Raw genomic sequence first — 64346 nt, forward strand, 5'->3', positions numbered from 1 at the left:
GAAATTCAGATTCACACTGTTGGTTGGGTAAGGATTCAAGAGAGTGAACAAAAGCTGGCGGCCTCTGGAGGCCTGGGCTCGGAACCCCCACAGCAAACTTCCAGAACATTCCATGGGGCAGGCAGCCACAGGCCGGTCCGGAATCAATGGCTGTGAAAATCGACTCCCTCTCTATGGGAGAAGCTGCAGAGAGCCTGGCTAGCAAGAAAGGAAGGATTGGGGCAGTTTGGGCAAAAATTTTACCACAGGGGGTTAGCGGAGAAAAGGAGTGGAGGGCGGCAGGCGGAAGATTCTGGAGCAGGAAGACTGGGAGCCACAGGTGCCGCAGGTTTGACCAGAGTGGAGCGGAACCCCGGCCGTGATGCGGCCGAAGGCGGGCTGAAGCCGGGAGCCGCATCACGAGGCCGGGCGCTGAGTCAGGGCGCTCGGATTTTGTTCTGAAAGCAGCCAGGAAGCGCGAAGCCGAGGCAGGCCTGTAGGCTGTCTGTGCTGAAAGCCCTTCCAATGGGACGCGGAGAGTAGGTCAGGCCATCCTGGCGGCGGGCCTCGAGGGTGGAGCCCGCAGCGCAGGTAGGAGATGACGGTGGCCTGATGGCAGGGTGGTGGAGAGGGACACAGTGGATGTGCGTGGGGACACGGAGGAGGGAGACCCGCCCGGACGCGGTGATGGGAGTGGGGGCGCCGATGGAGGTCTGGTGGACATAGAGCAAGGGACTGAGGGCACGACGCTGGACTGAGAAATGGGTGCCACGCCGGAACTTAAGGAAAGGAAGTAGAGAGGAGGATATTCAGACAAAGGAAAGCGCCCCACGCTGATGTGGACCGGCTGAAGCATGCCCTTCGTAGTTCATCTGAACACCAGGCTGATGATCAGCACTTGATTATCCTGTATCATCCGGGAAAGGGAACGGGGGTGATTCCAACCCCCAAGCCTTCAGAAACCCCTCGCTGATGTTCTTGATGCTCCTGAGCACAGTCCATTTCCTTGTGTATTTGTGTGACTCTAACAGGTTCCAAATAGGAAAAGGAGTGTGTCAAGGCTGTATATTGTCACCCTGCTTATTTAACTTATATGCAGAGTACCTCATGAGAAACGCTGGGCTGGAAGAAGCACAAGCTGGAATCAAGATTGCCAGAAGAAATATCAATAACCTCAGATATGCAGATGATACCACCGTTATGGCAGAAAGTGAAGAGGAACTAAAAAGCCTCTTGATGAAAGTGAAAGTAGAGAGTGAAAAAGTTGGCTTAAACCTCAACATTCAGAAAACGAAGATCATGGCATCTAGTCCCATCACTTCATGGCAAATAGATGGGGAAACAGTGTCAGACTTTATTTTTGGAGGCTCCAAAATCACTGCAGATGGTGACTGCAGCCATGAAATTAAAAGACGCTTACTCCTTGGAAGGAAAGTTATGACCAACCTAGATAGCATATTCAAAAGCAGAGACATGACTTTGCCAACAAAGGTTCGTCTAGTCAAGGCTATGGTTTTTCCTGTGGTCATGTATGGATGTGAGAGTTGGACTGTGAAGAAAGCTGAGCGCCAAAGAATTGATGCTTTTGAACTGTGGTGTTGGAGAAGACTCTTGAGAGTCCCTTGGACTGCAAGGAGATCCATCCAGTCCATTCTAAAGGAGATCAGTCTTGGGTTGGGTGTTCTTTGGAAGGACTGATGCTGAGGCTGAAACTCCAATACTTTGGCCACACCGTGTGAAGAGTTGACTGATTGGAAAAGACCCTGATGCTGGGAGGGATTGGGGGCAGGAGGAGAAGGGGACGGCAGAGGATGAGATGGCTGGATGGCATCACTGACTCAATGGGCATGAGTTTGAGTGAACTCCAGGAGTTGGTGATGGACAGGGAAGCCTGGTGTGCTGCAATTCATGGGGTTGCAAAGAGTAGGACACAACTGAGCGACTGAACTGAACTGAACTGAACTGAACAGGCCTTTGAAGAAAAGGTGGGGTGGGGCTTGGAGCAGGAGCCTTTGATGTGGTTCCTGCTCTGTAAGGCTTGAAAACAAACTCACAGGAGCTGCATCTATTAAAAACTCAGAATATCACTTCATATATGTTCAGTGAAAAATACAGAGTAGATGGGAAACTTGTACTCATTGCCCAGAACATTCTCTCCCCCGAAGCAAAGCTATGCAGGAAGTTAAGTGATTATCTGCTGCTGCTGCTGCTGCTAAGTTGCTTCAGTCATGTCCGACTCTGATTATCTGGGCACTTGTTAAATTCATCTCCTGAGCCTCAATTTCTCTGTCTAGAAAATGGGGGGAATGATTCCTACCTCCCATGGGTGGTTACAAGGATTAAATGTATAGACATTTTATACACCTCAAGTCCAAGGGTCAATTTTGGAAATAACATTTTAAAACTGACTATATATAATCTTATAATTAATAACAATGTGAACAGATCTTTTAATTTTTAAATTAATTTGGTTTTGGCTGCACTGTGTCTTTGTTGCTGCTCATGGGTTTCTCTAGTTGTGGAGAGCTGGCTTCTCATTGCAGTGACTTCTCTTGTTGCAGAGCACCGGCTCTAGCGTGCACACAGGCTTCCGTAGTTGCAGCTGGCTGGCTGTAGAGCACAGGCTCAGTAGTTGAAGTGCTTGGGCTTAGTTGCTTCAAGGTGTGTAGGATCATCCCCAACCAGGGATCAAATTGGTGTCCCCTGAATGAGCAGGTGAATTCTTAACTGCTGGACTGCCAGGGAAGTCCTAACTGAATTATTGATAATTGGATCTGTTTAGTTCAGAAGTTAGAAAAATCCGATCCTTACTGCAATGGACCACATGTTCATGCCCCCTCCAAATTCATATGTTGAAACCCTAACCTCAGTGTGATGGTGTTAAAAATAAAATAAAAACTTAAACATATACACACACACAAAACACACACGCACAAAATCAATGTGATGTTGTTAGGATGTGGGAATTGATCAGGTCATGAGGGTGGAGCCCTCCTGAATGGGATGAGCACCCCTATAAAAGGGACCCTACAGAGCTCTCTTACCCTCCTTCTGCCATGTGGGAACACAGGAGGAGCTGGCGGTCTGTAACCCAGAAGATGGCTTCACCAAAAGCGTGATCTCAGAGTTCCAGCCTCCAGAACTAAAAGAAATAAACATTTATTGCTTATAAGCCACCCAGTCCATGGTATTCTGTTGTTTATTTGCTGAGCCATGTCCGACTCTTTTAGAATGCCGTGGACTGTAGCCTGCCAGGCTCCTCTGTTGGGAATTCCCAGGCAAGAATACAGGAGCAAGTTGTTATTCCTTTCCCAGGGGATCTTCCTGACCCAGGGACCAAACCTGACTGGTCTTGGTCGCCTGCATTGCAGGCAAATTCTTTGCTGACTGAGCCACCAGGAAAGCCCCTGGTGTTCTTCTAGAGCTTCCCAGGCGGCGCTAGTGATAATGCAGGAAATGTAAGAGATGCAGGTTCCATCCCTGGGTTGGCAAGATCTGGAGAAGGGCACGGCAACCCACTCCAGTATTCTTGCCTGGAGAAACCTGCGGACAGAGGAGCCTGGCGGGCTACAGTTCACAGCGCCACACAAGAGTCGGACACGACTGAAGCGACGAACACGTACGCAGGCAAATGAAGACAGTTACCAAGAAGACTTCTAAAGTATCTAAAGCACACACTGAAGATACAGGGTGGTAAATGCAGTCACTCACAGCTGTCCTATAAAATTCCCCTCGAGGCAACATTTTGCTTGGTGCAATGTTTGTATTCCTGGTATCAAGGCCTTTAAAACTGCTCTCACTTTGCTTTCTATTAATTCCCTGGAAATCTTTAAAAGCATAGCCTCGTGAGATGAATTTCCCTGTAGCTTTTGCATTTTACTGCCTTTGTCAGCTCTAACTCTGTCCTTTATCAAGGTCACCTCCCAATGAATAGCGTCTCATGATCCCGTTTACAGTCCAAAGTGGTTATTCGGCCTCAGGACTTTTTCAGTTTGGAAGAATTACGCTCAGCAGATGTTCTTCAGTCATCCAGAATGTCAGCCCAGGGACCTTTAATTCCAGTCAATTGCCCTCCCTGAATCTTGCTGTTTTTTCTCGAGCGTTCTGAGTTTGTCATGAAATGAGAAAGTTTACTAGAGGAACGTGTTTAAAGTCAGAGAAAAAACAGGTGCAGAGTAAAGATGAGTCTGGAGGGAGTTGAGGGGTAGAAAATTCTTTGGTAAAATTCTAGATTCTCTGTAAAACAGCAAGCATCATGGAGCAGCAATTAGTACAGGACGCAGAGCTCACTGATGGTAAAGTAAAGCATGGAGATGCAATGGCAGGGGCTTCCCTGGTGGCTGAGTGGTTAAGAATCTGCCTGCCAACGCAGGGGACTTGGGTTCGATCCCCGGCTGGAAAAGATTCCACATGCCTTGGAGCAACTAAGCCCTTGCAGCACAACCACTGGGCCCCTCCTCTGGAGCCCACATGCTGCAACTGATGGAGCCTGCATGCCCTAGAGGCAGTGCTCCGAAGCAAGAGGAGCCACCGCAATGGGAAGCCTGCAACTGGAGAGCAGCCCCCGACGCCCTGCAACTAGAGAAAAGCCCTCCCAGCAACAAAGACCCAATACAGCCAAAAATCAATACATTATTTTAAAAAGATGTGACATCAACTGTAGATTTGAGAGAGAAGCTTTCAGCTTACGAGAAGTTAAATAATACAAGAGAAATACCAAGCTAGGCTGAAGGTCGTTGCTATTTGTTAGTGAAGTAATAGTATCCACAGAGTCATTCTTTTTTTATTTTTAATATTTGTTTGGCTGCATTGGGTTGTAGCTGGGCACATGGGATCTTTGATTTTCATTACAGCATGCAGGATATTTAGTTGCTGCATGTGAACACTTAGTTACGGCATGTGGAATCTAGCTCTCCAATCAGGGATCGAACCCAAACCCCCTTGAATTGAGAGCATGGAGTCTTAGCCACTGGACCACAGGGAAGTCCCCAACAGAGTCATTCTTTCACAGTGTACTTGGTCCCAGCCACTTGTACGTAACGGTGAACAAGCCACTAGGTGAGGCATCCTGGAAGACCGGCCATCCATTCCAACTCAAGGGAGAAGAGAGGGAAATGATGGTGTGAACAGAGCCACTGAAATCCAGTATTGAGTCATAGGACCGTGAGTCCGTCACTTGAGTTGTTTCTCCCAAAGCAATCAGCTGGGCCTGGATCCCTTCCATAGCTCACTTGAGCTTGTTAGAAGGCTTAATTTTTGATAGAGCAGCTCTGAACTCTCCCCCAGTTAGGTCAGTCACTTCTGCTTTCTGGTCAGATGAGGCCCTGTTGTGCTGGAACTTGGCACCACGAGCAGAATAAAGGTCAGGGCAAGCCTGGGGCATGGTTCTGAAAAGCTGGAGGAGCCTGGGAGCTGACGCACTTGTGCTTGACCTGGGGCAGCCCTGGGGCCTGTGCCATCACCCTGTGACCCAGGCTCCCCTCTTTGCTGAAAGATGATTAAAGGCACAACATCACCCAGCTGGTTAGGGACCCAACCGGCCCACAGCTCCACCACGCTTCCCATCTTTTGTGGAACCATGATGTCTAGTGGCTCAGACAGTAAAGAATCTGCCTGCAACGTGGGAGATCTGGGTTTGATCCCTGGATTGGGAAGATCCCTTGGAGGAAGGCATGGAAACCCTACTCCAGTATTCTTGCCTGGAGAATTCCCATGGACAGAGGAGCCTTGAGGGCTGCAGTCCATGGGGTCACAAAGAGGTGGACACGACTGAGCGACTAAGCACTGTGTCTTCAACTCCTGGGCTGTTCCAGGTGATCTCAACTCTCATATGTCTCCGTCACTATTATTTGCCTTTTTCTTCCTCTCGGAGTCATCTTTTTATTCTTCTTTGGTTCTTCACTTCTTTCTCAGAAGATAAGACTTCCCTGATGTCCCAATGGGTAAGACTCTGAGCTCCCAATGCAGGGCGCCTGGGTCCAAACCTGCATACTGCGACTAAGACCCAGTGTAGCCAAATAAGTAAATAGTGATAATTTTGAAAATAGGTAGGGCAAAAAAGAAGATAAGGCAGTGTCCTCCACCCCAGGGTTCCTCTCATTTGTCCTTTGGTAGGTGATGTGCTGGCCACTTGCTCCCAGGGCACTGGCCCCTCGCCGGTTCTCCAGCCCGTGTCAGTTGCCTCTGAGGTGGGTCCTTAACCGCTGCTCATCTCCATGTCCCTGGGAGCCCTCAGTCAGAACTAAGGACTTCCCTGCTGCTTGTGTAACTTCGGTTAGTCTACGTTTGTTTCTAGCCCTCACTTATTTCCTGAGTGCTGGTTCCATATGGGCTTCCCAGGTGGCGCTAACAGTAAAGAACCCGCCTGCCAATTCAGGGGACAGGAGAGATGCAGGTTCTATCCCTGGGTGGGGAAGATCCCCTGGAGGAGGAAATGGCAACCCATTCCAGTATTCTTGCCTGGAGAATCCCATGGACGGAGGAGCGTGGTGGTCAGACACAACGGAACCGACTTCGCATGCAGGTGGCATACATGCAGATCCACACAGCAAATTGACTCGATCAGGCAGCTCAGCATATCTCAAACGGAAGCATCTCCTTTGCCTCCAACCTCCCTCTTCCCCAGTCTCTGCTCTGAGTGGCACCACCAATTGGACACGGGCCAGGAACCCAAGAGTGTGTCTCACTTACCTCCCCTCCACCTCCATGGTGGGGCAGTCAAGTTCCAGGCCCTGTGCCTCCTTCACCTCCCCTGTCCCCCTGTCTTAATTTAGCTTTTCAGCTGGGAAACCTGCATTGACCCTTCAGGGCTTGGGCAGTTCAAGTGTCATCTCCCCCAGGAAGCTTTCCAAAAGCCAGTTCAGACTATTATGTAATTGTTAGGTTCTTTTTTTTTTTCTTTCATCAGACCATAAATCTCTAAAGGCAAAGGCATTTTTCTTCCCCCTCGTACCCAGCATGGCATTTAGGGATGGCTCAGTACATGAATACGTGAGTATATAAATGACCAAGATGAGGAAATACTTATTTTCCATAGCTGCCCACAGAATTCATGGTCAAATAAGGACGTTTCCATTTTTACCTACCACTCTCCACAGGTTTTATAGTTATTTTCTTTTTCCCTAGGCATATTTTCTCTTGTTCTGTTTCATTCTCTGCTCTACTAAATACAAAGGGAAATAAGACTCAAGACTCAGGATATAAAGCAACTATATAATCCAATAAAAATTTAATTAAAAAAAGACTCAAAATAACACACTAGTGACTGGAAATTCAATTCTAGTTTCCTGGACCAGAGAATTGAGTGAATATAAATCTTCAATGGGAGTTAAATTTGCAAACCACAATTAGACCAAATTAGCAATCAGAAACCTCATTGTTCTCTACAGGAGAGTCTCTTTACATCCTCTTGGGGCTAGCTGTTTAAACATCACCCGTAGACGATATACCTCCCTAATCCCTTCTTGTGGAATAGTTGGCTGTTATGGCTCATTTTAAGGTAAACTGTTGTTAGTGGGTGAGAGCAGATAATAAAATGTGAGCTTGGGAGACATAGATTATAGACAAGCCCTGATGGGATTCTTGTGATATTCTCACAGAAAATGGAGGCCGGAAAACAACTGTCAGCCTACTCTTGTGAATTTCCAGGTTGACGTCACCAATTATAATTTACCCGTGCATGTGTATTAGTCAGTCATGTCCGACACTTATTAATTACTCACATCACACCGTGTATCACATAGTCACAACTGGGAAAACCACCCAGCCATCACCAGCATTTTTTCAAATGGAAAAAGAACAGTGGACATCACACACCCACACACCATCCTTAGTTTTTATTTTTCCATGAATTCTGATTAAAGGAAATATATTTGGGAAAAGGGCCATCCTGTTTGTTTATGTAGGACTTTTTTTTTTTTAATTTGGAAAAGAGATGCTGAGTCAAAGTGTGCAGGTCATTCTCTTGGACAGATCAATGTGCTTCAGCCAGGGTCTAGTTATCCTCTTTAGGTAAGTAGGTGAAAGGGTCACAGTGGTAATATGGGTGCTTGTAGCTTTGGCTGTAGAATCTTCTCCAGGCTGCTGCAAAATCTAAATTAAGGCCAGGGGTTCCTGATTACTTCCCTGGTGGCTCAGATGGTAAAGCATCTGCTTGCAATGTGGGAGACCCAGGTTCAATCCCTGGGTCGGGAAGATCCCCTGGAGAAGGAAATGGCAACCCATGCCAGTATTCTTGCCTGGAAAATCCCATGGACGGAGGAGCCTGGTAGGCTACAGTCCATGGGGTCAAAAACAGTTGGACACGACTGAGCGACTTCACTTTTACTTTCCTGATCATATATTTAGAGGCTGCTGTCAATTTAAAACCCTTCTGTGGGGCTAGTAGACAAGTCTGGCCTTCATCCAATCTGAAAGGAATGCAGGTTCATGTGACTCAAACCATCAAGTGAGAACTGGCCTTGACCTGTGGGGAAGGACGGTAATGATGACAGAAACCCCACAGGACTTGTCAGTTTCAACAGAAGCCTGGGTTGGAGGCGTGGCTGCTACTTGTTCTGCCTTCTGCAGAGGAATTTGTTAGTTAACCAGCATTGGTTGAGTGTCTGCTCCATTTAGAACTCATGCTATGTAGACTGCAGAAACATGTGCTCTTCAGCTTATAAATACATTGAGCATTTCAAAAAGGCAATGTGTCTTAAAGCCTTTAAAAAGGCTTGTGTCATTCTAGGAACCATCCACTAATTATTTTAGGTAGGGTGCATTGGTTCTGTGATGGTTCTCTTTCACATTAGCAATGATAAAGTGCGCTTAACTGTGTTGACAATTCAGTTCTTTGCGTTCTGACTGCGTGAAACCACATCCAACAGCCGACACGAGCAGTGTCTGTGTAAGAGGCACAATCAGACATAAATGTTCCGTTTCAGGTGGTTCCGTTGAGCCTGGGCACTGACCTGTGCAGCGGCTGGGTCTCTGTCGCACGTCTTCTTAGCAAAACCCAAAGTGATGTTTAAAACTGGAGATTATAGAATTTGTTAGAACTGGATGTATCTGTGGAATAAATAATGTGCAATTTTGAAAAGTTTACATAAGGAAAATATAAATCTATAAGACATGTTTTGTTACTCGTTCTCTATATATACTAGTATGTACATTAGTGTTATCAGGTAGGAAATCTGCAAGTAACAGTATATGCTCATAGGGGAGTTTCCCGGTGATCCAGGGGTTAGGACGAGGGGCTTTCACTTCAGGGGCCCAGGTGTGATCCCTGGTCAGGGAATTAAGATCCCATAAGCTGCATGGGCTTCCCCGGTGGCTCAGATGGTGAAGAATCTGCCTGTGATGTGGGAGACCCAGGTTCCATCCCTGGGTCGGGAACATTCCCTGGAGAAGGGAATGGCTACCCACTCCAGTATTCTAGCCTGGAGAATTCCACGGAGAGAGTAGCCTGGTGGGTTGCAGCCCATGGGGTCACAAAGAGTTGGACAGGACCGAATGACTAACACTTTCACTTTTTCACTTTAAGCTACACGGAGCAGCCATAAATAAATAAATCTTAATTAAAAAAAAAACACAGCTGTGTGCTTAACAATGATAGTTTTCTTGTAGAACAATAAGTCTGGAGATAAGAAGCTGCAGGCACTGGCATAGCTTCCCAACATAAGGACCCTGACTCTCTGTCTTCCTGTCCTGCTCCTCTTCGCCACATGGTCTTTTGTTTCCGAACTTGTCCCTTTGTGATCGTAAGATGACTGCCATAGCTCCGGGTACCACGTCTGTCTTACCGGCGGGAGCGTGGAGGAGGGCAGTCCCATGGCCACTTTTCTTGGGCCTGGTCCTTTTGTAAAGAAGTAAAAGCTTCCTCAGACACTCTCCCTTCCCCGCAAGAGTGCCAGCTTTGTCTTGGTGGTTGGAACTTGTAACTTGGCCATGCTTAGCTGCAGAGGGCCTGGGAGAGGAAGTATTAACATTTTCTAGCTTCTGTAGCAGAGGGCTGGCAGTGCAGAGGAGGGGGTAGGAAGAAGTTATCTTACCAGCAATATCAGAGCTTTTTTATCAGAGCAGCTACTGGCTTTCCTTAGGGAAGCAGGGAGTGGCCAGGATCCTTTCAGTTGCTTCCTTTTGTGGCACTTAAATCGAATTCTACCCAGTTTGGGGCTTCCCAGGTGGCTCAGTGGAAGGTCTGGATCCCTAGTTCTAAGCTGCTTACTAAGCTGTGTCAAACTGGCCTTTTTGTGGGTGCAGGTGGGGATTGGAGCTGTTTTACTATTTATAAAGAGTTATCTGCCTTTCTACCTTCATTTGCTCAAAGCTAAAGCTCTACACGTTTTCTACTTTGACTACCCACGAGTGGCTTTTAGGATCTTAGTTCCCCAACCAGCGATCGAACCTGGGCCCTTGGCAATGGAAGTGTGGAGTCCTAACCACTGGACTGCCAGGGAATTCCCTTGATTTGACTTTTAGAAGCAGTATGTTTCAAATTTAGAATAAATTAATAAAACAGCAACAAATCCCACCCCCCTCCTATATTTTCATTGCTTTGATGGTATATATTCTAATCTTTTTTCCATTGAAGAAAGTTTGGGTGAAATTCACCATATGTCCATAAGGTGATGGACAGGGAGGCGTGGCGTGCTGCAGTTCATGGGGTCGCAGAGTCAGACACGACTGAGCGACTGAACTGAACCATTTAAAAAGTGTATTTAGTGGCATTTAGTGCATTGGAGAAGGAAATGGCAACCCACTCCAGTGTTCTTGCCTGGAGAATCCCAGGGATGGGGAGCCTAGTGGGCTGCCGTCTCTGGGGTCGCACAGAGTCGGACACGACTGAAGCGACTTAGCAGCAGCAGCAGTGTATTTAGAGTGCTGTGTAACCATCCCTCTACTGAGACCCGGATATGTTTCTGAACAAGTGATCCCAAATGCTGGGGAAGATGTGGTCCTCTGTGCTGAAAAGACTGCCGATGCTGCCTGCAAGACACCCGCCACCCCTCCTACCCCCGACCCGGGGGCTCTGGGCTCACAGACTGAACTTCACTATAGGCTTCACGTGAGAAAAAACAGTTGCTGGACACCTGTCCCAGTTCTCAGAACCTTCTTGGCCTTGCCCTTTCACATGTCAAAGGTTGCAGTGAGAAGCTCTTTGTTTGCTGAGGGTTGCTGTTTATGGCGGCTTAGATAACAGTTCAGTTCACACGAAAACAAACAAACGATGACCAGCCCGAGTCAGGTACAAGGCCACGAATGGACTCGGGAGGGTGACATGAAAGTAGAATCTCTCCTTTGACTCACCTACTGGGAGAGGAATTTTCCAGGGTAAGTCCTTAAGATGAGTTATCAGAGGGCCAGGTCACAATTTATTTGTAGAGCCCCGTACCCTTCCTTGGCACCGTCACAGAATCAGTTCGTTGGATCCTTGCAGCAGTCTGATGGAAGAGGCTGGGCAGGTGTTGGCCTCTTGCAGCATTGCCCTCTTCTGAGCACTTGGCTCCTCTAACTGTAGAGATAGAAAAGGAGGGCCACAGAGGCCCCTCTAATTACAGAATAACTCAGAAAGAGTAAGATTTGATTTGAATTTTTTTTTGGCTGCACTATGCAGCTTGTGGGATCTTAGTTCCCTGATCAGGGATTGAACATGCAGTGGAAATGCAGAGTCCTAACCACTGGACCACTGGGAATTTCCTGATTTGACTTTTATAACCAGTGTTTTTCAAACTGTTGAGTTTTCCATGTAGCGGATTATGAACAAAAATGAAAGAAAATAGAATAATAAATGTCAGAGTGCATTGTAGTCACAGTAAGTATTTTTTCCTGAAATGGTTGCCTCCCTGGTGTGTGAGTGTGTACTGGGTGATGATGCAAAATGTGTTTCCTGATGTGGGTTACAGTTTAATCAGAATGAAAGCCCTGGGCAGGAATGGCTGTGGTCCCTTCAGCACCACTCAGATTTGAACATTGCCAGCCTCAGGCCTTGCCCGCTGCCCTGACCCTCCAGGTCAGGATGGTGATGTCATGTGTGTGTGTTCAGAGTCCTGTGCTCTTTATCAAAAGCAAAAATTGAGTGTCTACCCCAAAGGCAAGTTCCAAGAACTGAAAACATGACTCTTACCGGTTGTACAACGTTTCGACTTTCCAGTGGTAAGAACGATGTCAGTGCTGGCTTTGCTGTCTCCATTTATTTTTTGAGTGTTCTCGAACATTTTAGGGCATTTCTACGGCCGCAGGCCAGCCTCCTGGCCCCAAGAAGCACACTGCAGGGAGCTCTGGCTAAAATTACCCCACGGAGGTCACCTGTTAACTTCCTTTATCCTGTGCCTCTCAGCATCAGGCAGCCTGGATCACTTACAATTCCTCAGTTTCTTTTTCATGGAAAAAGCCATTTATTCCGTCTGTTGGAGATTGCATTTGGTCCCTTTATCTTGCTTCTGGTACACTTAAGTCTGACAGTTTTCTTAGGCAGTGTCTACATGAAGGAACCCAGAAAGTTAGAGACTAAAATATTTAGCCAAATAATTGGCTTAAACAATGCAGATAATTCCAATTAAAAGCCCACTGATTTTTTTTTTTTTTGCATGTTGCATTAGCTAGTTTCCATAAGGTCCCATAGACATAACTTACCATAAAAGCAAATAAAAAGCCATTTTGGTTTCTGTTCCCATGTGTTTTTGAAACTGTATCATTCAAAAATTAATTGGAAGTACTGAGTATAAATCTTGTGGACAAAACCACTAAGAAATATGAGAAGCTTTAACTTTAGGGTCTTAGCTAGTTAGCTATACTGGTTTTATGGTGTTTTTTTTTTTTTTTTTTTGGTAAATTTTCTGGCCACACTGCGACGCTTACAGGATCTTAGTTGCCCCACCAGGGACTGAACCCGTGCCCCCTGCAGTGGAAGCATGGAGTCTCAACCACGGGACCGCCAGGGAAGTCTGGGCCCTTTGTAATGATGGTCATAATAACAAGGGCAACAGTGATGTTGATTATATGTAGGGCACTGTGCTCACGATTTCATTTATTTCCTTTACTTCTTACAAAAACCCTCTGAAGAGAGTTTGTGCTTTTACTTCTAAGAGAACTGAGACTTATAAAAAGGATAAATGACTTTTCAAGTTCTCCCGAGTTGGATGCCAAATCCCCAAGCTGGATCTTTGTGGAGGGAGAGGAATTAGCCAGGAATGTGAACCCTTTCAGCTGTTTTCATAGAGATGTTCCCCCTGTTTTGTGTTCCCCCTGCTCCCTGTTCTGCCTGTCAACTCACCAGGTGCAGAAACTGGAGGGGAAAAACCTCAACACATTCCTAAGTGTTTATGGAGAGACTGGGAGAATGAAGGTCATTTCCCAAGGAGCAGACCCCAGAGACCCAGGCATGGACCTGCCTGAGATCCAGACCTGTGAGGGAAGAACAGAGGGCTTACTGGGGAGAGAGATTAGATGCAAATCCAGTTGACAGGGCTAGAAGATAGGGTGGTCAGGGGAGTCAGTGAGCGTGGTTGAGTGTCATATTGCTGCTATGACAAGTTACCACAAGCTTGGTACTATAAAACAATAAACAGTTATTATCTTTTGTTCTAGAGGTCAGAAGCCTGGAATGGAACTCAGAAGGCAAAAATCAATTGATTGTCAGGGCTGTATGCCTTCTGATGACTCCAGGGGAAAAATCTGTTTCCTTGACTTTTCCAGCTTCTAGAGGCTGCCCACATTCCTTGGTTTAGGACTCCTTTTCATCTTCAGAGCCAACAATGGCAGGTTGAGTTCTTCTCATCAGATCACTCCAGCCTACATCCACAGTCATATTATGTCTCTGACTTCTCTGCTTCCCTCCTTCACTTAGAAGGATACATGTGATTATGCTGGACCCATTCATTATCTTGTGTAATCCAAGATAACCTCTCCACCAAAAAGTCAGCTGATTAACAACCTTAATTCTATCTGTAATCTTAATGCTCCTTTGCCATGTACCTAACATAGTCACAGTTTCCAGGGATTAGGACATGGAGTTCTCTAGGGCTATTATGACTATCACAGTAGCCTCTTACATAAAAGCAACATTTGACCTGAAACTAAAAAAAAAAATGAGTTAATGTCAGGTTGTGAAAACAGGGAACAGGGCAGGTAGTAGTCCAAGCAGAGGTGACAGTCTGCGCAGATGAAAAAGAACTTGGCGCCTTGGAAGAACCAGCATCACGCTGGCCTCCAAGGCCAGGGTAAAGACTTGGGGGGCTTGTGCTAAGGACGGTGGAGAGCTTTTAAAGGCTTTTGGGCAGCAGGAAGGCTTGATCCAGATCACTGTGCTCTATAGAGATAGATGAAGGAGGCAAGAGAGGACATGAGAGGCTAGTGATTATCAAATACCTTCCTTCCTGGAAGATCATTCTGTTAGGTACGTAGAATAGGGAAAAGGAGTCCAAAATGGCGGTGGCTAAAAGACAAGGAAGGTCAAAGGAAGGTCCGAGGACCAGAGTGAAGACTTCAGGCAGAACAAACAGCACTCCTGGCTAGCCCAGTTTGCATAGGGCAGGCCCAGGTAGAGGAAAAAACATATAAAAAGAGGAGCCAAAGCACTTTCTCACGAACTCTCTCTTTCCCGCGTGCGTGCGCGCGCTCTCTCTCTCTCTCTCTCCCTCCCTGCGTACTCCTCCACTCTCTTCTCTTCGAGTCTTTGGGTTGACATGCCCTCACACTTCGAAGATAGATTCTCCTGCTATCTTCTAAATAAAATAGAGCTGTAACACTGATTTGCTTAAGAGCTATAACACGGTTTGTCCAAGACCCGAGAGCTGTGACGCGCCGAGGGCTTTAATGTCCGTCGCTCCAAATCTTTGTTGTGACGAGACAAAGAACCAAGGAACATACAGTCGTGTGACAATTCCACCAAATTTGGACAGAGATTCACCAGATATTCACCAAAATCCATTTTGCTTTCCTGTGCTAAGTTGCTTTAGTCATATCGGACTCTATGTGACCCCATGAACTGTAGCTCACCAGGCTCCTCTGGCCGTGGGATGCTCCCGGCAAGAATACTGGAGCGGGTTGCCATGTCCTTCTCCAGTTTGTTTTCCTAGAGGTACAGTTAAAGCACACTTCCCAGCATCTGGGTATTATTAGTGAGGCTTTGAGACTAATTCTTGCCCATAGACTGTGACCAGAGACAGTAAGAGCAGGTGGGCCCCCTCTCTCTTCCTTTTCTACAGAGATCGTGGATGCCATCTATGAAGAGGGTTGCTTTGGGAGAAGGGAGGATCCTGGGTTCCTGAATGACACTGTGGAGCACAGCCCCATTATTATTCTGACTGTTGTATGTGAGAGGAAGCAATACTATTCACCCTGTTACAGCACTGAGATACGGAATTATCTTTTGCAGTAGTTAGCTAAGCCCAGCTAATAGACAACCCCTGCATGTTCAGTCACTCAGTCATGTCCACCTTTTTGGAACCCCATGGACTATGACCCACCTGCACCTCTGTCCATGGATTTTTCCAGCCAAGAATAATACTGGAGTGGGTTTCCATTTCCTCCTCCAGGGGATCTTCCTCACCCAGGGATCGAACCTGCATCTCCTGGCATTGGTAGGTGGATTCTTTACCACTGAGTAAGTGGTAGACTGCAAGTCCAGTAGACAACCAGACAGACAGACCAATAAATTAAGCAAAATAATTTTGAGTTTTAACAAGAGCTCTGAAGGAAATTAACATGTGAAGTGATGGCGAATAATTAGGTGTTGCTCCCTCAGAAAGGATGATCATGAGAAGCATTTCTAACGAAGTGGCATTTGATCAGAGGCTTAGAAGATGAGAAACAGTGGCTCGGAGCAGAGGGAGTGGAGATCTTTGTGGACAAAGAAATTAATAAATGTGATGACCCTGAATGAGGAGACACCGGCTGTGTTGCTAGGAGGAAAAAGGTGGCTACTGTGGCTGGAAGTCAAAGCACGGTCAGAAGCTCCCTGGGAAAGGATCCACGAAAAGGCTCCAGCCTTGGTGCCCCTCCCACATGGGTCAGAGTGCTAGAAGCATGTCTCTGCTGGACCGTGTACTCACAGAGATAGTTCTCTCTTCCTAGCTATTGCCACCGGAGAAGGCAATGGCACCCCACTCCAGTATTCTTGCCTGGAAAATCCCAGGGACAGAGGAGCCTAGTGGGCTGCCGTCTATGGGGTCGCACAGAGTCGGACACGACTGAAGCGACTTAGCAGCAGCAGCAGCAGCAGCTATTGCCACTGGCTGGAGCATAAGTAAGTTTGGTCAGAGAGGAAGCAGGGAGACTAGTTAAAGCAGAAGTCTTGATAAGACATTTTGGTGACTTTGACTAGGTTGCTGGCAGTGCCGATGGGGAGAAGTGACTAGATTTGAGATACGTTTTCTCTCTTTTTTTAAGTTTTTTCCCTTGTGATGGAACTTTCTAAAAAATTAATTTCTCTTTGCGCTGGTCCTTCGTTGCTGTGCTTGGGCTTTCTCTAGTTGCAGCGAGCGGGGTTCCTCTCTAGCTGTCGTACGTGGGTTCTCTTTGCAGTGGCTTCTCTTGCAGAGCACGGGCTCTAGAGTGCGCAGGCGTCAGTAGTTACGGTTCGAGGGCTCAGTAGTCTCAGCTCTCGGGTTCTAGAGTGTAGGTTCAGTAGTTTTAGCGCATGGGCTTAGCTGCCCTGCGGCGTGCGGAATCTTTCCAGACCAGGGATGGAACCCACATCCCCTGCACTCGCAGGCACAGATTCCTAACCACTGGACCACCAGGAAAGTCTGAGATGCATTTTAAAGACAGAGGTGACGGGAATTACAAAGTGGATGCTGCAAGTGAGAGCAAAGGAAAAATCGAGGATGACGTCTGGGTTTTCGGATAGATCTTGAATAGACAATGGTGACGTTTAATAAGAGAAAGACTAAAGAAGGGACAGGCTTCAGGGACAAAATTAAGAGAGCTCTTTGATTTTGTGATGGTTGATCATCTGCGTCAACTTGACTAGTCCTTGGGGTGCCAGATATTTGATTATTTATTGTGCTAGGTGTGTCTATGAGAGTGTTTCTGGATGCAGCTAACATTTGAAGCAGTCGACTGAGTGAAGGGAATTGCCCTCCTCAATGTAGGTGGGTTTCACCTAATCAGCTAAAGATTTGAAAAGAACAAAAAGCCTGAGTGAGAGAGAACTCTTTCTGCTTAATTGCTGTGTTTCCTTTTCCTGTCTTTGAGCTCAGACTGAAACATCAGCCCTTCTTGGATCTGCTGCTGCTGCTAAGTCACTTCAGTCGTGTCTGACTCTATGCGACCCCATAGACGGCAGCCCACTAGGCTCCTCAAGGCAAGAACACTGGAGTGGGTTGCCATTTCCTTCTCCAATGCAGGAAAGTAAAAAGTGAAAGTGAAGTCGCTCAGTTGTGTCTGACTCTTCACGACCCCATGGACTGCAGCCCACCAGGGTCCTCCGTCCATGGGATTTTCCAGGCAAGAGTACTGGAGTGGGGTGCCATTGCCTTCTTCCTTCTTGGATCTAGAGCTTGTTAACTGCAGATCTTGGGACTTAGTCTTCATTAACTGTGTGAGCCAATTCCTTATAACAGATTTCTTTAGCTATCAATATATCTGTTTTTGTATCTCTACCTCCTGGTGGTTCTTTTCTTTGGCGAACACTAATATAGATTTGATAGGTTTGAGGTGGCTATTTCCATCCGAGAGAAGGTATCCCATCGGTAGTTGGATATACGAGTCTGGAGTAGCAAATAAAGCAGGGCTAGAAATACAAACTTGGGATCATTGGTGGAATTTGGAGCCTCTGCTCAAGATGAGATCATTAGAGAGAGGGTTTGGTACGAGAAGAAAAGAGGCTCAGGATAGAGCCCAGATGCATTCTCATCCTTAGAGAGCTGGTAGAGAGAAGGAGCCAGTGAAGGAGATGGGGAATGGTTGGCCAATGAGGATGGATGAAACTTAGGAGTAGATTTCTTTCTTTTATTCAAAAGATTTTTTAATTTTTAAAATCAGAGTTGTACATTGTCATGGTTTTCAAAGCCAAGTTGTTTTACAAGAGTTGCCATGAAAAATAATAGTGAGCAGCCCCATTACTGACCCCTCTTTCCCAGAAGCAACTACTTTCAACTGTTTCTTCTGGCATTTACTGCCTTCATTTCTCACAAGCTGGTTTATCTGCCATTTCTTAATTTTTCTGCTTGGATATGTATAGACTTCCTTCTTCTAAAGATTTATTCTCTACGCCCACCCACACTCACCCTCACTCCCACTTACACACAGGTACTCACGTAGACACACAGGGTTCTTCACTATCCTCTAATTACAATTATATTGCTTGTTTTGGTTAAACCAATATATAGTGTTTTAATTATTCTGACTTTGTAAATGTTATTCGTAGCTGAGCCATGTAGTATACTATGATTCAGTTCAGTTCGCTCAGTTGTGTCCAACTCTTTCGACCCCATGGACGGCAGCACGCCAGGCCTCCATGTACATCATCAACTCCTGGAGCTCGCTCAAACTCATGTCCATTGAGTCGGTGATGCCATCCAACCATCTCATCCTCTGTCGTCCCTTTCTCCTCCTGCCTTCAATCTTTCCCAGCATCAGGGTCTTTTCCAAAGAGTCAGTTCTTCGCATCAGGTGGCCAAAGTGCTGGAATTTCAGCTTCAGCATCAGTCCTTCTAATGAATATTCAGGAATCATTTCCTATGATTATGTTTCCTTTTTTAAATATGACCTCTGGTTTTCCCTGGGATTAGTAATTGTCTATATTTAAGGCCTTCCCTGGCAGTCTTGTGGTTAGGACCCTGCGCTTCCACTGCCGGGGACAAGGGTTCAATCCCTGGAATTAAGATCCCACATACTGCTTGGCACACCTCCCCCCCACCCCACTTCCAGAAAAAGAGAAAAGAAATAATTGTCTTCATTTAAAAGGTTTGGGGGGACTTCTGACTATTTCTAATTCATCCCTAGACTCTCTGTTAGAAGTTAAAGCCTCCTATCAGTTTCACAAATGTCCAGTGACTGGCAGCCTCAGTTTTCCTCGGCAGCGTATTTCCAGGGTTTCCATGTATTCCTGCCCTAATCTAGGCTGGTTGCTGTTGTCCTGAGATTGATTTTCATGGTCATCTTAGGAAGCCCTTTCCCCACCTTCCTGTGTTAGAGCCCCTATTTCTTGGCCCCCATATTTTCCTTTATTAAACATTTATTCCTTAGTTTTGAGGAAATATATCCTCTCTTAACTTTTCTGAAGACACATACATGAGAGGCCAGTTCTTTGAGACCTTTTGTGTCTGTAGCTTTAAAAGTTTTTTTGTTAGATATGATGTTACAGTTTGGCAATAATTTTCCCTCAAATTTAAGGCCTTGCCCCGTTGTTTTCTAGTTTCCTGTACTGCTGTTGAGAAGTTACGATTATTCTCTTTAAATGTCACTTGCTTCTCTCTTTGTCTGTCTGTTTCTCTCTCTCTCCACCTAATCAGTCCCTAAAAGTTGAAATGGAGCACAAACAAATTGGGTTTGTTGGGGGACAGTGAGGAGGGATGAAGGTAGAGAAACTAAATTCCAAAAGAAAGACTTAGACTTGAAGTCCCTGCTACAAATCAGACACAGCTGCTCTATAAAAAGGGAACATGTAGCTGGAGTGTAGCTCACAGCACTTCAAGATAATATTATCAAGGTCCTGATTCTTTTCATTATGCCATTGCTCAGCTGACGTGAGCTAGTAAACCTGCTATTATTTGGGCACCTTATATGATTACATAACCCCAAGAAGGTTTAGAATTAAATATAGCGATGGTGAACTAAATCAAACCCATAGTACTAATATTTTTAGTACCAGCCTTAAAGTGTAAGACAATCTGCATGTGTCTGTTATTTATGCACCGTGTCCATAATAAAAATAGCAGCTATACTCTAGACAATCTGACAGATTACCTCGTGATTTCAATTTGACATGTGTAATTAATCTTATATTTATGATTTTAAAGTGATGGTGCAAGAGAATTTGCTCAAGTGTGTAAGCTGCATTGATTGTATTAAGAGAACTGTGGCATAGGCCTGTCCTCTGAGGTGGCAGGGGTCTTTGTGAGGGTCTCATGATAGTTCCTTCTGCTGCCATCAGCTGTTATGGGCTGTGTTCCTGTCCCTTTACCAAATGAACCCCGACAGGCTAAGGGCACAATAGCCAAAGCACAGTGGAGAATTGTGGAGAATGAAATATTTAAACGCAAATGTGCTAAAGGCTGGAGTAGAGATCAGTCAGCACACTTCTTCTGTGAAGAACCAGGTTATGAATATTTCACTCTTTGCAGTCCAGGAGGCAAAACTGAGGCTGCTGCTGCTAAGTCGCTTCAGTTGTGTCCGACTCTGTGTGACCCCATAGACAGCAGCCCACCAGGCCCTGCCATCGCTGGGATTCTCCAGGCAAGAACACTGGAGTGGGCTGCCATTTCCTCCTCCAATGCATGAAAGTGAAAAATGAAAGTGAAGTCACTCAGTCGTGTCCGACTCTTTGTGACCCCATGGACTGCAGCCTACCAGGCTCCTCCGTCCATGGGATTTTCCAGGCAAGAGTCCTGGAGTGGGGTGCCATTGCCTTCTCTGATTATTAGCTCTAGGACTGTATAAAAACAGGCAACTTTCTGGATTTGGCCTACAAACCATACTTTGGAAATTTCTGGGCATAAAAATTAAAAGGATAATAAAAAGGAAATAGAAAATAGTTAAATACCTGAGATTCCTGGTATAACTCACTGGAATTCATATGAGATTCCTTGTACTGGAAGTATTTTTTCTACTGAATACTGAAACACAACTAGGGAAGCTTTGATCAAAGCCCACAACTGATACCAACTTGAGGAAGATGGGTGGACCATTTGAAAAAGGTTTTTATCTTTCAGCCAGATCCCAAATTATACAGACTCTTCAAATGTATGTATATTCACTATGTACCGTTTCATGTGCTGTGCTGAGTACTAGAAATACAGCAGTGAGCAAGGCTGGGTCCCTGCTAGAAGGAGCTCTGCGTTCTGGTTGGGAGAACTAGGACAGGGGCACAAGCTATTGCTGCTGAAGTGCAGTAACTGTTGTGGTAGCAGGAGGCATATGCATGGCGCATCTACTGTGTCTGGCATTTAGGGATCAGGAGAGACTTCCTGGTGGAGCTGATGCCCAAAACTGAAGCCTGAAGGATGAGAGCATAGGAGCAAGAGAGGGAACTTGGCAGGTGCAGCTTAGCAATGTTCGAGGCTCCAGAGGTGTGGGGAGGAACAGCACACTCAGGGAGCCGCAGCTCATTCATATAAACACGTGGAGCCTTACGCAAAAGATGGGCTTTCCAAAGAGAACCTGTGGGACTTCTCCGGTGATCCAGTGGTTAAGACTCTGCACTCCCAACACAGCGGGTGCAGTTCAGCTGCTGGTTGGGGAACTAAGAGCCCACCTGCCACCCTGTATGACCACCCCCCACCAGTCAAAAAAAGAGCACCTGTAACCAAGAAAAACATATGCCCAAAGCCACATTTCCAGGAACATAATTTCTCAAACCTCAGCACTATTGCCATTTTTGATAATTCTTTGTTGTGGGAGGCCTTTTCTGGGCATTGTATGGTGTTTAGCAGCATGGCTGCCCCCTACCCCATAGATGCCTGTAGTATCACTCAGTTGTGATAATCAAAAAACATCTCCAGACATTGCCTGTCTCCTGGGGGACAGATCTGCTGGTTAATAACCACTGCTGTGAGATATAAGGGTAAAGAATTTTACCAGCTCATTCCAAGCATACCAGTTGGGAACACTGCCCCATCCAGCTGTTGTTGTTAGGAGTAGGTATGACTCATTACTGCTCCACTTTGCCAGGGGGCAAGGTGACCAAATGTCTCTGATGCAAACTCTTCCTCCTCCTCCTCCCACCACAAATCACTGAAGTCCATCCTGAAAGTGGTCTGATTCAGGCCTTTCATTCTGCATGGCACCAAGCATCTAAAAAACCCAAAGAGACTCCTTCCTGACAAGATGTAGGGTACATGACAATGTATCAATATCGTTCCTGTAGTTTAAGGTAGTCTCACACACATTTATTAAATTCTAGCTGATTCCAAAGCATTTGTTCTTCCTTGTTACTACATCAGTACAAGTGCGACTGCCAAGGTGATGAAGAAAACCAAGATGTGAGTGAGGAATGGCCCTTGCTGCCCAGCTCTTCGTGGAGTCTGGCATAGCCCAAGTTACAGACCGTGAGGACTGTACTCTTCTCAACAGCGGCTAATAAAGGCCTGAATGGAAGTATGGCAAAGAGTCCAGCTACTTGAGATGGACAGGCTTTAGAATGCAGGGTTGAGAGGCAGGTGAAGAGGGGAGGACAGGGAACAGGATTCCTGTGACTGGAAGCTCTAAGGACCACCAGGGAAAGGGCTACTCTGTTAGGCTAAGAGGCTGTCCTTTATCCTGAAGACCCAGGGAAGCCAAGGAAGAATCTTAAGCTCACAAGTGACAGAGCCAGATGAATGTATTTATTATTTTTATTTTTAAAGATTTATGTATTTTTGGCTGTGCTGAGTCTTCATTGCTGCAAGAGGACTTTCTCTAGTTGTGGCAAGTGGGGGCCACTCTTCGTTGGCTCGGTCGGGCTTCTCACTGCGGTGGCTTCTCTTGGGTGGAGCACCAGGTAGGCACGTGGGCTTCAGCAGTTGTGGCTCAAGGGCTTAGTTGCTCTGCGGTATGTGGCATCTTCCCAGACCAGGAGTCAAACTCGTGTCCCCTGCGTCGACAGGTGGATTCTCAATCACTAGACCACTAGGGAGGCCCCGCCAGATGAATTTAGAAGATGTTTCTACATCATTTACATTTTACAGAGTACATTTTTGCATGTCACTTAAGATTCTGTAAGGTAGGTGTTGTTTGTATTTGGCAGCTGAGAACTTAAAGAAGTTGATTAATCAAGGTCAGAGAGCTAAAACAGTTGTGGCCAGGACTGAATAGAATTCAGGTCTCCACTTCCGCATTGCCATCTCGTATTTTGACTGTAGTCAGATAAAACACACACATGAAGGGCCGTTATAGGGCAAATGTGAAAGCAAAGAGTAGGTGAAAAACTAGTTGTGTTTAGCAGGGACTGGCACTGAGTAGTTAGTAGATTTGTTCCTAGACTTACCGTTTCATTTGTTATTCTTGTTTTTTTCTAAACTGGTTATGATGATGTCACCATGTTAGTAGTCTCTAGAGCAATAATTTCCAACACGGGGATCCAGACCCTTGGGGGAACCCAAGGTTATTCAGAGGGTCCTCAATTCAATGTGAATTTTCTTGATAGATGCTGAAAGTACTACCATTCATTTCATAGGGATTCCAGTATTTTTTTAAAATTTAGTTTACATTACAAAAGGATCTTTATACTTGAGAGGGATCTTCATGCTAAATATAAACGATATTATGTGTGTATTGCTAAAGATGATGTGCATATTAGCAGAGGCTGGTGGGGCACAGGGAGAGTGGAGTTTGGCTATCTAAAGAATCTATAGGAAAGGGTGTGTCATACAGTTGTGAGACTGGAAAGGACTTGGTGAGATGACAGTGGAGGTAGAAGTCTCAGGAGAATGTGGTCCAGCTGACACTTCAAGTTTGAACTTCTAGCCTCAGAACTGTGAGAGAGTAAACCCCTGTGTTTTTTTTTTTAACTATATTGTTTGTGGTAATTTATTAAGGCAGCTCCAAGAAACGAATTCACTGGCTCACAACCAGTGGGGACCAGAGATATGCCAACAGCCCTGTGAGGGAGCTTGAAAGAGGATATTCCTACAGCCAGTTGAGTTTGGAGGCAGATCTTCCCTCAGTCCAGTCTTGAGAGGACTGCAGTCCTTCCATAGTAAATACATTCTTGTGAGAAACCTGGAGCCAGACCTACCTACCTAAGCCCTTCTTGGATTTCTGATGCACAGAAACTGTGAAGTAATATATGTTTGTTGTTTAAAGCTGCAAAACGTAACCCTACAGCAATAGATAACAAATGAATGCATATTCTTAATTTTGGGGGGAGTGGGAGAATAAACGGGAAACTAAGGACAGTGGTTAGTGATAGGCAGTGAGTGGGAACAGAGTACAGGGAACAGGAAGGGGGTGTTCCTCTTCTGAAAACGTTTGGAAGATTTGATTTTGAACCAAGCGAGCGCTTTATACATTCAAAAATGAAAGCTAGATAAGAAAGATGAAAAGGGCAAACTAAAATTATGCAAATAAAAATAACAAACCTAACACTGTATCACAGAGAAGGCAATGGCACCCCACTCCAGTACTCTTACCTGGAAAATCCCATGGATGGAGGAGCCTGGTAGGCTGCAGTCCATGGGGTCGCTAAGAGTTGGCACGACTGAGTGACTTCCCTTTCACTTTTCACTTTCATGCATTGGAGAAGGAAATGGCAACCCACTCCAGTGTTCTTGCCTGGAGAATCCCAGGCACAGGGGAGCCTGGTGGGCTGCCGTCTATGGGGTCGCACAGAGTCGGACGTCGCACAGAGTCGGACACAACTGAATTGACTTAGCAGCAGCAGCAGCAACACTATATCACAGTGTATCACACAGATAACACAACTATATTGCAAAGCAGATGAATTCAAGTAACTTTTGATCACCATCCTCTCCAGGCACACCTTTGGAAAGAGATGTATTTACAAAGATAGAAAAAGTGCAAAGAAATCTTAAACTTAGGTTTGCTACTGGTGTTAGTATCGAAGTCACAGCTCTTTCGTCTCTATTGTAGGATAGAAGAAACCAGTAAATATATTGATGCTGACAAGAACCAGAGTTTTCCTGCATTTTTACATCTCCCCACCATGTTTACCATTTTTGACATCATATTTTACATCTTTTTCTTAGTAACCAGGGTTTTTCACTGTGGGAGAAGAAAAATATAAAATGGAAAGAGGAAGGCTAGAATGAACCTCGAGATGCTGACTGTTTAATTGGAGGTATCAATATGAACTCATGATTTTAAAATATATCTGGGTAAAGAGTATACTGTTTAGTGTTTTATAGCTCTGTGAATATATATACACTTGGTCCGCTGAAAGGGCCTAAAAGAAATAACATCTTAATAGCAATGAGCACCCTGGACACTAAGATCTAATTTTCCGAGTACCATTTCCTACTAAAAGGAACTAAAATTTCTCTGCATCAGGCAGAGAAAATGCAAGGAGAGCTAGGAGGTCCTATGTCAGAAAGCAAGATAGTGTTCAAAGATAGATCAATCGATAGGATGGGGACTTCCCTGGTTTCCAGGGACTAAGACTTGGCTGATCCCAATGCAGGGGTCTGGGTTCTATTCCTGGTCAGGGAACTAGATCCCACAGGCTGAAACTGCAACCCAGCACAGCCAAATAAATAAATATTAAAAAAAAAAAAGATAACAGGATATACATAAGGAGGGGCTTTCACAGGTCACAAAAGGGAAATTCAAACACCACAAATAATATTGGTAGTTGGTTATAATAACTGGATTAAATTGAATTTTAAAGAACGCCAGAGTTCATGCTGTTATTCAAAAGAAGAGGAGACTTGTGAAGGGGAAGAGAAGGAGGAGAAAACAAAATACAGGTATCATCTGTTGCAGAGGGAGAGAGGATCTTTGTGGAGGACTGCCAGACCGCCCTTGACCAAGTGATCAGGCTTGACATGGACACAGAAGGATACTGTGTCTCTGGATGGAAATAGACAGCATCACCTCTGACTTCTCTTACTAAAAAGTTTGACTTGCATCTAATTATAAACAATTCAATAACCCCATACTCTTAGAGTCTAATATTGGCCTGGACTTTTCAAATATGTCAAAGTAATGGGAGATTTTTTTCATAGTACTGGAATTCCCTGGTTGCCTAGTGGTTAGGACTGGGTGTTTTCACTGTCGGCCTGCCAGGTTTGGATCCAGGGTTGGAATGACAAAGAACCGGCAAGCCAGCTTTAAAAAAAAAATAACAAAAAGAATACTAGTACTAGGGTAATCCTGGGTACATCTTGAACTGAAAAATAAAAAAAATATGTGTGTGTGTGTGTGTGTGTGTGTTTGTGAGCTTTAGGGACAACAAAAGAAATTTAAATATTGACAGTATATTGGGTTTGACTGAAACGGCATTAAATTTCTTGCTTGTCCTGATGGTGAAGTATTTAGGGGGTGAAGCAGTGTTGTTTGCAACATTCCAATAATTCAGGGTGAAAAAAAAAACCCTATACAGTGAAAGAGAACGCAAATATTGTGAAATGTTAGCATTAAATTTAGTGCAGAGTCTACTGTACAAGTCTTCGGTTGGTTTATAAATTTTACTTTAAAAAGCCGGGTTTTAAATAAAAAGGGAGCAAGTTTACTTCTCCTTGCAGAGGGCTCTTCATGGCTCTTAAGTTTCTGTTTCCCTGCGGCGTCGATCTCGAGGCCGTAGGAGGCGTCACCGCGACCGGGGCAGATACGAGGCCCTGGTCCAGCCTGTCTACAGCCTGGTGGCCCCCTGCTGCCTGGGACGCTGCCAGGGCGTGGCCTGTGCCGGGAGAGGCCAATAGGAGCCGAGCCGGCGGGCTGGGCCGCGCGCAGGCCTCTGGGCCGCCCCCGCCTCTCTGCTGCCTCTTTTCCAGCTCCCGCGCGGCCGCCGGTTCCGTCTGCTGCAGACCCCAGGACGGAGAAGTCTCAGGGCCGCCGCCGCCCGGTAAGTGCCTGGCCTTCCGGCCGCGGCTGCGCCGGTCGCCCCTCCTCCGGCCCGCCCCCACCCACCGGCGCCGGACTCCCGGGCCCCTACGCGACGGCGCTGCCTGGTCGGCCGCGGCCAGGAGGCTGGGGGTCGGGGCCGGGTCCCGGAGAACCCCGGCGCGGGTGGGGCCTTCCCGGGGCTGCTTCTGCTCTCCGGCGCGCGTGCTGGGCCCGGCTTGGTGGGGCGCGAGGTTCCGGGGTGCGCTCCCCTCCTGCTGCTGCGCCCCCCTCCTGGTGCTGCCGATGCTGCAGGAGGGCCGGTTCCTGGCTCTCATCTCTCGGCGGCATGGGGGGTGATTTCTCTCCCAGTGTCACCGAGATCAAGTGTGACGCCCGTCTTGCATCCCGGCGTGTGCGCCCTTGCAGCCGCGGTGCGTTTCACCTGCCTCTGCATCGCTCACACCTGCGATTCATTCAGGAGCGTGCAACCGGGGCCGGGCGAGCTGCGTAGTCTGGGAAAGGGCCCTCTCCTTTGAGTTGCTCCTGGAACACGCCAAGTTGTTCACGTTTTCGTGGACTGGTGGAAATTAATTTCCTCGTAAAGTTAATGTAGCTAAGGGTTTTAGCATAATTCTAGGCGTGATTAATTTCGGGTACACCGGTTGCAGTGACATTGTTCCTGCGCAAGAATTGCTAAACGTGTCGTAGCCCTGCGAGAGTCTAGCTTCGTGCTCCTCCTGTTGCGAGAAAAGTTGAAAGGCGTAAAATTTGTTCTTGATTTTGCTGCTGCCACGCTTTGTGACTCAGTTAATTCATATGAGATAAGATAGATTCCTAAGACTCTTAAAATCCCACGTTTCATGAGTCTGATGAGCCTGTTTTTCGTCCTGTACCTTTAAAAAGAATGGGAAATAGGAAAAAACCGTGGAAGACAGCCCTGCGGGGAACAAAGATTTGTGAGCGCACCGAAGTTTAGAGACTGGATTGCGGTTTAAGATTGGGAACTGAAAAGGGAGCACTGTAATACTGAAAGAACTTACCCAGAGTTAATTATATAAGGGAAACTTGGAAAGCTTTCAGAAGTTCCGGCAGCAATTGCTGTATTTAATTACCTCTCTTTGCGGCTGTATAGATGCTGTAAGGGGAAGATAAATGCTAAAGTTATAGAAAATGTAATAGGTTATGTAACCTATCTTAAGTGCAGAGAGAATGCTTTGAATTCTTAATTTATATAGACATTTCCGCTTAGGAAACACTTTTTTGTTTATTAATAGTTAAGAAATGTTTATATACCCCCTTAGGAAAATCATAAATTTATTTTGAATATGTTGATTTCCTACCCTCCCACCCCCACCCCCACTTTTTATTGTATTCTTATTATTTGCGCCAATGTTTTTTTTTTAAACAGCCTTTGGAAAATAGTGTTTGGCTTTGTGGTACGTAGAGGAAGATCAGCTTTTCCCTCAGGGAGAGTTCAGTTTGAGTCCTTCATAGCTGTGTGACTTGGCAAAGTCACTTTCCCTCTCTGAGGCTGGCTGTCCTCAGTTGTGAAACGTGATGATGGTACCGATTGCATAAGGTCATGGAGATTAACCAAAACCTTTTATGTGGAAAACAGAGCAGTGCCTGACGTTAATACATGTCATGTATTAATAATGACGGCCATTGTTAGTACTGTGTTCACAGCTCAGAGAAGTGGTCTCTGGCTTTTAGTTTAGCTAGAAGGCGCCGCCGGAAGAAGAGAGCAAAGAGATTAAGTGATTAACAGCCACTCCCCTTGCAGGACGATAGAATTTTTGCAAGTTGTAAGTCCCTCCCTGAATCTCAGGCTGAACTACTGCTCAAACACTAGTGATTGCTAAGGGACACTTCAGTCTCCTTGACTGTGTTGGCCTTCAGTCTTGGCACTTGAGTAGAGTTGGGATTTCGCCAAAAATTGAACTAGCAAGTTAAGGAATGTGTGTGAGGAGAACCCCTCCAAAGAGAGCTCTAAAACAAAGAAATGGTTGAAATGCCAAACAGAGGTTTCCAGCCCCAGATAACTGAAGCCCAGTTACAACTAGCCTTGGCCAGTACGCTTACTGGACCTACGGGCCCCTCTATTCCAACATTAACCAGAATCTCTTCTTGTTTGGATGCTTGCCCAATTACTGATGCTTTTGGTTGTTATTTAAGCCCAGTTATTCTTTCTTTGACTCTGCAAACAATAACCTGGGAAGGCACGGTAGTCTTAACTGCTCAGGCATGTAGTCCTAGCTTTGGGAAAGGAAAAGAGAAGAGCCCCAAAGTTATTTTTACCCTACTTTTAGTTAACTTTGTGTGTGTGTGTGTGTGTGTGTGTAATAAAGTTTTATTAAAGTATAAAGGAGATAGAGAAAGCTTCTGACATAGGCATCAGAAGGGGGCAGAAAGAGTACCCTTAATTAACTTTTAAACATCTTATTAATAGTTGAATAGAAAGTACTTTCCTACAGTTTAACCAGGAATACCGGAGGGACTCTGGTTTGTGGAAGATAAGGTATTGTGAGGGTACATCTGAATGGGAACTCATGGGTGTGTGATCAAAACTGTGGGAGGCCACTCCACTGCAATGCGGCACCCTAGCTGAGTGTTTGCATATGAGTATAACCCAGAACCTCTGGGTTTTAACATTATAACTAAAAAACCTAATATTAAAGCCAACAGAAAAAAAAAAGAGCCAAATCTCATTAAACTAGCAAAACAAAAGTATTGACAGGAAACCAGAAGATTTAATGGGTGAGATGGCATGAATATACAATACAGTTTTTTAAAAGCATTTTTAATTAGAGATGAGAAGGTAAAATCCATTTCCCATACATTTTTGCTGACGTTTTAGAGGATATCTTTTGTACTTCTGTGTGTGTGTATATTTTGTATGTATGCATTTCTGCAAACACTGCTAAAAATCACTGCTAAATAAGACCAATCAAAAGAACTGTCTGTAGTGTCATCACTGCCTGATCAACTACATAAGTTATTTAAGTGATAAGTATTCCAAGGCATTATTTGCCATCACTATTTGACTCACTGATGCATTGGGGATGCTCCTGAGGTCCTCATTCAGTGGGTGAGGCCCTAGTATCTGTACTTCTAAGAAGCTCCTCAGACAGGTTCAGTTCAGTTCAGTCACTCAGTCGTGTCCGACTCTTTGCGACCCCATGAACCGCAGCACGCCAGGCCTCCCTGTCCATCACCAACTCCCGGAGTCCACCCAAACCCATGTGCATCGAGTCGGTGATGCCATCCAACCATCTCATCCTCTGTCATCCCTTTCTCCTCCTGCCTTCAATCTTTCCCAGCATCAGGGTCTTTTCCAGTGAGTCAGTTCTTCACATCAGGTGGCCAAACTTTGGAGTTTCAGCTTCAGCATCAGTCCTTCCAGTGAATATTCCGGACTGATCTCCTTTAAGATAGACTGGTTGGATCTCCTTGCAGTCCAAGGGACTCTCAAGAGTCTTCTCCAACACCACAGTTCAAAAGCATCAATTCTTCGACCCTCAGCTTTCTTTATAGTCCGACTCTCACATCCATACACGACCACTGGAAAAACCATAACTTGACTAGACGGACCTTTGTTGGCAAAGTAATGTCTCTGCTTTTTAATATGCTGTCTAGGTTGGTCAAACTTTCCTTCCAAGGAGTAAGCATCTTTTAATTTCATGGCTGCAGTCACCATCTGCAGTGATTTTGGAGCCCCCCAAAATAAAGTCAGCCACTGTTTCCACTGTTTCCCCATCTTTCTGCCCTGCAGTGATGGGACCGGATGCCATGATCTTAGTTTTCTGAATGTTGAGCTTTAAGCCAACCTCTTCACTCTCCTCTCTCACTTTCATCAAGAGGCTCTGTAGTTCTTCACTTTCTGCCATAAGGGTGGTGTCATCTGCATATCTGAGGTTATTGATATTTCCCCTGGCAATCTTGATTCCAGCTTGTGCTTCCTCCAGCCCAGCATTTCTCATGATGTACTCTGCATAGAAGTTAAATAAGCAGGGTGACAATATACAGCCTTGATGTACTCCTTTTCCTATTTGGAACCAGTCTGTTGTTCCATGTCCAGTTCTAAGTGTTGCTTCCTGACCTGCATACAGGTTTCTCAAGAGGCAGGTCAGGTGGTCTGGGATTCCCATCTCTTTCAGAATTTTCCACAGTTTGTTGTGATCCACACAATCAAAGGCTTTGGCATAGTCAATAAAGCAGAAGTAGATGTTTTTCTGGAACTCTCTTGCGTTTTCCATGATCCATCGGATGTTGGCAATTTGATCTCTGGTTCCTCTGCCTTTTGTAAAACCAGCTTGAACATCTGGAAGTTCACGGTGCACGTATTGCTGACCTCAGACAGGTTGCTGCTGCTGCTGCTAAGTCACTTCAGTTGTGTCCAACTCTGTGCGACCCCATAGACGGCAGCCCACCAGGTTCCCCCATCCCTGGGATTCTCTAGGCAAGAACACTGGAGTGGGTTGCCATTTCCTTCTCCAATGCATTAGGAGCTGCTAAAAAGGAATCCTGTGTTCCACTTAGCACATGTAGTGTCTCAGCCAAGAAAATAAGAATCATAGAGGCCATGAGGGGTGGGGAATGGTTAATGATTTCCTTTTGGAGTTGTTAGTTACAGCAGACAGGTAGTTAGGTCTAAGTAGAGAAATGGAGGCAGGGGCCAGGTGGCAGGAAATCAAGCATCTTGTTAACAGCGAGGGTCCCTAGGCAGATAAAGGAAAACAGGAACCTTCAGACTGACAGGAAACGACACCATTTTGGGTGATAAGGGTCGGAAAAGCAGGCAAAGAAAGGTGGAAAAGATGGGAATCACCTGCATCCAAATGTAATCCTTTGCTGTCTGTGCTCTCTTTACAATAGGGCTTCCCTGTGGCTCAGTAGTTAAGAATCCGCCTGCCAGTGCAGGAGATGCAGGTTCAATCCCAGGTGGGAAAGATCCCTTGGAGAAGGAAGTGGCACCCCACTCCAGTACTCCTGCCTGGAGAATTCCATGGACAGAGGAGCCTGGAGGGCTGCAGTCCATGGGGTCCCAAAGAGTCAGACACGACTGAGCAACTCAACAACAGCAAAGTCTTACAGATAAGAAGCACCCATCTTGCACTGATGCCATGACACTTCTGATCTGAGCTAAATCCCCAAGACAAAAATCCTTTTTCTCCTCAGGAAAATGGGGCTGGGATGAAAATCAGGGAATATGACCCCCAGGCTCATCCTTCTCCAGTAAATATTGCGCTCCTTTATTTGTATGCTCCTCGTGACCAGCTTGCCAAAGAAACTGTGGGTGGCAGCTCTTCGCCTGTAAGCCTACTGTCTCTCTTTGCTTAAATAAACTTTCACTTTACTTTCTTAATTTCTCTGCTTCATCTCCGAATTTTTTCGTTATGGAGAAAGAACCTCCAATTCACTGACCATGGGGTGATGGAATATTTTGGAACTAGACAGAGGCGCTGATGGTGTGACTCTGAAGGTACTGAGTGCCACTGAGTTGTTTGCTCTGATGCTTTGTTTGTAGTAAGTGAATTTTGCCTCAGTAAAAAAAACTCTGGAAAAAATAATACCATTTGTATTGGAAAAATTAATTATCCCTATTCAGATGATCGGGAAATATCAATAACCTCAGATACACAGATGACACCACCCTTATGGCAGAAAGTGAAGAGGAACTGAAGAGCTTCTTGATGAAAGTGAAAGAGGAGAGTGAAAAAGCTTAAAGCTCAACATTCAGAAAACTAAGATCATGGCATCTGGTCCCATCACTTCATGGGAAATAGATGGGGAAACTGTGACAGACTTTATTTTCTTGGGCTCCAAAATCACTGCAGATGGTGACTGCAGCCATGAAATTAAAAGACGCTTGCTCCTTGGAAGAAAAGCTATGACCAACCTAGACAGCATGTTAAAAAGCAGAGACATTACTTTGCTGACAGGTCTGTCTAGTCAAAGCTATGGTTTTTTCCAGTAGTCATGTATTGATGTGAGAGTTGGACCATAAAGAAAGCTGAGCGCCAAAGAATTGATGCTTTTGAACAGTGGTGTTGGAGAAGACTCTTGAGAGTTCCTTGGACTGCAAGGAAATCAAATCAGTCAATCCTAAAGGAAATCAGTCCTGAATATTCATTGGAAAACTGATGCTGAAGCTGAAACTCCAATACTTGTGTGGTCACCTGATGGAAAGAATTGACTCACTGGAAAAGACCCCGATGCTGGGAAAGATTGGGAGGATAAAGGCACGACAGAGGATGAGATGGTTGGATGGCATCACTGACTCAATGGACATGAGTTTGAGCAAGCTCCAGGAGTTGGTGATGGACAGGGAAGCCTGATGTGCTGCAGTCCATGGGGGTTGCAAAGAGTTGCACATGACTGAGTGACTGAACTGTTTCAAATTGACTACCTTCTGAGTGTTGTTAGGAGCTTCCCTGGTGGCTCAGATGGTAAAAGCGTCTGCTTGCAGTACAGGAGACCCAGGTTCAATCCCTGGGTCGGGAAGATCCCCTGGAGAAGGAAATAGCAACCCACTCCAGTACTCCTGCCTGGAAAATTCCGTGGATGGAGGAGCCTTGTAGGCTACACAGTCCATGGGGTCTCAGAGTTCGACAAGTCTGTGCGACTTCACTTTCACTTGAGTATATATATTTCTAAAACTTTTCTCTTAAATTAAGCACATTTTTATTGTTTCTATGCTGTGTCTCATCAGTAGTATTCACAGCTGCTTAGTAGTATTTTCTCCTTAATTAAAACACCATCATTCCTTTTGATCATGTACAGCCTCAGATAGTAGCAGAAAGAACATGAAACTTGGGATCAAGTTTGGGGGTTATAGGTCCATTTCTGCCCCCTTGGCCATGTGGCTTTGGACAAGGAACGTTCCTGAAACTGGCTTTCCTGGTCTGTTTTTCTGTCCTATCCCAAACTTCTTGTGGGGGGATCCACTGAAATCATTTATATTGAGCACTTTTGTAATGGCAATCTGCAGTACTTCTGCATGTCACTGTTACATGGTTATTGTTTTGTTTTTTAACTTGAAGTCAGCAAAATTCAAGAATGGGTTGAGGACAGTACATCGATTATTGGATTTATTATTAATGTGTTTTACAGTGTGTAACTTACAGTGTTAATCATTATCTTATGACTTCAGTAAGGTTAAGAATTAGTTAAGTACAAATATTAAACTTTAAGGATGTTAGATGAGTTTTTGGGAGCAGTGCTTGTTCTTTGGTACAAAAATACTTAAAACATGTGTTTTTTTTTTTTTTAAACATGATGATTTTTAAGTTCCATGCTTAGGGAGCCTTCTACTTTACTCATCTCTTCAGTTCAGTTCAGTTCAGTCGCTCAGTCGTGTCCGACTCTTTGCGACCCCGTGAATCGCAGCACGCCAGGCCTCCCTGTCCATCACCAACTCCCGGAGTTCACTCAGACTCACATCCATCGAGTCAGTGATGCCATCCAGCCATCTCATCCTCTGTCGTCCCCTTCTCCTCCTGCCCCCAATCTCTCCCAGCATCAGAGTCTTTTCCAATGAGTCAACTCTTCCCATGAGGTGACCAAAGTACTGGAGTTTCAGCTTTAGCATCATACCTTCCAAAGAAATCCCAGGGCTGATCTCCTTCAGAATGGACTGGTTGGATCTCCTTGCAGTCCAAGGGACTCTCAAGAGTCTTCTCCAACACCACAGTTCAAAAGCATCAATTCTTCGGCGCTCAGCCTTCTTCACAGTCCAACTCTCACATCCATACATGACCACAGGAAAAACCATAGCCTTGACTAGACAAACCTTTGTTGGTAAAGTAACGTCTCTGCTTTTGCATGTGCTATCTAGGTTGGTCATAACTTTCCTTCCAAGGAGTAAGCATCTTTTAATTTCATGGCTGCAGTCACCATCTGCAGTGATTTTGGAGCCCCCCAAAATAAAGTCTTGACACTGTTTCCACTGTTTCTCCATCTATTTCCCATGAAGTGATGGGACCAGATGCCATGATCTTCGTTTTCTGAATGTTGAGCTTTAAGCCAACTTTTTCACTCTCCTCTTTCACTTTCATCAAGAGGCTTTTTAGTTCCTCTTCACTTTCTGCCATAAGGGTGGTGTCATCTGCATATCTGAGGTTATTGATATTTCTCCTGGCAATCTTGATTCCAGCTTGTGCTTCTTCCAGGCCAGCATTTCACATGATGTACTTTGCATATAAGTTAAATAAGCAGGGTGACAATATACAGCCTTGATGTACTCCTTTTCCTATTTGGAACCAGTTTGTTGTTCCATGTCCAGTTCTAACTGTTGCTTCCTGACCTGCATACAGATTTCTCAAGAGGCAGGTCAGGTGGTCTGGTATTCCCATCTCTTTCAGAATTTTCCACAGTTTATTGTGATCTACACAGTCAAAGGCTTTGGCATAGTCAATAAAGCAGAAATAGATGTTTTTCTGGAACTCTCTTGCGTTTTCCATAATCCAGCGGATGTTGGCAATTTGATCTCTGGTTCCTCTGCCTTTTGTAAAACCAGCTTGAATATCAGGAAGTTCACGGTTCACATATTGCTGAAGCCTGGCTTGGAGAATTTGGAGCATTACTTTACTAGCATGTGAGATGAGAGCTAATGTCCATAAATGAGGAATAGATATCAGTTTATCAGTCTGCCAGGGTCCCCTTTAAGTTCCTGTGTTTTCTCTTGGTTAAGCAAGCCGATTGGCCATCTTGTGAACTGACATTAGTAGTACTTGTGTTAGGTCTCCTGGGAAGTACAGACCTGGGGAAACTCCCTGGACCTACAAAGTAAAAACCTTGGGCATATTGCTTACCGATGACTATAGTAAATTACTGGCCAAAAAGGTCATTCCAGTTTTTCCATATCTTATGAGAAACGCCAATGAACTTTTTGGTCAACTGAATGCAATTTTACTTTAAACTGACAAGAATTAAAGTTGATAGCAGATACACAGAAGTGGGGTAGTTTCCTTGTGTCTCCTTTTACTGGGCGCAAGCCCAGATTTGCCAGCTGAAATCCCGTGAAGCTGCAGAACATAGAATGAATGTGGGGGCCTGGCTGTGGCAGGTGCGTGCGTGTGTGTCACAGTGAGTGAGGGCACGTAGCCTCAAAGCGGGGTGGAAGGCAGCCTTTGTGAGTGTCTGTTTTGTGTTAGTTTTAAAAAATATACTTAATTTCCACAATAGGCCTAAAAGCTGGGCATTTTATTTTGCTTAGTGAATAAAGGTATGGGCTCTACCCCTGACTGGTTGCCTTGGATGTTTCGACGATGAAGAGGATGGAGAATTGAAAAACCTAGAGGTTAATAACTGGAGCTTTATGAATGAGGAAGGAAGTGATGGGGCTCTCACCCCATAGTTGGCCTTGTTTCTTCATCCCAGGCCTCCTCACAGCTAGTAGCATAGTATGGGTAAGAGAAGAGAGGTAACTTTATAAACTGGAAGTATACTGTGGCCATGCTAGGTCAATAATTATCATTTTAGCTTGTGACACTGGGTTGCAACATCTTGCTACTTCTGTGAATCTGAAGAACTTCATTTCCTCCCAGGAGGGACTCACTAAGACAGTGGAAAGCCAATAGCAAATATTTATTTAGTGTTGAAGAACAGGTTGAAGATAACACGGGCCACCCAGAAAATTGGCTTCATGTACCACACTATACACATACACGCATTTCAAGGTATTATTTTATTGGATTATTTATGGCCTCGGTGAGAATTAAGGCCACTTATAAAGTGATTTGGGGTTCAGGAGATAGGGTGCTTTGCTTTATAAGGTGAGGATCACCTTGGGAATTGTGGGGGGTTTCCACGGTAGCGTCTGGTGGCACCCTCATCTGATTCTGTGACCCCATGGACTGTAACCCGCCAGTTTCCTCTGCCCATGGGATTCTCCAGGCAGGAATACTGGAGTGTGTTTCTGTGACCTCCTCCAGGGGCCCTTCCCAACCCAGGGGTTGAACCTGGGTCTCCTGCATTTCAGGCAGATTTTTTTTTTACCATCTGAGCTACCAGGAAAGCCCATCTCCAAGTGAAACAGAAGTTTAAAAAAGAAACTGCCCGTGTGAGAAGTTCCATTGAAACGTCTTACTTTTGTGTCCAGGAAAAACCCCGTTGGAGGCTATGGTTCTGTGAACAACAGACAGCGGTGAGCATGTCGGCCCTTAACTGGAAACCCTTCGTGTATGGAGGCCTGGCCTCCATCACAGCGGAGTGCGGTAAGTAAGGAGCCCAGGGCGGAGGCTGGCCAGCTGCCTGCTGCATACCACGAGGCTTAGACTTCTGGTCACGATAATTGGATATTGAAAGACTTTTGGTGTGAATGTAGTTCAAACACAGAATCTGAGATTTTGAAACACTTCGTCTTAGAATTTAAAATTTCTTTCTCCTCTTGGGAATCTTGTAAGACAAAATAGAGACTTTCTGGGTGGTCCATTGGTTGAGAATCCACCTTCCAATGCAGGGACATCAGTATTACGATTCTGTACGTACGCCATGGGACAGCTAAGCTCGCTTGTCACAAGGAAAGATCCTGCATGACGCAACCGTCATAAGACCCGATGTAGCCAAATAAATAAATATTTAAAAAAAAAAAAGGTAAACAATGACTCTGACTGCTTATTAGCAGTTTAGGGTTCAAAGTTCAGTGGGGAGAAGGTTGAACCAGTTGCCCCAACGGAAGCCTCATGAATCACTGTTGACTGACATCTGTCCCCCTTCTCCTTGTCGTCCTTCCCACTCTGTCCCTGTGAACACATTTGACTATAAAGAGGTTTAGGGAGCCCCACCATCTTCCCAAGCCAGAGGTGAGCGACCGTCATCGCGTCGTCGTGTTCCCATCATGCTCGTCCACGTCCTGCTGATGACTTCATCAGCTCCATCTCCCAGCACATCCCATTTGTTCCTTTGTTTATTCCTTGAATCATTCATTCAACACATGTTGGTGATTGGTGAGAATTCCCTGGCGGTCCAGTGGTTAGGACTTCCTGCTTTCACTGTCTGCGGGACCCGGGTTGATCCCTGGTCAGGGAACTAAGATTCCACAAGCCTCCTGCTGTGGCCTAAAGGAAAACAAAACAGAATGAAACCCACGTTGGCTGAGATGCTGCTGTGTGCCAGGTGCTAGGTGAGTCACTGCTGACCTGGGGTGACCGCAGGGACTGGAGCCGATGGGTTGGGACGCTGTAACCACTCACCCACCCACCCCTGCCTTCAGTTTCCTCTGTGGACTCATTGACACAGTGACTCACGGTTACTGTGTTCGGGGGTGTATATTTGGATGGACTCTCTCTTAGGTACCACATTAAACATTTTAGCCTATATTAAGAGTCACTTTTGGAGAAGGAAATGGCAACCCACTCCAGTCCTCTTGCCTGAAGAATCCCATGGACGGAGGGGCCTGGCGGGCCGTGGTCTGTGGGGTCACAGAGGGTCGGACACAAATGAAGTGACCAAGCAGCAGCAGCAAGAGTCACTTTTAGGCTGTAACACACAGTAAGAAACTCCTTTAGAAAAGGCATTTATCTCCATTCATATTGAATACAATATTAGCCTTCACATGTGTGAGAAATAGTAACTTTTATTTTATTTTTATCATTTTATTATAATTATTTTTTGGCCATGCTGCACAGCTCGTGGGATCTTAGTTCCCCGACAGGGGTCTGAACCTGGGACAGCAGTGAAAGCACCGAGTCCTAACCACTGGACTGCCAGGGAATTCCCAGTAACTTAGATTTTAAAATGGATATCTTTTGTATATATGTTTATGTGTATATATGTATATATGTTTGTATAAAACATTCCAAGTACCTACTTTAGATAGCAGTGCAGCCTCTTCACATTCTATGTAGAAAAAGATGGAACATAAATACAAATATATGGAAAAGAAAATAGTTAATGTGTTTTTAAAAAAATCTTTTGATTCTTAATTTTTTTTAAAGTAAGTGGAAGACTGCAAAGTATCAAATTCTTAATTCTGCTTTTTAATCTGAATGTTTCCTCAGTAATAAGTCAGTGTTTATCCTTTATTTAGTGGAATTTCTTTCTCTTAAGTGAAATATTTCCTTCTGAAAAATTTTAAGGTACCTTTCCAATTGATTTAACCAAGACACGGCTCCAGATTCAAGGCCAGAAGAATGATGCAAACTTTAAAGAAATCAGGTATCGAGGAATGTTGCACGCATTAGTGAGGATAGGCAGAGAGGAAGGCCTGAAAGCGCTGTATTCGGGGTAAGTAGACGTTTCAAATGGACAGACTTCACACTGAGACTTCACAGAGAAAAAGTCCAAGTTCGGGGTGTATTTGAAAAGAGCAAGTAGCAATGGTTGATTGTTTTCATTTCAACTTTGCTTTCTACATGTTTTGTATAGTGAATGTTGTGGTAAAACTTTTTACTATAGTCAAATACAGATAATGGTACAAAAATTACATTTGTTTTGAAACGTTCTGTAGTTCATTTTTTTCCTCTTCCCCTTGGCTATTACCGAGCTTTTTACCATAACAAAAATGATGTTGTATTCTCCGTGGACAAGAATTGCAGTGAACAGCTTTGCTTTAGTCCAGCGTTTAGTGAACATTGTGCTGTAGGCGCTGGATAGGAAAGTGATTAAGAAGGGACCCTGCCTCTATCAGAGGCCCTGCAGGAGGTTATTCTTTCAGATGATTTAAACGAAGGGAGATTGGATGAAAGGGGCTTCCCTGGTGGCTCAGTGGTAGAGGATCTGCCTGCAATGAAGGAGATCTGGGTTTGATCCCTGAGTCGGGAAGATCTGGAGAAGGGATTGGTTACCCGGTGCTGTATTCTTGCCTGGAGAATCCCATGGACAGAGGAGCCTGGTGGGCTACAGTTCATGCGGTCACAAAGAGTTGGACACGACTGAGCGACTAACACTTTCACTTTAATAAAAGGGCTGCTTAAGGGTTAAGGGAACAATTGAAGGGTTACCTAGAAACTGGCAAAATGAGAAATTGTTACCGAGGCTGGGACCAAAGGAACAAGGAGAAAAGAACAGTGTTAGCAGAGCCTCCCAGGGCTGAAGCCTTGAAGGAGCCTGTAGGAGCAGTAGAGGGATGCTCTGCTAGTGCCTGGGGAGAGGAGGAAATCCTCTGCTTCTTCCTGTCCCTCCTGCCCTCTCTTCCACCTTCTACCTGCTGACTCCTCCTGGAATCGGCCAGCAAGGGAGAGGGGTTGTAGTCCAGCAGCAGCTCCTGCCCTGAAGGAATTGTGTAGGGAAGAGCATCCACATAGTGTGTGACCTCACCCATGGAGTGATGGGAAAGGAGGAGACGCGCTGATTTCTCTTCCGGTTCTGGCCAGTATGCAAACGGAGGTTCTGTTCCTTGATCTAGGACCCAGGAGAGGAGAGTGGGTCGTTCGGAAGTGAGGGTAATTAGCTCAGTGTGAACTCTTGCTCTGGTGGTAGGTGTAGGGCGTGTGAGTTGAGAAATCTGGGAAGCAGGTGGAAATGCATCCTAGAATCAGGGTTGGAAACATGAGTTCAGGAGTCAGCAGTCTTTGGGCAGCTGAAGCCATGCAAGTAGATGAGCTCATCTGGTAAGTGTGTGGAGCCAGGAGAGAAGAGAGGAAGGACAGAATCCCCTGGCCCCTCAGAGGACAGAGGTAGGGTGCGCAGAGAAAGGAGAGGAATGGAAGGCTTAGGGAGGAGATGATTGTAAGCAGGGCCAAGGGTGGACTGGAGCAGATACCACAAGGCGAAGGGGCTTCATAAGATGCTGATTGAAAACCATCATTTGATTTAGTAATTGAGATGTCCCCTGGGCTCATTTTGGTGGGACGGGGGGAGGGGGGCGGATATTGATGGAGAGGTTGGAGGGAAGCCCAATTGCAGCCTAAGAAGAAGTGGTAAGTGTGGCAGGAGAACCTGGGAGTGTGAATGCCAGGTGATTATGAGATTGGGGAGGGTCCCTGGAAGGAGAGGGAATAACTGGAATAGGGCCCCCAGGGAGGTGGGTGGTGAACTTCAGAGAAGCCCTGGAGGGTGCTGACAGAGGCCAGATTTCATAGGGACTCTGTCCCAAGAAAGGAAAGCCCTCCACGATCAGGGAAACGGAACTCTGTGTTCACGTGTTCGTGAACGTTTTCACTGAGGATAAATACAGTGTGCTGAGCTGTCATTTAGGGAGCTAATAACTTGCACACATTTGACTGAACCCGCCTGTGTTTTTGCTGGATTTCGAACTTTTAAGAGAAATCCATCTTCGTGTAGTTTGCGGAAGGCAGATAGCATGCCTGTGTCCCTTGGGTGCATCCTCTAGAGGATTTTCAGTGACTCTTAAGAATTCCTGTGTCCCTTTGTCCCTTGGTTTGGCAGGATCGCCCCGGCAATGTTACGCCAGGCTTCCTATGGCACCATCAAGATAGGCACCTACCAGAGCTTAAAGCGGTTATTTGTCGAGCGTCCAGAAGGTGAGTGGGGAATCCTTTTTCCATTTATGGACAGGAGGTGGGTTGTTTAGTCTTTTTACTCAAGTGGTTTACGAACAGAGAACTTTGGGCATAAAGTCTAAACAAATTCTGCCTAAAGCATGTCAGCATTAGCTGAATTTAGGAGGGTAACAGTTAAAAAGAGCAATTTCCAAGCTTCTTAATGAGTTACTTCCACAACATCCAGACTAGGGAGTATGTCATTATAGTTCTAGCCTACTTAAAATTCTCTAAAATCCTAGGACTTATCACCTATTTTTCAGGAAAGCAGGCTGTATTTCTTCGTGTTAAGAACTCTGATTTGATTTTATTTTATTGCTGGTTGATTCTTTGACTTTGCTTTAATCCATAGAAGTTTCTATCTGTTTCACAAAGGAATGAGCACCCGTCACTCTTGGGTGAGAGCAGTGAGCAGGAGCAAAGCTGCTTTAAAGTGCGTCAGTGTATTCCAAATAAGTATGGTGTGCTTGAAAGTTTTATCTCCACGTTATCTCATAGGGTATCTTCTGTTCTCTTACCATGGTGTACTACCTCATCTTATTTACAATAGTTATATTTACACACACGAGTGAATTGATGGGTGGTTACTTTTCCATGATAATTCACATTCCTTCTTAGGTTTCAAGAAATTTTGCTATGGGACTTCCCCTGGAGGTCCAGTAGTTATGACTTTCACTCATAGAACTTGGGTTCAGGCCCTAGTTGGACAAGTAGGATCCTGTAAGCCAAGTGGTGCAGCCAAAAAAAAAAAAAAACAGAATAAAAAGAAGTAACTAAAAACAAAATGAAGTTTTTCCTGAGAAAAATCTCTTCTGCCAACAAAATCCCAAATTCTTTTAAAATCATTTACTTTGTTAAGCATATATTTCTTTATTTTCCTAAGTGAACAAATGGTATGTAAGTGAATCTCATTTGTATATGCATTACATGAAGAGTTCTGTATATGTGAAAAGTCAAATAATGTGTCTTTGCAGATGAAACCCTTCTGATAAATGTGGTCTGTGGGATTCTCTCTGGAGTCATATCCTCAAGCATTGCTAATCCAACGGATGTTTTGAAGGTAGGCAGCCCTATATTTTGGGCTTCCCTCATAGCTCAGTTGGTAAAGAATCTGCCTGTAATGCAGGAGACCTGGGTTCGATTCCTGGCTTGGGAAGATCCCCTGCAGAAGGAAATGGCCACCCACTCCAGTATTCTTGCCTGGAGAATTCCACGGACAGAGGAGCCTGGCAGGCTACAGCCCATAGGGTCCTAAGAGTCCAACACGACTTAGCGACTAAACCGCCACCACAGCCCTATAACCTTCAGGCACACTCTGCTTTTTCTTAATGAGATCAACACTCAGATCATGAAAATTTGAGAATATAACACTGTGCATGTGCGAGTCTGTTTACAGTTTTAGTGCCGGGAAGCTTCTAACTTAGAAACCTGCATTAGGGGGTTTCCCACTGGTACAGGTGAGCTCACGAGTAGAGCCCCTTCTTGGAGACTGTGGTGATTTGGGAGGTTTTGGTGACTAACCAGAGAAAAACATTTAGGCTTGGATGCATTTCACTTGTCATTGAAAATCTCCTGTGTTTTATTGGTTCATGAAAATAGGTGGACTGCAAGTTTTACACCAGTCGAGGCTGCACATTGGTGACCCTTTCAGAACGCGTTACGTTATCCATTAATCTGACTCCAGGAAATAATAAAGAAAATATTTACTTAACCACAAGTAGACATACCTTATTAGATGACCTTGCCGACAGTACCAGGATACGGCCTTCTTAAATCCCTTGGGACTAATGAATTAAAATCAGTTAGGTGCATGTCCTTGTTTGAACCGTCTCAAGTTTTCCCTTTCCTTCCCTCCCTCTCCTTCTCCCCCATTATTGCAAGCAGCATTCATGATGCTCCTGCTTTGTGCCAGTTGGTGCCCTGTGTACTTAGAATCCAAGAATGACTAAGGCAAGGACCCCGCCTGCAGTCTTCAGTCTCATAGGAGATTCTGATAACATCAAAGCTGTGCACGGCAGGGACGCTGCAGTTACACAGGTGCAAAGAGAACTAGCAGGCTCTGAGCTTACCCCGTGCTGGGGCTAGATCGCTGGAGAAAAGTTTCCGCACTCATTCACCTCTTACATGTGTGGAGAGGCAGTTTCCTGCATTTTGTCTTATTTTCGCATGTTACCATGGCAGTAGCAGTCACCTTTAGAGTTAGAGGTAAATGCGTGTGCTCCCTCAGACAAAATAAGGTACCAGTTTTTAGTGAAAAGTCCCTCTTTATTTTTAAAAACGTGGAGAGCTACATCAAATGTTATTTTTATGTTGGCATCTCAGTCATGTGAATTCCATGGCTGTGGTAAAGTTCACTTGTAAGTTCAGAGTGTGACGGCGTCACATGGCTGTCCTTTGGCCAGCACGTCCGCATACCTTTCGGTTTGGCTGGAGGGAAATAATAGTGGCTTGGAGTAACTAATTTAAGAAGAGTGCTTGCCCATGCTTGATGCTGCCAGGCACACTGGATACTCATTAATTATGTGAAGTCTTAAAAATTAACACTCAGAGTCTCTCTTTCCTGCTTAGTAACCTAGAGGAAAATATGCCATTTTCTTTCCATTTCAAAAGACTATTATTAATAATAATAATTTTGTTTTGACACTTAACTCTGGACTTTCCTTGATGCTTTTTGATGATTCCAAAGTACCTAAGAACCAATCCATATAAACTTAAGCTAGCTTTATAGTAATATATATGGTACAGTTTTTTTCTTTTAATGGTTATTAAACAGCAGGTTGATTTTTTTTTTTTTTCCCTGAATTTGGGGAGAAACATGCGAGTTTCTTTCTCACGTTAGTCTTTAATCTCTAGATACGGATGCAAGCTCAAAGCAGCACCCTTCAAGGAGGAATGATAGGCAACTTCATTAACATTTACCAGCAAGAGGGCACAAGAGGACTGTGGAAGGTGAGCTGACTTGGTTCTTTTTCTTTTAAAAAAAAAAAGTGTTTTTTTTTCCTATTTCCATTATTTTATCTAATCCAAATGGCATAATGCAGTAACTGAACAATGGCGTCTGCCCTTGAAGGGATCTTCTTCCTTAATTTCCTTAATTTGTAAATTGAGAACATGTCATGATTTTACATCAGGAATGTGCCATGATTTTACAGTAACTTTTGTGCAATTCACATGGAAGAAATGCTATGAAGGCTGAAATTTTGTTTTTTTTCTGTTTTAAGTTCTTAGGGAGAAGGGCTTACAGTTATCTTGGGTTTTTTTCAGTGGTATGGTTTCATGGCTTCTCTGAAGACCATTAATCAGGCGCTGGTATGGAATGCTATTTCCTAGTATTCTAGGGACTGTCAGTTCATAGAATGGATCCGAAAGGCGATCCAGTCCCATTCTCTCCGTACATCCGAGGAAACCGGAGGCGCTAAGCGGTGACTTGTCTTGGTGAAGGTTGTACAGTTAGTACCAGAATCAGAATTAGACTTTGGAGTTTCTGACTTCTTACCCTCTGCATTTTTCTACTCTGTCACTCTGCATTTCTACCCACCAGCAGGCAGACATAAAAATTGGCCATCGTTTGGGAGAGATGTCTGAATCTTCATTATTGATGTTTTTACCCAGGGCGTGTCCCTTACTGCTCAGAGGGCTGCTATTGTGGTCGGCGTGGAGCTGCCAGTCTACGACCTCACCAAGAAGCATCTGATTCTCTCAGGCCTGATGGGAGACACTGTGTATACCCATTTCCTGTATGTTTATGGATTTTTTTTTTAATTAATGTTTTAGGTATGCATGACTTTAGAGTGGAAATTTGCTACAAATTTATAGACATTTTAAAGAAAGTTTATTATGAAAGTATTATATTCTCATATTTGAAAATTATGGTACAGAAGTAAAGCAGGAAAAGGTACAATAAGCCTTTATCCTTTTACCTAGGTAGCCATTGTTAACTCTTTGATACGTACCTTCAGGTTTTTCTATGCACGTGTAAGTACGTCTACAAAAATATATTGCTGTGTTGTGCTCAGGCGTGTCGACTTTTTACGACCATGTAGACTGTAGCCTGCCAGGCTCCTCTATCCATGGGATTCTCCAGGCAAGAATACTGGAGTGGGTTGCCATGCCCTCCTCCAGGGGATCTTCCCAACCCAGGGATCTAACCTGAGTCTCCTGCATTGGCAGGTGGATTCTTTAGCATTGAGCCACCAGGAAAGCCCCACAAAAGTATTATTATATGTGCTTTATTATGCATCTATGATCGTGTTTAGCATTCTTTTATTTTTATTTTTATATTTAAAAATTTTTTTCAACTTTATTGAGGTGTAACTAGCAAGTAAAATTGTAAGATATTTAAAGTACACAATGTGATTTGATACATATGTGAATTGTGAAATGATTACCCCCATCCAGTTAATTAACACATCCATCATTTTGTGTGTGAGAACAAAATTATTCTATTCTCATAGCAAATTTAAATTATATATAATACTGTTATCCACCATAACCACCATATTATATATTAGACCCTCAGACCTTATTCATTTATTATTATTTTTTTTTAATTTTATTTTATTTTTAAACTACATAATTGTATTAGTTTTGCCAAATATTAAAATGAATCCACCACAGGTATACATGTGTTCCCCATCCTGAACCCTCCTCCCTCCTCCCTCCGCATACCATCCTTCTGGGTTGTCCCAGTGCACCAGCCCCAAGCATCCAGTATCGTGCATCGAACCTGGACTGGCATCTCGTTTCATACATGATATTTTACATGTTTCAATGCCATTTCATTTATTATTTTTAAAATTAATTATTTTGCAGTATAGTTGCTTTATAGGGCTTCCCAGGTGACTCAGTGGTAAAGAATCCACCTGCCAATGCGGGAAACTCGGGTTCGATCCCTGGGTCAGAAAAGTTCCCTAGAGAATGAAATGACAACTCACTCCAGTACTCTTGCCTGGGAAATCCCATGGACAAAGGAGCCTGGGGTAGCAAAAGAGTCAGACCAGAACTGAATGACTAAACAACAACAAGTTGCTTTATGAGACCCTCTTCATCTTAAAACTGAAAGTCTGTGTGCCTTTCCCAACCTCTTCCCTGTTTCCCCCAACCCCTGGCTCTCGCAGTCACTTTTCTGCTCTGTTCCTATGACATCTGGCAACTTTGGAGACTGTTGTGATTCTTAAGCCTCAGCTGGACAGGGAGTGCCAATGACATCTCCTGGGGAGAGGCTGGTGAACCGTGTATGTCTTACACTGCACAGGAAAGACCTTCACAACACAGAATTATCTGTTCAAAGTGTTAGTAGCTGCGAAGCTGTGAAACCGACTCTTGAGTTAGTTGATACCAGGACTGGTCTATGGTCCAGGTATCAGTTTAGTGCTACCATGGGCCCCCAGTGGGCATTATATTACAGTGAGGAAATCTTTTTCTCTGATCTCTTAGAACAGGGTAGTTATGATACGGCTAAAATTACTCTGATGTCTGTTTAGAGGTGAATAGATAGATACAATAGCTCATCCTTGGAAGATGTTCCTTGTATGCTTCTGTATTCCTTCCTGTTTCCATGACAGTCCAGAACCTCAAAGGTATTGTTAGCCGGGACTGGGATTTATAAACCAGGATAAACAGTGCTGGTGTTTGGAAGTCTGTGTAGCGCTTCAGATAGGGTCCTTATTCACGTGTATTCTGTCCAATGTTACCTGTTACATGTCAACCTAATTGGGGGGAGGCCGTTTCCTGCCTTTGATATGCTTTTCTAATGGTCTCTTCTTACAGCTCAAGCTTCACCTGTGGGCTGGCGGGAGCCCTGGCCTCAAACCCTGTGGATGTGGTGAGAACGCGTATGATGAACCAGAGAGTCCTCCGAGATGGCAAATGCCCTGGCTACAAAGGTACCCTGGATTGCTTGTTACAGGTGAGTGGGGTTGTCCGTCCGTACTCTGTTGCGAGTTCTTTCTGTGGCTTCTTGGCTTCCATGTCATCCTCTGAAGAGTTTCTCTTCACGATTTAAATACACAAGGGTTTGGAGCCTGATGAACCTCTGGTTCTGTCACTGGTAATCCTGTGACTCTGGTCCATACAGACACTCCTCAGCCTCCTCACAAGTGGCACAGTGGTACCACCCGTGTCACGGGATTATTATAAAAATCATTGCGCTAATACTGCCGAAATAGTTAGCGTGGTGCCTGGAGTAATGTTAGGTAGAAATATTATATATGTTTATAATAAGTATAAGCAGAGTAATAAAGCCTTGTTCATAGAATATGATATATTAATATAAGGGACACTAGTGAAATAAGCACATTTACTTAGTCTTCAACATTCTGTGGATGGCTTCTGTCTGTGAATCTGCCCCCCAAATACGTGTATACATGTATGTATATTATTTTTTTTTAATATATTTTATTTTTTAACTTTACAATATTGTATTGGTTTTGCCATATATCAACATGAATCCGCCACAGGTATACACGTGTTCCCCATCCTGAACCCTCCTCCCTCTTCCCTCCCTGTACCATCCCTCTGGGTCGTCCCAGTGCACCAGCCCCAAGCATCCAGTGTCGTGCATCGAACCTGGACTGGCGATTCATTTCATATATGATATTATACATGTTTCAATGCCATTCTATATTATTTTTAAATTTATATTTATTTAATCAAAGAAGTATCTAAGTTTTGAGGGCTTAATATAACTAAGATGAGTGGTGCCCTAAAGCCTTGAGATGGTACAGAGTATTTGCCTAAAACGGGCTTTTATAAATACAAAATCTAAATGAATATTTAGAAATGAAAGTTCATTTTTCTTCTGTCTCTGCTCTGCTGTGAAGGGTGAGAAAATACTCATATTTTCTGTGATGGCAGTAGAACTGTGTCTGCTTCCAGAATATATCGCCTTCCTGTTGAGTCAAACTGGAATGAATATCCTTCATTCAGACATCTCTGAAAGGAACCCATGAATCTTAACCTTAATTCTCGGTTTAAATAACTGGGCCTACTGTTGATGAGTAGATGAAAGTTTGGGACTGTCTCTGCTACCGGACTGCCAGCAGCCAAAGATGAGGGACCACTTCTGTGGTTGCTGTTTTCCGTCATGATGCTGGCACACCCCTAGACTTCAAAATGAAGCAAAGATACTTAATGTTGCCTATCCAATCACATCAAGTAAAGGTCCCCTGAATTATATCTTTATCACTGTCGCCTCCCTTTCTAATTTATGACCTGTTGTGAGTCCACATGGCAAGGAGGCAGTAGACTCTAGTTTGGAGTTAAATCTCACTTCTTCTTCATCCAGCTCCTGTTTGCTCTGGGTGTGCGATGGTTTGGTACAGAGCCTGAGTCCTCACCTAGGCAGGAAGCTTTAAAGAACAAAGAAAGGCAGTGGGCAATGATTTTGTAGATAGTCCTTCCAACAGAATTTTATTTTTAAGAAAAACAGACCAGTTCAGTTCAGTCTGGCTACTAATTAAGGCATATTTGACATAATTGGAAAGTTGGATGCTAACTTCTTTTTCCCCCCTCCCTTCTAACAGACATGGAAGAATGAAGGGTTTTTTGCTCTATATAAAGGGTTTTGGCCAAATTGGTTGAGACTTGGTCCTTGGAATATTATTGTATCCTTTTCTGTTGCAGTAGATCTGAACAAAGATATACCTAAAGAATGTTGTTTGCATAAACCGTCGGGTTATTAATTATAATTAAAAGATTTTTTTCTCTTTTGAATTCTTCTCATTGAATAAGTTAACTATTCAGTTTCTTTATACACAGGTAGAAAGTCTCTCTGCCAGCCTCTGTGAAACTTGGTTTAATGATGGTGTTCTTGAAAGCCAATGATATCAGTGAAAACCTTTATTTAGACTCTGCTCTAGGAGCTGAGTGTGTTTTTTATTTCAGAGAGAGACAAGGACTTATTTATTTATTCTGTAAATCCCTGGCCACCCTTGGGCAGGATGTGGCTTGGCAGCTATGTTCTAGAATGCTCGAGAGTGCCCAATGATGGGAATTAGCTTCTGAATTATTTGCCTGATTAGCAGTTTGTCCTCCATGCCAAAGTGAGAGGCAGGAAAGAAACGACAGTTTGTTAGGAATGAAAGGGCAGAATTATGAAGTAGGAGATGTTGGTTTCTACCAGTTTTGTTCTACTTAAAAAAAAAATTGTTTATTTTTAACTGAAGGATAATTGCTTTACCACCCTTGTTCCTCATTATCTGTGCTTCCCTCGAATGGAAGCTTGCCTACCAGCCACCCTGGAGGAGAACTTCCAGGGTTGCTGCCTTCTCTTACAGACTTCACTACTCTTATAGTCTTCCCCAACATTAGAAAACTAGCAGTGTGGATGTACTCCCAGAGGCTGTTGCAGCTGATGCAAGGGATTTGTGTGCCTCAACTGTGATCTGTTTCTTCCAGGCCGATCTTGGGAAGGCTCCCTGGGAGCTCTTTTGGGGTGGTTGAGGATGGAGCCCTCGTGTTTCATCATGCCCCCAGCACATGGTCTGCCCAGACATGTTTGTTAGGAGGCGTGTGCTATTTGTGGGTCGGTTTTGATACGTCAGGGTTAAGATGGCATAAAATGTCAGCCTTAACTAATACACCTGCAGTTCTTTGTGACCTATGAGCAGCTGAAGAAACTGGATTTGTGACAATCAAGACTGCATGAGACATCCTCTGAAAATGCTCACTTCTGAAATAGCGAAGCCTCCTGTCTTTCCCACTGCTTCTCACTGCTTGGCCTGCCACAGATTAAGGTGTGAGCGAGCAACAGGTGAGGGCTGGGTTAGCTTGGATCGCTGTGCCCCGGCATCGGATACTCTGCACCAAATGCTAACGGCCTCGACTGTAACATCCAGACACTAGTCCTTACCATTCAAGTGCCCTTCGACATCAAAGATAACAGGAAGTGCATGTTTCTTGCTAAAGAAAACTTGCATGAAGGTCAGGAACTGTGAGCCATTTCCTTCAGGCGAAGAATAACTCCTGGAGCACCTCAGCTCATAGCCAAGACTCCCAGACTGTTCTGAAGAAGCTCTTTGGAACCGTGGGATGGAACATCTCAGACGGTGTTACTGTTCCTGAGCTTTTGGGGGGCTTTGGCTTCGTGTCTGCTGAAGAAATTCACACATGGAGACGTGGTGTACCCCAAGTATAAACAGGGCGGGTTAGAGATCGCTGGAACATTGCACTGCTTTGTAATTTCCTATTTTGGCAGGATCTTTCACTTATAATAAGTGACTTTTAAGCCTTTGACCACCCGACCTTTGTGAGGAATTGTTACAAAGTATTACCATCTGAACTCATGATGGTGTGAGAGGTTGGCTTGGGAGGTAGCAAAGTCTGTGTTGTGGGAGGTGTGTTTAAGCAACTTGGGTTCTGTCCTAGCTAATGGTAGTACTGGGTTGGCCAGAACCTTTGCTCAGGTCGTAAGAGCGTGGGGAAAATCCGAACAAACTTTTTGGCCAAGTCAATAATTTGTGATATTAGCAAAGTTTCTGTGTCCCAGTCTGTACAATGGGGATAATAACATGTATTGATACTGAGTGTCAGGTGAAGAAAACAGTAGCTCCTACTACTGGCCTTGTAGCATAAGTGTCTTTACATCATGATGTCGTATAGCCATAATTCCAAAATAAATAGTTCCTGTGTGTGAAGAGAGTCATTTTATCGTGAACTTCTCCCAAGGGAGGTCCTGTGATAAAACTCTTGTGAAAGAAAGAGGCTAACGTTCTGTTGTTTCCGTTAGTGAAATGTAGCAAGTTAATCGAAAAGTTGATTTTTTTCAGATTTCCCAGGTTTTACTTTAGTTTTGGTCATGTTTGTTAAAATATTTCCTGTCTTGGACTTCCTTATCAGTTTGGGTGGAAAATCCTTGCTTGAAATTTGAAAAGCAATATTTTTGTATACCTAGAGTCTGATAAGAGGTATATAATAGCTTCCTTCTTTTCTTCTAAAGACAGGATATCATTCTTCTTTCTCGTCTTTTACTCTTTTCAAAATAAAAAGTGACTCTGAGAGAGTCCCAGGACCTTTATTCTTCTAGAAGACATCCCTAGAAAAGGAAATATATTCAGCATTCACTTGGGTAGCATTGGTTCTACCCTTAGAGTGTGCTCAGTCGTGTCCGACTCTTAACTACCCCATGGACTGTATCCCGCCAGGCTCCTCTGTCCGTGGGATTCTCCAGGCAAGAATACTGGAGTGGGTTGCCATTTCCTCCTCCAGGGGATCCCCCCGACCCAGGGGTCGAACCTGTGTCTCTTGTGTCGGCAGGCAGATTCTTGACTGCTGCGCCACCTGGGAAGCCCTGTGAGAGTACCAGTAAATACGTCCTCCCTGGGGCTCCAGGACAGTCACCTCTGCCGTATATGCAGGTTCCCAGTCCGTCCAGCCCCTGGACTGCTTCCTCCTTCAAAGCAGAATAGAAGGCACGCAGATTTTTCTTGGGGATTGGGCAGTTTTTCCTCCCTGTCTCTCTCACCTTGCCTTCTATATTAATGCTGACTTTGAAAATAAGATTTTGTGAAGCAGGATTTCTGTTCCAAAAGGAAGAGCTAAGGCAAGAAAGGAGGCGGTCAGAGGGGCAGGTAGGTGTTGATTGCTTCAAGATTCAGATGGAAGTCTAGTTCTCGCTGACCAGCTCCAGATGTGATACTAGAGAGCTGAGCCCCTTCAGGCCTCGTCCCTTGTACTAAACCATATCTTTAGAGAGGAGACTTCTCTTCTTACCAGAACATTCCATTGATGTAAGGGCTTTCTATAGAAAGGCTTTCACTTTTGGGCTCCTTGAGTTTAAAGGATGACTTTTTATGAGCCACTCTTTGTTTTTCTCCCTTAATGTAGAAAACATTGTAAGTATACATATAATTCCTAAAACAGTAGAAGCGAGTTCATTTTGAAGACCATGAACAGACTGAATGTCACGTAATATTTATTATATCAGTTTATTCAAATATGTACATGTTCATACCAGGAGGAAAAGAAAACCAAACCCCTCTGTAAAAGGTAAGCACATTTTAAAGACATGTATTTCTTCAGTGCAGACTTATTATAAATACCTTATAGAACAGAGTCTTAACCTGTTTTGATTTTTTTTTTCCCTGTTCCCTGAAAGAGTTATGCAGTTATTGAAGCTTCTAACCAAGGAAGAACTTGAAGGACTGGGAGACTTGGTCCCCTTGTCTATGGGGCTATGACTATAAGTTCCCTCCCTCCACTCCCTTGGATATTGTTAAATGTAGCAAAGGGATTTTTAGCTTTTATAACCCAAATGAAGAAAGTGGATTTTTTTGTTTGTTTGCTTGTGGATTGGTGTAATCATTGATGGCTAAGTTTGGCTGATTGTGATATAAAGAACGGCTTCTGTTTTCTGTATTTATTCATGCACCAGAAATAGTGTATGTTATTATATAAAGACTATAAATGTTTTCATAAGCCTTTATATTTTGAGCTCTTTATTTAAACATTGTTGGAAAATGTGGCATAAACCTTGTGTCATTATTTAATAAACTGTGGTAATATATAATAATAAAAATGATTTGTGGTTATTTCAGATGCATAGAAACATTTGAACAAAAACAAGCTCTGAAACGTCCAGGAAGCTGGAGTAGATCTGGCGTCCATGAAGCGGCTGCAGACATTTCTCTCTGCTTAGAGAAGTTGTCGAGATCATCTTACTAATTGCCTGGAGACATGTGTGGCCTCCCAGTCTGCAGCTCCACAGAGGCCAGTGAATTTGGCTCATTGGGTTTGCCGGGCAAGGCAGCTTTGAGATAATGGAACACAGGTGGGATGCCATCAGGGCCTTGAAATTTCAGGACCCCTCAGTCCTTCTTCCAATGCCTGGTGTTGGCAAGATCCTTGGTTAACTGTTGGCTAGGCAGACACCTCTAGTTGGGTATAAAACAACCAGGGGATGAAATGCAAACCTGGTTCATTATTTATTTTTTTTTACTTGAAAATATTTTCTAGGTGCCTGTCTTAACATTTGAATTAAACACAGTGGTCTATTGAAAAAACAGAATTGGCAAAAAAAAAAAAAAAAAAAAAAAGAGCCTTGTGGTCTCTGGTCCCCTACCTAAGAGATCAGATGACCCACCTTTATGTGATCGAGTTCACGTGAAGGTCAGCGGGAAGAGCTGGCTGCTGGTGAACCTTAAATGCTTGGAGAGTTCACATCCCACTGGATCCGGGCACCTGTTAGACACGCTGGGCATGGAATCCAGGCTATCTATTTTTAAAGGCACAGCTGATGCCTTATATAGGAAAAAAGTTAAGGTGTAGACTTCTATAGGTATATCATGAACTCAACACTTAGAGGAAAAAGCATAAACTTACATCAGTAGGGAATGGTTGTAAAGGTTGTGGATTAGGCTTCTCCAGAGAAAAGCGGACCAGTGGGATGAGTGTGTGCGCTCACGCGTGATTTATTTTAAGGAATATGCTTATGTGATTGTGGGAGGCTGGCAAGTCTAAAACCTGTAGGGCAGTTGCACAGGACAGAAGACTGGAAACTCAGGCAGGGTTTCTATTTGTCTTTTTTTTTCCTTTGGCTGTGCCATGCAGCTTGAGGCAGTGAATACACTGGACTGCCAGGGACCTCCCTCTGTTTTAGTCTTGAGTTTCTCTGGGAAACCAGTTTTTCCCTCCTAAGATCTCTAACTGATTGAATGGGGCCCACCCATATTATGGAGTGTAATTTTTTTTTATATGATTTTAAAAAATTTAATTTTTTGGCTCTGTTCCTGTACACAGGGTGTTTCTAGTCTCAATGAGGGGGAGCTTCTCGATGTGGTGGTTTCTCCTGTTGCGAAGCACAGGATCCAGGGCTTACGGGCTTCAATATCGTGAGTCCTGGGCTGTGGAGCTTGGGCCCAGTAGATGTAGAATACAGACTGAGCTGCCCCTCGGCGCGTGAGATCTCTGAGCAGGGATAGAATCGTGACCCCTGCATTGGCAGGCAGATTCCTAACCAGGGAAGGCCAATATGGAGTGTAATCTTAATGTCAACTGATTGTAGATGTTATCCACAGCTGCACATATCTTCATGGCAACATCTAGACTAGCACTTGCCATACACCTGGGCACTGTAGCAAGGTCAAATTGACACAAAATTTAATCATCACAGGGTAGAAAATTACTGATATTTTCTTTATGCATAATCATATTGGTTGGTTTGAAAACTGATGTTTTGCCATGTAAAGAAAAATTTCGAAAAGGACTAATTTGGAATACAAATGTTCAAAGTACATATACGTGAAGGGCATTGGGGGAAGTGAGAGTTGCAGTGTGTGTAGCAGACTATTTGCATTTTGACTATGTTTGTAAAGTATACCTAATGTTTGTCAAACATAAAATTGAGCTGAAAGGTTAAATGGGAAACTTGTTTATTTCAGTTTTAACTACTTCTTATTCCTCAGTAAACTTAGTACTTTTGTAATTTAAAAGTTTTTTAACTTTTTTTTTTTTGGACAGTGGGGGAAACCTCTAGAAGAGTGTATCATGTACATACTTAGTCTCTAAACACCAGAGTATGTTAATACAATTTTTAGACTCCCCCTGACATAATGATTTTCATATTATATGCAGTTTCATTGTATTATATGGTAGAGCGACCACTACATTTTCATTTAAGAGGTTTTGCTTCATCAATTATAATCTTGCAAATAGATTTCTAAAACACCCCACAATTCTCTGTGGAAACAGAAACTGACAAAACGTAAGCTGTTACCTTTCTCCACTGAATGTATGCGTGAGAATCCCAATGATTCTCGACCTAAAAGTAGTCTCATCTGACAGTTAATGCCAGGGTTATGAACAGCCAAGAACTGCTTCGTTTTGAATTGCGTGACTACTTTACCTCTTTTTTGGTGCAGGGGAGAGAGGGCTGTGTGACACGCAGGATCTTAGTTCCCGGACCAGGGATCAGACCCGTGCCACCTGCAATGGAAGTGTGGCATCCTAACCACTGGGCCACCAGGGAATTCCTGCATCATTATTTTATTTAAATACTTATTTGATTTTTTATTTATATGGCTGCACCGGGCCTTAGTTATGGCATGGAAGATCTTTAGTAGCAGCATGAATGCATGCTTAATCGCTAAGTCTGTCCGACTCTTTGCGACTCTGTGGACCGTAACCCACCAGGCTCCTCTGTCCAAGGGATTCTCCAGACAAGAATACTGGAGTGGGTTGCTGTGCTCTCCTGCAGAGGATCTTCCCAACCCAGGCATCAATGCCATCTCTTGCGTCTCCTGCACTGTCAGAGGGGTTCTTTACCATGAGTGCCACCTGTCTTAACTGTGGCATGTGGAATCTAGTTCCCTGACCAAGGATGGAATCTGGCCCCCAGCATTGGGAGTGTGGGATCTCAGCCACTGGACGACCAGGGAAGTCCCCCTGCATCACTATTTTAATTTGCTCTACTACTTGGTGCTGTTTTACCACAATAATTTGCAGAGTGTTTTCGTGCCTGTGTGCTCAGTCATGTCCAACTCTGCGACCCCATGGACTGTAGCCCACCAGTCTCCTCTGTCCATGGAATTTTCCAGGCATGAATACTGGAGTGGCTTGCCATTTCCTACTCCAAATTTGCAGAGTAGATCATACCAAAAATACTTGCCATGTTAAATGGAAGCAACCTGCGGAGGTTTGTTCATCACTTCTGGGACCTTTATGTGATAAACATTATCTTAAGGTCGCCAAGGAGTCTGAGAACTGGGGTAAGAGCGTTGTGTGTGCTATTTCTTACTGAGCTCTTTATTTACCCAGTTTCTCTTATGACACAGATTTGTTAGTGTTCAGTTCAATTGCTGTAAAATATGCATTTAAAAACTTGCCATTTTAATCATTTTTGAGTGTATAGTTCTGTGGCATTAAGTGCACCATCATCCATCCCCATAACTGTCCCATCTGAACTCTGTACCCACTAAATAAGTCCACATTTTCTCCCTTCCTCCCAAACCTGGGAACCCCTGTTCTATTTTCAGTCTCTAGGAGGTCTTCCATGTTTTTCAATTTTTCCTCCTTTTAAAGGCTGAGCAATAGTTTTGTTATGCACATATGCCACGGTTTGCTTATTCATTCATCCATCAATGAGCACTTGGGCTGTTTGCATGTTTGAGCTATTATAAATCATACTGCTATAAATATGAATGTAGTAATGTCTCTCTGAGACTCTGCTTTCAGTCCTTTTGATTATATACCCAGAAGTGGAATTGCTGGATCATATGGTAATTGTATTTTTAATTTTTTTAAGAACTCCATACTGTTTGCTACAAGGGCTGTACTATTTGACATTCTGACCAACAGTGCCAAAGGGTTCCACTTGATCCACATCCTTGCTAACACTTCTTGTTTTCTTTTCTTTTTTTTTAATGGTAACTATCCTAACAGATGTGAGGTGTTATCTCATTGTAGTTTTGATTTGCATTTCCCTAATAATTAGTGGCGGAGAAGGCAATGGCACCCCACTCCAGTACTCTTGCCTGGAAAATTCCATGGATGGAGGAACCTGCCAGTCCATGGGATCACTGAAAGTTGGACACGACTGAGTGACTTCACTTTCACTTTTCACTTTCACTTTCATGCATTGGAGAAGGAAATGGCAACCCACTCCAGTGTTCTTGCCTGGAGAATCCCAGGGACGGGGAAGCCTGGTGGGCTGCCGCCTATGGGGTCGCACAGAGTCGGACACGACTAAAGCGACTTAGCAACAGCAATAATTAGTGGTGTTGAGTATCTTTTTTTTGCTGTTCTTGTTGTCCATTTGTATATCTTTGGAGAAATGTCTATTCAAGTTCTTTACTTGTGTTTGAATTGGGTTGTTCGGTCTTTTTGTTGAGTTTTGGCAGTTCTCTATATGATTCTAGATATTAATCCCTTACGAGATATATGATATGCAAATCTTTTCTCCCATTCTGTGGGTTGCCTTTTTACTCTTTGATAGTGCCTTTTGCTAAACATTATAAAACTTAATGAAGTCCAGCTTGCTTCTAAGGGCTTTATTGCTTTATGGTCTTACATGTAGGTCCTTGGTCTATTTGGAGATAATTTTTGTGTATGGTGTTAGATAAGGGTCCAACCTCCTTTCTGTGTGTGTGGATACTCAGTTTCCCCATTACCATTGAAAAGACTGTCCTTTCTCCATTGAATAGTTTTGTCAAAAATCATTTCAATATATATGTGAGGATATATTTCTGTATCTTCATGGGTCTATCTATGCCAGTTCCACAGTTTTGATTACTGTGGGTTTGTATTCAGATTTGAAATCAGGAAATGTGAATCCTGCAGTTTTATTGTTCTTTTTCGAGATTGTTTTGGCTTATTTGGGTTCTTTGAGGCTCCATATGAATTTTAGGATGGGTTTTTCTGTTTTGCAAAAACCATCATTGGGATTTTGATAAGATTGCATTGAACCTGTAGATTTATTTGGGTAGTATTGATATTTTAATAATATTAAGACTTAAAAGCCATGAACATGGGATGTATTTCCATTTATTTGTGCTTTACTTTCATTTGTCTCTAAGTATTTCTCATTTCCCTTGTGACTTCTTTACTGATACCTTGTTTGAGAGTGTGTTGTTTAATTTCCACAATTTTGTGAGTTTTTCAGTTTTCCTTTAGTTACAAATTTCTCACTTTATCTCATTGTGACCAGAGACCCTTCACAGAGACTCAAGCAAGAAGCAACCTGAAGTTCTTCTCTAAGAGTGATGAAAGAGGACTTCCTTGGTCCAGTGGTTAAGAATCTGCCTGCCAATGCAGGCGGCACGGGTTTGATCCCCGGTCAGGGAAGATTCCACGTGCCACGGGGCAACTGAGCCTGTGTGCCACAACTCCTGTGCCTGAGCTCTAGAGCCCGCAAGCTGCAGCTCCTGAAGCCCTTGTGCCGAGAGCCTGTGCTCTGCAACTAAAGAAGCCGTTGCAGTGAGAAACCTGCCTGCCGCAACTAAAGAAAGCCCAGCTGAAGCAAGAAAGACCCAGCATAGCCAAAAATAATAAATACTTTTTTAAAAAGAGCGATAGAAGAGACTGTGGAGTTTGAATCAGGCCTGGAAAGGGTCCAGCAATTTGGTTATGACTACAAATGGCTGAGTGCTCCTCCGTTCTCAACCAGGGAGGTCTTTTCCGCATCCTGGGTGAGATCCAGCCTACCTTGTACTTCCCCTTGTTAAAGGATGATTTTCAGGAAAATGTAAAAGCATGATTCGTACAAATATAAATTAATGAAACGAAAGGAGTGAAACAGGGAAGAAGTCTCAAAAAATGTCCAAGCAAATTAAAAATATAGCCAGATTTTTAGAAAACTACAATATTTTGGAAATCTTTATGACTGAAGAACATCATTGGACTTAAATAGGTAGGCAGTTTGCCTTTAAATCCTGATGTGACTTCTTTCCCCCAAGGTTCCTAATTAAAGAAAAAAAATTTTAGCTAGTTTAAAAAAATTAATTCAATGAGAGGGAATTTGTTCAATACTGAGAGTTTGAAGCCTATACTTGTATTGATTCATTTTTAAAGAGCAATAAAGTTTGTGTAAGATAAAAAATAGACAATTCTTTGAAGAGAGCAATAGTAAACTGTAAAATAGATCTTAAGAAATTTCTCTGTATACAGCTTGAGACAAGGAGATGGGAAATATGAAAGGTTAAGAAGATTGGGGGATAGAATGAAAAGGTTGTATTTGGACAAGTTCCCATCAAGAAGCAGACTTTATGTAAAGACTTGAATGAAGTTAAAGAGACTGACCATGGTTGTTAGAAAACCTGGATATGAGCAGTGGTGGGAAATCTTGAAGAAGCAAGGCTGGGAAATCAAGTTATTTTTTAGCACCATAATATAATAATGCTTTTTATTCCATTTCTTTAAATTTTATTGCTAGTAAACATGCAGTTCATAGCTTTTTGAGGTCGAAATCTTGGCAAGTAGTTATGTCTTTATTCAAAATATGCCTTGATTCTAAATTGGAAGCTGGGGGACCGTATGTCTGATCTAAGAAAGCAATTCTGTTGTGAAATAAAGCCTAACTTACTATTTAAGTAAATTGTCCAGATTTAAAGTGATTTATACAGATCACTGATGTGTGAATAAGAAACTGATACAGTGAGTAAGCAAAGAAATAATTTGAAAAGGCAAACAGATCTTCAAATACTTGTTGAAGCTATAAAAACCAACACTAAGAGAAGTGATTCTCATAATAAATTAAGGATCGTGTAGGAAGAAATTCAACAGTTTCAAATTACCATGCTCTGAAAAATGCAAGAGGCAATTGCAGACAGGCGGGTGCCATAAGAATATTTTCTTTCAAATGATCTCATCTTGTTACTTCATTGTAAGCCATGGAGTGAACGCATAAATCTGAGAAGCCTGATGTTTAATCCATGCTCCTCACCGATGCTCTGATTTAATGTTTTGGCACTTAAAGCTCACCTACTGGGTAAAGTAAGGAGCAGGTGAGAGGAGCTTGATGCTACAGCATCAGCTGTTTTTGCAATGTTACATTATTGGCTGGGATCTTTGGCAGTGGTCAGATTTTAGTCACCGAGTGGGGCTGACCGAGGCGAGACCTTGAGGTAGATCAGAAGGAGGATTTGGGATCTGTATCTCCCATCTCCTCCGCGTTCTCCTCCCATCCTTGATCTGGAACACCCGTGACTCTTGTCCCATGGACAGTTTTCCATTTCCGGGGGCCTATTCTAAGACATTAACGGATGAAAAGTCTTAAGAAGCAAAGATGCAGCTTTAGAATGTTTAGTTACAGACATTTATAGTACGTAATAGGGACATTCACCATTATCTGTGCCTTTAGAGCAGCAGGATATAATGTGTGGCATTTTTTTTTTCTTCTTTTTTTTGCTACGATGCCTGGCAAGCAGGATTTTAGTTGTGTGATCAGGGATCAAACCCATGCCCCCTGCTATGAAAGTTGGAGTCTAAGACACTGGACCATCAGGGAAGTTGCTTTGTGGTGTTTCTTGAACCAAAGCCTTTGATCAGTGTTTTTAATGTGTTTTCATTTCATATACATATATGTATACTTTTTTTTATGAATCAAGAGCATGATTGTTTTAGGATTGCCACATGATTTCAGCTTCTACCCCACCTCCCTTGCTATTTTAATTAAGCTATAGAAGAACAGGGATTGATTTATATGCAAATGGTATGTACAAGCTAGATTTAGAAAAGGCAGAGGAACCAGAGTGAATTGCTAACGTCCGTTGGATCATAGAAAAAGCTAGAGAATTCCAGAAAAACATCTGCTTCATTGACTATGCTAAAGCCTTTGGCTGTGTGGATCACAACAAACTGGAAAATTCTTAAAGAGATGGGAATACCGGACCACCTTACCTGCCTCCTGAGAAATCTGTATTTCTCAGGAGGTCAAGAAGCAACAGAACCGAACATGGAACAACAGGCTGGTTCCAAATTGGGAAAGGAGTACATTAAGGCTGTATATTGTCACTCTGTTTATTTAACTTATGTGCAGAGTACATCATGCGAAATGGCGGACTGGATGAACCACAAGCCAGAGGCTTATGAAACAAACCCTCCAAAGAGACCCCAGGCCGGGATGCTGATGCTCTCCAGTGGCCACCTGGGATCCAGCTTCTGTGGCAAGGACGGGAGTATCCCCAGGCAGCCTGGTACAGATACGTGGGGTCCTAGTCGCTATTCTGGCCAGAAAGGAGTGGGCCCTGCATGGCTGTCTCGGTGTTAGGGCGAGCCGGCCACTGGCACTGGAGCCCCCCTGCACCCGCCCACCTGCTGCGGCCACCCGGAGGCGCACGTGCAGACTTGGAGGAGGGGAAGGAAGGGAAGCCAGACCACAGAAACCACGGGCACCCCTGGCTGGCCCTGAAGGCTCACCCACAGTTGTTCTTTAGCAAGCTCACAACCCAGTAAGGAAGTTGGGGCTGGGAGAGGTGAAGCAAAAGTGGCAAAAATTTTTTTCTCCTCCTCCTGTTTCAAGTTTACAGTTCAATTCAACAAAATGCCAGTCACGTTTGATAAAAATCTGCAGATGAAAAATTTAAAATGCAGGATCTAGGTTATTTCAGGTGGATATCTGCCTGTTATGCCATGACATAATCATGAAGGTTATTTAATTTGAAAAAGAAGAGATGTGTTTTTGCTTTTTGATTGTTTTGTTTTTAATCATCAAAAACAAACAAAACATCCCTCATTTACCAACCAGGCTGTTTATTTTAAAACAGAAGGCTGGAGAGCATATTTCCACCCAGGAGAGTCCTCCAAAGGTGACCAGTACCCCCTCTCCCCACATCCAGCCGAGAGAAGAAGGAAGGGATCTACTTTGGAGGTGGGGACAACCACTTTAGACCTGTGTCAGGGTTCGGTTATTTTAGATTTACTGCTAGGACATATTTACATGTTTTACACCATAACCTACTGGTCCCTGGCAGGGAGTCACAAGCTGAATGAGCAACACGTGGGGAATTAATACCAGCAGAGGCCAGTGGAGGTGGCTTCCAATTCTTGGTCAATCCCCTGAGGTCCAAGTCCTTCGAGCTTTCCTTTCTTTCCTCTACAGTTGGCCCAGCTGTTGCTCAATTTCCAGGCTGCTGTGGTGTTTATGCTCAGAGAAGGCAATGGCAACCCACTCCAGTGTTCTTGCCTGGAGAATCCCAGGGACAGGGGAGCCTGGTGGGCTGTTGTCTATGGGGTCGCACAGAGTCTGACATGACTGAAGCGACTTAACAGCAATAGCAGTGGTGTTTATGCTCACGTTCTTAATTTCAGAAAACAGTCACAAATCCCTTTCAGGAAACTTCCTTTCCTCTACCCTTTTCTGAAAGACTCCTCAAACCATTGCCTTATATATTTTGGCCACACTGTGCCATGTAGGAACCCCAAGGACTGAACTCGTGACCCCTGCAGTGGAAGCGTGGAGTCTTAGCCAGTGAACATCAGGGAATTCCCTGCAATATATATATCCCACAACCTAACTCGTCTCTGCTTCTTTATGGCAGGTCCCCAAATAGTTGCACATGTGTGTAGAACTTTATGGGTTCTCAATGGAACACTAATTAGGGACTTCTCTGGTGGTCCAGTGATTAGGACTCCACAATCCTTGGTCAGGGAAGTAAGATCCTGCAGCACAACCAAAGCAAAAAACAAAAAACGCTGCCCATTCTTAACTACTCCCATTAAGAAGGGGGTCAGACCCTCCCCTTGAATCTGGCCTGACTAAAGTGACTCACTTGGCAGAGTGCAGCAGAAATGACCTTCTGTGACTTCTGATGCAAGGTCAGAAGAAGCTGGAACAATCTCTTCAAGCCTTGAGTCACATCCAAATACTCTGAGGTCTTCACATATGAGTGGCCTAATGGAGAGACCCTGTGGCTCCGGACATGGCGAACAGAAAGGAGTCTTTTCTGATATGCCCTCTAGAAATTCCTGACCTGCAAGATTATGAAAGATAATGAAGCAGTGGTTCATGTGGGGCATGATTTTGGGGTTTGTTAGGTAGCAATAGATAATAGGAACTAAACCATTCCCTCTGTTGAAAAATATTTAAGCTGTGTCCGTTTTTTTCCCACAAAATTATCCTATGTATGTACTTTTTTGTGTTTAATATGTAAAAATTTCTCAGGATAGATTCTCTTATAAAATTGCTGGATCAAAGGGCTGTCTTCTCTTTCCATTTCTCTGGCCTGTGCTTTGTTAGGTGTTGGCAAGTTTCCCTCTAGAAAAGAGTGTATAAAAGTGGCCTTTTCCTTCAACTTCCCAAATATCTTTGAGGTCTCACCTCATCATCTTGTGTTTCATTTATTTACATTTAAATGGGAGAAAAACCTGCCTGCCTTACAGGGTTTCGATCAAGAGGTCAAAAGGGAAATTTGAATAACTTTATAAATGAAAATGTCATCTACGACGGTATGGGACCTTGGTCACTTGGGGATGAGACTCCTGTGATCTCATCTTTGTCATTTTCCCAAGATCAGTTCAGTTCAGTCATTCAGTCATGTCTGACTCTTTGAGACCCCATGGACTGCAGCATGCCAGGCTTCCCTCTCCATCACCAACTCCTGGAACTTGCTCAAACTCACGTCCATTGAGTCAGTTTCCCATCCAACCATCTCATCCTCTGTTGTCTCCTTCTCTTCCTGCCTTAAATCTTTCTCAGCATCAGGATCTTTTCTAATGAGCCAGTTCTTTGCATCAGGTGGCCAAAGCATTGGAGCTTCAGCTTCAGCATCGGTCCTTCCAGTGAATATTCAGGACTGATTTCCTTTAGGATGGACTGGTTGGATCTCCTTGCAGTCCAAGGGACTCTCAAGAGTCTTTTCCGACACCAAGGTAGCCTTTGCAGCCCTGTCTTCTCATTTCTCTTTTTCATGCACACACATTGTGTGAATATATAGTGTGTGCATCTGTGTGTGCTCAGTTGCATCTGACTCTTTACAACCCCATGGACTGTAGCCCGCCAGGGTCCTCTGTCAATGAGATTTCCCAGGCAAGAATACTAGAGGCTGCCATTTCCTTCTCCACGTGAATACATATGTGTGCGTTATACATACATGCATATATACACATATATGGGATATGAATGTTTATCAATTTGAGTGATTTTATGGAAACACTTATCAATACTTGAATCAAATAAATATATTGTTAAAAATTACAGTAGAGAGAGTTCCCTGGTGGTCTAGTGGCTAGGATTTGGAGCTTTCACCATTGTGACTTGGGTTCAGTCCCTGGTTGGGCAACTGTGATCCTGCAAGCTGTGAGGTGAGGGGCACCACCCCCCCCCAAAAAAAAATTACGGTAGCAAAGCTTGTCATGGCATCTAGTGCATCTGGGAATAGGCTAATCAGCAGTTGGAAATAGGAAGAAATTTGACTTGTGATATAGAGTATAAAAGTGGATCCATTATAGGAAATTTGTACTTTTTCTGGAGGTGGGGGGGCCACTAGATAGTATTTGCTCATACAGAAAAGAACACTACAGTATGAAGCAGAATTCAGCATATTATATTCCACACTCTCCACTGAATTTTGAGCAACTAGTGCATTGTTCCGGAGAAGGCAATGGCACCGCACTCTAGTACTCTTGCCTGGAAAATCCCATGGACGCAGGAGCCTGGTAGGCTGCAGTCCACACGGTCGCAAAGAGTTGGACATGACTGAGCGACTTCCCTTTCACTTTTCACTTTCATGCATTGGAGAAGGAAATGGCAACCCACTCCAGTATTCTTGCCTGGAGAATCCCAGGGACGGGGGAGCCTGGTGGACTGCCATCTATGGGGTCGCACAGAGTTGGACATGACTGAAGCGACTTGGCGGCAGCAGCAGCATG

At 44.1% G+C, this 64346-nt stretch overlaps 1 protein-coding gene across 4 annotated transcripts; it reads left to right on the plus strand.

The window, feature by feature from the left end:
• Positions 1 to 26536: 26536 nt before the first annotated feature.
• SLC25A30 (solute carrier family 25 member 30) lies at positions 26537 to 59073 on the plus strand. 4 transcript variants are annotated; one of them, XR_015137879.1, is made up of 10 exons: positions 26537 to 26623; positions 36707 to 36821; positions 38685 to 38832; positions 40936 to 41030; positions 42023 to 42108; positions 43902 to 43997; positions 44661 to 44785; positions 46818 to 46956; positions 52583 to 52815; positions 57688 to 59073. XR_015137879.1 is itself a non-coding variant. In XM_086328907.1 (10 exons), exons 2-10 carry the CDS (start codon positions 36758 to 36760, stop codon positions 49676 to 49678), a joined length of 876 nt encoding a protein of 291 aa, XP_086185033.1. In that variant the 5' UTR covers positions 26537 to 26623; positions 36707 to 36757; the 3' UTR covers positions 49679 to 52563. The 4 variants fall into 4 exon arrangements, 3 of the variants coding, with proteins under 3 accessions (XP_086185033.1, XP_086185035.1, XP_086185034.1); XM_086328907.1 differs by lacking the exons at positions 52583 to 52815; positions 57688 to 59073 and adding exons at positions 48572 to 48652; positions 49637 to 52563; XM_086328908.1 differs by lacking the exons at positions 26537 to 26623; positions 52583 to 52815; positions 57688 to 59073 and adding exons at positions 26713 to 27035; positions 48572 to 48652; positions 49637 to 52563.
• The last annotated feature ends 5273 nt before the right edge of the window (positions 59074 to 64346 follow it).

This window comes from Bos grunniens, chromosome 12 (genome assembly GCF_055505025.1).
Source record: "Bos grunniens cultivar Pamir isolate PY7600 chromosome 12, Bosgru_T2T1.0, whole genome shotgun sequence".
Classification (NCBI taxonomy): domain Eukaryota; kingdom Metazoa; phylum Chordata; class Mammalia; order Artiodactyla; family Bovidae; genus Bos; species Bos grunniens.

What these genes read in the sequence shown, in the direction of transcription:
- SLC25A30 (XM_086328907.1), top strand. Translation starts at nt 36,758, where the DNA reads ATGTCGGCCCTTAACTGGAAACCCTTCGTGTATGGAGGCCTGGCCTCC. An exon ending in ATTTGTCGAGCGTCCAGAAG is followed by an intron (nt 41,031 to 42,022) that starts GTGAGTGGGGAA and finishes GTGTCTTTGCAG; the next exon opens with ATGAAACCCTTCTGATAAAT. An exon ending in ATCCAACGGATGTTTTGAAG is followed by an intron (nt 42,109 to 43,901) that starts GTAGGCAGCCCT and finishes TTTAATCTCTAG; the next exon opens with ATACGGATGCAAGCTCAAAG.